At 36.6% G+C, this 72,089-nt stretch overlaps 1 protein-coding gene across 1 annotated transcript; it reads right to left on the bottom strand.

Moving 5' to 3' along the window:
- Nucleotides 1–16,788: 16,788 nt before the first annotated feature.
- On the bottom strand, nucleotides 16,789–56,500 carry LOC132546717 (zinc finger homeobox protein 4-like). Its single transcript, XM_060210435.1, has 7 exons — nucleotides 53,296–56,500; nucleotides 25,385–25,537; nucleotides 24,647–25,024; nucleotides 18,921–24,398; nucleotides 18,546–18,659; nucleotides 18,160–18,348; nucleotides 16,789–17,699 (listed from the first exon to the last, which is right to left on the bottom strand). The coding sequence occupies exons 1-7, from the start codon at nucleotides 56,498–56,500 to the stop codon at nucleotides 17,017–17,019; spliced, it is 10,200 nt and encodes a 3,399-aa protein (XP_060066418.1). The 3' UTR covers nucleotides 16,789–17,016.
- Nucleotides 56,501–72,089: the final 15,589 nt, after the last annotated feature.

Genomic DNA, 72,089 nt, shown 5'->3' on the forward strand with positions numbered 1-72,089 from the left:
TGTGTCCGCGGTGTGGGAGGGTTTAGATGTCCCGTTACTGGAACTTCCGGTAGGCAGTCATCTGGCCTCTTTTCTCACACAGTGGAAGGAAATAACTCACGACACCTGGGCCTTGTTAGTGGTGTTGTAGAGTTTGGGGATTCCCTTGATTCAGAATCCCCCCTGTCTGCAAAGCAAATCTCCCCCCTCCTGTGGATCCAGAGAAGGCACTTACATTGAGGGAGGAAGTAGATACCATGCTCCTGTACTTATTCAGGGACTGCAATCTTGCTCCTAGAACTGTAGCTGGCTATCGCTTTGCAATACCCAGTGTCCTTGCTTTTCATGGCAGGCAGGAAGTCAGCACATCTTCTTCCATGTCTGCATTGCTGAGGAGCTTTGGTATAACGAGGCCAAAGGTCAGGCAGTTGGCCCCTCAATGAAATCTAGTATTTGTGTTAGATTCCTTGACTAGAGCCCCTTATGAGCCCCTTGAGAATGCCTCTCTAAAGCTCTACACTTTGAAGGCGGTCTTCCTCATTACTTTGACCTTGGGCGCAGATGCAGTAAGGTTCATGCCTTGTCATGTCTTCGTGCTTGTCTTTGATGGTCTAGAGGGTACACTGCAGTCACTCTAGTTACTGATCCTGCTTTTTTAGCCAAGAATCAGGTTGCCAGGGTTTTCCCTGGATCCCTTCAGGATTGCTTCCTTGTTTTCCGTGGTGGCACATTCTGATGCTGACAGTCGGGTTGGGGGCGGGGGTTCCTGTTCTTGGTTGTTTCTACCCATCAAACAGGGTAAGCATGGTCCATTTCTAGATGGATCTGCGAGGTAATTCTCTTTGCTTACAACCATTCCGATGAAGGGATCCATGGGCGTTTCATAGTGAGGACGCATGCTGCTTCGTGGGCCCTCATTTCATGCTCTTCCTTTCAGGAGGTAATGTCAGGCGCTTTCTGCTGAGGACAAACTACCTTTACTGACTTTTACGTCAGATCACTCACGTCAGCTTCTGACGATCTGTTTTCTCTGGGTTTCTTGGTTGTGGCACAGTTAGTGGCTGTTCCGCCTCCGTTAGTCTCTAGTAGGCATTTCATCCTACGTTGTCTGTCCACGGATGGTGTTTTGGATTTCCCCTTTGGTATTGTGTCTGCCCTTCTTACTGCCCTGTATTTGATTGTCGCTGGGATGTGAAAGTCTCCTCTAGGGTAAAACAAATTCCTTTCTATCCTGCACTTTCATCTGTTGCGTAAGTGATAAAGAATGATGTGTCTCCGGTTGTGAGTAGGTATTACGGGCTCCTTACGGGGGGTTATTGGGTTCTCTTTTTTCGTTCATATTATATACAAATGAATGGGAATTTGTGGTTAGTTATGGTAAGTATTACATCATGAAAATTGGTTTTACAAGAAAAGCCTCAATTTCAGATTTATAAAATATAATTGAAATAACTTCAAAAATATTGAATTTACCTGATGAGAGAAAAAAAAAAAAAAAAATTGAAAGGAGAAAATGTTGAGTAGAAATAAGAATATAGTTAATGTACTTACTGGTAGTTGTAGGTGAATTTTTATTTTATTTTATCTTTTTTTATGAAAATTAAAAAAATATGTAGAAATACTTAGTGCCTTTCTGTGGAAATAAGCATTACCTTTATTGACAGATGGAGGTACAATACATAAAACTGTGTTACCATATTCATCCTATTATAAGCCCAGGGTGTCATGCATGTTGATTATATTGTCTCAAATTGAGGAGGTAGGCTACTTTACAGCATTAGATATGATATGAAGGGGGCTTATTGTGGGATAAATATGGTACTAGTTATTTTGTTGATAAAGTCTATATATTTATCATGATCTCAGTACAAATGTAGTTTAAATGTAGATAGAATGTATTATGTATGGTATACATGCAATAACAGGGATATATACTGGTGATAAAGAATCATGCAAATATATACTTGACTATTTAACAAATTTCAGTGTAAAAACTATTTGTATATTTATACCATACCATCAGTAAACAGATTTCAGTGTAGTTGCTCCAGCATTAAAAAGATTTCAGTATAAAAACTGACATTGTTATATATTTATAACACCCAACCATTAATCAGATTTCAGTATAAAGACTTACTTTCATTTCAGTAATACTTACCATAACTTTAGTATGCAAATATGGTACCTACATCCATCTATGTATCCAAGAAACTAAAGATTAAAAAATCCCGCCCGCCCTACGATCCCGTGAGCCGTCATGGCAGAGACGTAGAGTGATTCTCTCCTTTATGACGCTGACAATAATGGACGTGTCAAAGCTGAGTTCTTGACTACCTTCTTTCTACTACTTTTGTATTGTTGCTTGAGTATTTTATATCACTCAGTTTTATCTTTACAAAACCCATCTCCCAATTATATTGTCTTTCATGAAATTTTTATGGTTTATTTTGCCAATATTTTGGCCGTTTTTTCCACTGTGTGTTCGAGTGCGTGACCACATATTCCGCCTTTTCGGTTACGTTTGGTTGATATTTTGTTTTCTGCGTTGTCGGCTGTTTTGCAGTTGTTTGTGAGGTACGTTGGTTTGTTCTTTTGTTGTTGGGGTTTTGTTTTGTCAGTCAAAATACAACTTTAACAAATTTCAGATCTTCCGCAGTGGTGGGAGATCACAGAAGACGCTGGGGCATTGTCTGTGGTCAGTGAGGGTCTAGGTATCCCCCTTTTTCAGGATATGCCCTACGCCAAGGAGGAAGTAGGGACCATGCTTGCCAAGGGTGCGGTAGAGGAGGTTCCTATGTTGGAATGCACTCCTGGCTTCAACTCCAGAATGTATCTGGTTCGGAAGAAGTCTGGTGCATGGGGTTTGATCACAGATCTCAGTGCCTGCAACAGGCACGTAGATTCTCCTCACTTTAAGATGGAGACCCCGCAGGGCATCATGGCCTCCGTGAGGGATCGAATGTGGGCAACTTCAGTAGATTCAATATCTCCATCAAGAAGTCGGCACAGAAGTTCCTCCATTTAACATGCAACGGCAAAGTCTTCTGATTCCGGGCCATGCCCTTTCAGCTCACGACAGCACCTTTGGTTTTCACCAAGTTGCTGCAGGTGGTCATGGGATTTCTTGATTCTTACAGAATAGACATCCAAATGTATTTCGACAATTCCCTCATGCTTCATCCGGTGAGGAAATCATTAGTTAAGGACACTGTCTGGTCCTGAAAGTGTTACTCAATGTCGGCTTCATTCCTTCTAGAGAGAAGTCAGAGGTTTCCCCATCTCAGGACTTCGTTTTCCAAGGGAATCATTTCGACACGTCTGGGGCTTAGCACTTCCATCATTGGAGAAGTTTGAGAAGGTCAGGGCTCTGTCCAGGTGCATTGGTTCCACAGTTTTCTAGGGTATCTCAACTCCCTGGCAGTTGTGGTCCCCCTAGGGAGGCTTCACACTAAGCCAGTTCCCTCTATGACCCTGTTCACGGATGCATTCATGACAGGATGGGGAGCTTACCTCGACGGCCAATGCCGCTCAGGGGAATGGTCTGTGGAACAGCTCTCAGAGCACATCAGTGTGCTCGAGATGAGGTCTTTTGGCTCTACAGTCTTTCGGAAGGTTCTGCAGTCCAAAGTGATTTGTGTGGCTGGCAACAATACTACAGTTTCGTGTATCTGAAGAGACAAGGGGGCACCAGGTCTCACATCCTGTGTGCTCTTGCCATTTGCACTCTTCTTCTCTGCCAGGAAATGCAGTTGACCATCACCGTCAAGCATCTTCCTGGCAGGCAGAAATGCTGGCAGACACTCTCTCCAGGCGCTGCCAGCCGGTGTTGACGGAATGACAGCTGTGTCCCTTGATTTTCAAGGGAATTTGTCAAGTGTGGGACAGACCTCTTATAGATCTGTTCGCCACTTCCCTGAACAATCAGCTGCCAACCTTCGTCTCTCTGGTCCCAGATCTGAAAGCTGGGGATGTGGATGCCCTATCTCTGGACTGGGATGGGATGTATGCATATGCATTCCCCCTCTTAAACCTGGTGCGCAGGGTGCTACAGAAGTTCCAGGAGCATCACTGCTCCTTATTTCTGATAGCCCCTCTATGGCTGAAGAAACCTTGATTTCAAGAGCTTGAATCTCCTTCACCAGTCTCAGTCCAGGACAACACACTCTCGACCACGCATGGAGACTATCTCAGGAAGTCTCGCTTAGGCAGGCTTTTCTCGAGAGGTGTCAGATTGCATCATGTGATCAATCAGGACTTCCTCTTCTGCTGTCTACCAGTTGCGATGGAAGATGTTCTATGATTGGTGTGTCATCAGGGAGGTTGATCCGTTTGAAGCCCCTGTGCAGTTGATTGCGAACTTCCTACTCTCTTTGTTTTAGGGACTGCAATCTGGCCCCTGGTACTCTATAGCTGGTTATTGTACCGCTATTGCAAGTGTCCTTGCTTTTTAAGGCAGATTTAACAGATTTCAGTATAAAAACTGACATTGTTATATATCTATACCACCCAACCAGTTAACAGATTTCAGTATAAAAACTGACATTGTTATATATCTATACCACCCAACCAGTTAACAGATTTCAGTATAAAAACTGACATTGTTATATATCTATACCACCCAACCAGTTAACAGATTTCAGTATAAAAACTGACATTGTTATATATCTATACCACCCAACCAGTAAACAGATTTCAGTATAAAAACTGACATTGTTATATATCTATACCACCCAACCAGTTAACAGATTTCAGTATAAAAACTGACATTGTTATATATCTATACCACCCAACCAGTTAACAGATTTCAGTATAAAAACTGACATTGTTATATATCTATACCACCCAACCAGTTAACAGATTTCAGTATAAAAACTGACATTGTTATATATCTATACCACCCAACCAGTTAACAGATTTCAGTATAAAAACTGACATTGTTATATATCTATACCACCCAACCAGTTAACAGATTTCAGTATAAAAACTGACATTGTTATATATCTATACCACCCAACCAGTAAACAGATTTCAGTATAAAAACTGACATTGTTATATATCTATACCACCCAACCAGTAAACAGATTTCAGTATAAAAACTGACATTGTTATATATCTATACCACCCAACCAGTTAACAGATTTCAGTATAAAAACTGACATTGTTATATATCTATACCACCCAACCAGTTAACAGATTTCAGTATAAAAACTGACATTGTTATATATCTATACCACCCAACCAGTTAACAGATTTCAGTATAAAAACTGACATTGTTATATATCTATACCACCCAACCAGTTAACAGATTTCAGTATAAAAACTGACATTGTTATATATCTATACCACCCAACCAGTTAACAGATTTCAGTATAAAAACTGACATTGTTATATATCTATACCACCCAACCAGTTAACAGATTTCAGTATAAAAACTGACATTGTTATATATCTATACCACCCAACCAGTTAACAGATTTCAGTATAAAAACTGACATTGTTATATATCTATACCACCCAACCAGTTAACAGATTTCAGTATAAAAACTGACATTGTTATATATCTATACCACCCAACCAGTTAACAGATTTCAGTATAAAAACTGACATTGTTATATATCTATACCACCCAACCAGTTAACAGATTTCAGTATAAAAACTGACATTGTTATATATCTATACCACCCAACCAGTTAACAGATTTCAGTATAAAAACTGACATTGTTATATATCTATACCACCCAACCAGTTAACAGATTTCAGTATAAAAACTGACATTGTTATATATCTATACCACCCAACCAGTTAACAGATTTCAGTATAAAAACTGACATTGTTATATATCTATACCACCCAACCAGTTAACAGATTTCAGTATAAAAACTGACATTGTTATATATCTATACCACCCAACCAGTTAACAGATTTCAGTATAAAAACTGACATTGTTATATATCTATACCACCCAACCAGTTAACAGATTTCAGTATAAAAACTGACATTGTTATATATCTATACCACCCAACCAGTTAACAGATTTCAGTATAAAAACTGACATTGTTATATATCTATACCACCCAACCAGTTAACAGATTTCATTGTTATATATAAAAACTAACAGACATTGTTATATATATACCACCCAACCAGTTAACAGATTTCAGTATAAAAACTGACATTGTTATATATCTATACCACCCAACCAGTTAACAGATTTCAGTATAAAAACTGACATTGTTATATATCTATACCACCCAACCAGTTAACAGATTTCAGTATAAAAACTGACATTGTTATATATCTATACCACCCAACCAGTTAACAGATTTCAGTATAAAAACTGACATTGTTATATATCTATACCACCCAACCAGTTAACAGATTTCAGTATAAAAACTGACATTGTTATATATCTATACCACCCAACCAGTTAAAAAACAGATTTCAGTATAAAAACTGACATTGTTATATATCTATACCACCCAACCAGTTAACAGATTTCAGTATAAAAACTGACATTGTTATATATCTATACCACCCAACCAGTTAACAGATTTCAGTATAAAAACTGACATTGTTATATATCTATACCACCCAACCAGTTAACAGATTTCAGTATAAAAACTGACATTGTTATATATCTATACCACCCAACCAGTTAACAGATTTCAGTATAAAAACTGACATTGTTATATATTATACCACCCAACCATAACAGATTTCAGTATAAAAACTGACATTGTTATATATCTATACCACCCAACCAGTTAACAGATTTCAGTATAAAAACTGACATTGTTATATATCTAAACCACCCCAACCAGTTAACAGATTTCAGTATAAAAACTGACATTGTTATATATTTAAACCACCCCAACCAGTTAACAGATTTCAGTATAAAAACTGACATTGTTATATATTTAAACCACCCCAACCAGTTAACAGATTCCAGTATAAAAACTGTCATTGTTATATATTTATACCACCCAACCAGTAATCAGATTTCGGTGTAAAAATATGGTATATATCTATCCTGTCTGTCCCACCATTAAACAGATTTCAGTTTAAAATCTGTCATTGTTATATATTTATAGTGTCTGTTCCACCATTAAACAGATTTCAGTATAAAATCTGTCATTGTTATATATTTATAGTGTCTGTTCCACCATTAAACAGATTTCAGTGTTGTATATTCACACTGCCCATCAGACTTTTGTATAAATACGTCACTGTCATTATATATTTTCAAAGACATCAGGGTAAAAGCTTTATAAATATTATATGTATTTGATTAATGATCGTATTGCATGATCGGCAACCTAAATTATTCATCGGTAATTAGGTCAAGCGTACTTTAAGATAAATGAGTCAGGATACATGTACCGATAAGCTGAAGTAACAATTATCTTACCAATGGATTTAACAATGCCTACCCTAATTAATCATTTTTAGATAATTACATTGTGATTTGCTGGCTGCCTGAATTAATTGATACAAGGTACTTCTGTATTGAGTGAAGTAGCCATGCACAGCTTTATTTCGACTCTTCAAAATATGCTGTATATTGATTGGTTACTAAAACAGGTCACCATAGAAACAGAACTATCCCAGTCTGGAGGTTAAGCATTATTACCATGTAATGACACATAGGGAATAGATCGGAGACTGTGATGTTTACCGAACTAGAACTCTTCAAACCAAATTGTCATCAATCAGGAATAATCTTATTTATTTATCTCTGGAATAAAACTAATTGAATCCAAACATTTAAAATTGAAGCATGAAGAAAAATCCTTCAAGAGTTATCTCTCTTCTCACAGTTATCAAATATATGGTGTTCAATGAAGAAGATGGGTTCTTATTTGTTTTCAATAATCTCTTGATTTTATGGCAATATTTCATTGATAATAATGAGAACTATGACAGGAAACAGTCTTCCTGATGAAATAACGATACATAGCAGGTGCCTGGTATTTTACATGTGTTTCAATCAATAATACAGTTGATGATTTATTATAGAGACTTGGGGACCTATTGTCTGTGGTGTAGTTATATAAGTAAGGAGGCCAAGAGGTCATTGTCTGTGTTTTAGGTTTATTGATTAAGAGATCAGTTTCCATGGTGAAGACATATAGGTTAGGAGGTCAATGCCTTCATAGTGCTTGAGGTCAAAGTTCCTTCATATGTGTGGGGTTCAGAATTCCTTTATATCGTGTGGGTCAAATATAACACCAAAATACCAACATGTGAACGGCATCATAATCCAAACTCAAGTTCAATAAAACTAGGACAAAATAGGAATGTTGAGGCTTCTGAAAAAGGGCAAGGAGAATAAGACCAGGTGTTCTGGAAGAGTAAGTGTCTTCTGTTTCATTGATGACACCTGCCATGTATGGTTTGCTCAGTCCAAGTATGTAATGTCACGTTCTCAAATGAGAACACGATATACAACAGCAGAACAAACAGGTAAACTAACAAGCTTTAATCATATCCAGTTTCTTACCGCACAAAGAAATAGAACATTTCTCAATGAGATCACTTTGACCTGGACTTACCAATAACTTTCATGAACTTGGATCTCTTGAAACCTTATGTTATGAGTTTGTCAGTTGATGACATCATGCATCAAAATCATGATATTTGAATATCGTTTGAATATCAAATCAGCTGTGAGGGATATGGCTATCCAGAAATGGAAAATACACAATAAAGAAATGGAAATCGTCATGCTTATCACACAACTTGGTGGAAAGTTGTCCATGTCGATTTCCTTGTAGGAAAAGCGGGGCATAGATGGCAGATGTAGAAGAGATTGTTGTGTCCTTTATTTCTGCTGGGTAGATACAGGGAAATGATCGTTAAATCTCTGATAAATAAAGACAAGACTTCATAAGTATATCTAAATGGGAAATATTCTATTGGGTAAGATTTCCTTTATATTCAGTAGGGACATCCTTTATATTCTGTGGAGACAGACTTTCTTTATATTCTGTGGAGACAGACTTCCTTTATATTCTGTGTAGACAGACTTCCTTTATATTCTGTGGAGACATACTTCCTTTATATTCTGTGGGACAGACTTCCTTTATACAGACTTCCTTTATATTCTGTGGAGACAGACTTCCTTTATATTCTGTGGGGACAGACTTCCTTTATATTCTGTGGACAGACTTCCTTTATATTCTGTGGACAGACTTCCTTTATATTTTGTGGAGACATACTTCCTTTATATTCTGTGCACAGACTTCCTTTATATTCTGTGCACAGACTTCCTTTATATTCTGTGGAGACAGACTTCCTTTATATTCTGTGGAGACAGACTTCCTTTATATTCTGTGGGGACAGACTTCCTTTATATTCTGTGGGGACAGACTTCCTTTATATTCTGTGGAGACAGACTTCCTTTATATTCTGTGGAGACAGACTTCCTTTATATTCTGTGGAGACATACTTCCTTTATATTCTGTGGAGACATACTTCCTTTATATTCTGTTGGGACAGACTTCCTTTATATTCTGTGCACAGACTTCCTTTATATTCTGTGGACAGACTTCCTTTATATTCTGTGGAGACAGACTTCCTTTATATTCTGTGGGGACAGACTTCCTTTATATTCTGTGCACAGACTTCCTTTATATTCTGTGGACAGACTTCCTTTATATTCTGTGGACAGACTTCCTTTATATTCTGTGGAGACAGACTTCCTTTATATTCTGTGGAGACAGACTTCCTTTATATTCTGTGAGACAGACTTCCACAGACTTTATATTCTGTGGAGACTTCCTATATTCTGTGGAGACAGACTTCCTTTATATATATTCTGTGGAGACACTTCCTTTATACTTCCTTTTATATTCTGTGGAGACAGACTTCCTTTATATTCTTATAGACAGACTTCCTTTATATTCTGTGGACTTCCTTTATAGACAGACTTCCTTTATATTCTGTGGAGACAGATTTCCTATATATTCTTTGGAGACAGACTTCCTTTATATTCTGTGGAGACAGACTTCCTTTATATTCTGTGGACTTCCTTTATAGACAGACTTCCTTTATATTCTGTGGACAGACTTCCTTTATATTATGTGCCACAGACTTCCTTTATATTCTGTGCACAGACTTCCTTTATATTCTGTGGAGACAGACTTCCTTTATATTCTGTGGAGACAGACTTCCTTTATATTCTGTGGAGACAGACTTCCTTTATATTCTGTGGGGACAGACTTCCTTTATATTCTGTGAAGACAGACTTCCTTTATATTCTGTGGAGACAGACATCCTTTATATTCTGTGGAGACAGACTTCCTTTATATTCTGTGGAGACAGACTTCCTTTATATTCTGTGGAGACAGACTTCCTTTATATTCTGTGGAGACAGACTTCCTTTATATTCTGTGGAGACAGACTTCCTTTATATTCTGTGGCGACAGACTTCCTTTATATTCTGTGGAGACAGATTTCCTATATATTCTTTGGAGACAGACTTCCTTTATATTCTGTGGAGACATACTTCCTTTATATTCTGTGGAGACAGACTTCCTTTATATTCTGTGGAGACAGACTTCCTTTATATTCTGTGGAGACAGACTTCCTTTATATTCTGTGGAGACATACTTCCTTTATATTCTGTGGAGACAGACTTCCTTTATATTCTGTGGAGACAGACATCCTTTATATTCTGTGGAGACAGATTATCTTTATATTCTGTGGAGACAGACTTCCTTTATATTCTGTGGAGACAGACTTCCTTTATATTCTGTGGAGACATACTTCCTTTATATTCTGTGGAGACATACTTCCTTTATATTCTGTGTAGACAGACTTCCTTTATATTCTGTGGAGACAGACTTCCTTTATATTCTGTGGAGACAGACTTCCTTTATATTCTGTGAAGACATACTTCCTTTATATTCTGTGGAGACAGACTTCCTTTATATTCTGTGGGGACAGACTTTCTTTATATTCTGTGGAGACAGACTTCCTATATATTCTGTGTAGACAGACTTCTGTGGAGACAGACTTCCGTTATATTCTGTGGGGACAGACTTTCTTTATATTCTGTGGAGACAGACTTCCTATATATTCTGTGGAGACAGATTTCCTTTATATTCTGTGGAGACAGACTTCCGTTATATTCTGTGGAGACAGACTTCCTTTATATTCTGTGGAGACAGACTTCCTTTATATTCTGTGGAGACAGACTTTATATTCTGTGGAGACTTCCTATTCTGTGGAGACTTCCTTCATATTCTGTGGAGACAGACTTCCTTTATATTCTGTGGAGACAGACATCCTTTATATTCTGTGGAGACAGACTTCCTTTATATTCTGTGGAGACAGACTTCCTTTATATTCTGTGGAGACAGACTTCCTATATATTCTGTGGAGACAGACTTCCTTTATATTCTGTGGAGACAGACTTCCTTTATATTCTGTGGAGACAGACTTCCTTTATATTCTGTGGAGACAGACTTCCTTTATATTCTGTGGAGACATACTTCCTTTATACTCTGTTGGGACAGACTTCCTTTATATTCTGTGGAGACAGACTTCCTTTATATTCTGTGGGGACAGACTTCCTATATATTCTGTGGAGACAGACTTCCGTTATATTCTGTGGAGACAGACTTCATATATATTCTGTGGAGACAGACTTCCTTTATATTCTGTGGAGACAGACTTCCTATATATTCTGTGGAGACAGACTTCCTTTATATTCTGTGGAGACAGACTTCCTATATATTCTGTGGAGACAGACTTCCTTTATATTCTGTGGAGACAGACTTCCTTTATATTCTGTGGAGACAGACTTCTGTGGAGACAGACTTTCTTTATATTCTGTGGGGACAGACTTTCTTTATATTCTGTGGAGACAGACTTCCTATATATTCTGTGTAGACAGACTTCCTATATATTCTGTGTAGACAGACTTCTGTGGAGACAGACTTCCTTTATATTCTGTGGAGACAGACTTCCTATATATTCTTTGGAGACATACTTCCTTTATATTCTGTGGAGACATACTTCCTTTATATTCTGTGGGACAGACTTCCTTTATATTCTGTGGAGACAGACTTCCTTTATATTCTGTGGGGACAGACTTCCTATATATTCTGTGGAGACAGACTTCCTTTATATTCTGTGGGGACAGACTTCCTTTATATTCTGTGGAGACAGACTTCCTTTATATTCTGTGGAGACAGACTTCCTTTATATTCTGTGGAGACAGACTTCCTTTATATTCTGTGGAGACAGACTTCCTTTATATTCTGTGGGGACAGACTTCCTATATATTCTGTGGAGACAAATGTCCTTCATTTTCAGTGTTTTAGATTTCTTCATGTTGTGTAGGATCAATATCAAACTTGTCATAGCAATACTTACTCCTTGTTCATAAAACATTGATTCATGTCTTCATTATGTCATGTCTGTTTAGTTATACTTCTCTGATGTCATGTGGAAGTATACTTCCTTATGTCATTTGGAGCCCTAATTTCTTCATGTCATGTGGAGCTCTAATATCCTCATGTCATGTGACATTACACTTCCCTCGAGTCATATGGAGGTGTAATTTCTTCGTCATTTGGAGCTCTAATTTCTTCATGTCATGCTGTAATTTCTTCATGTCATGTTGAGCTGTAATTCCCTTGTGTCATGTGGAGCTGTAATTCCCTCATGTCATGTGGAGCTGTAATTCCCTCATGTCATGTGGAGCTGTAATTCCCTCATGTCATGTGGAGCTGTAATTCCCTCATGTCATGTGGAGCTGTAATTCCCTCATGTCATGTGGAGCTGTAATTCCCTCATGTCATGTGGAGCTGTAATTCCCTCATATCATGGGAAGTGTCACTTCTTTTTGAGGAGTCATACTTCTACTGTGTCATGTTGAGCTTTACTTCCTTCCAGTTATGTGCTGCTACACTTGAGTCCTGTAGTGTTTTGCTTTATGTTGTGTAGACTTTGTTGCACTTGTCAGAATACACCTACCACATTTAAGTTTGCTTTACTCAGCAGTGACAGAAAACAGCTGTATTTTAGCATGTGGAGTAATTCAACAGAACTACTATCTGAATTTAACTTAAAATCACATTTAATAACATAGATTTCTGTTAAATTAAGTAATTTTATATATTGCAAAGGGATAACTTTATTTACGAAAATTCATAAAATTGCTGTCATATATGTTGAAGTTTGGAACTACATTTCTGCGCGGTATACATCATCAGGCAAAATTCAGCTTAATGTCAACAAAAGGTAAAGATTGTACTACAAAGCTGCTGAAGTTTTGATTGTCTGATTTTCAATGAAAGTTGCAGGATAAATAGAATACATGGTCAGTGTCTTAAAATATAAGCTGCATTTTGGCTCGGGACAGAAAGACAGAAGTAGCTCGCTTCACCCTCGTCAAAATATCTTTATCATATGTCCTTAAGGATTTTTTTCATCTGTCTTTAATTAGGAAAAAAGAAAACAACACACTCAGTGTATCATTATGATATATTTATTTTCTTCCTTTATATTTTGCAAAGCAGACTACATGTAACTTTTTCTTAAAATGTCTAAAACAGTCAACAGTACCCAAAAAAAAAAGGACAAAAAGTTTAATAAAACATTGACTGTATGCTTGCTACATATAGCAAAACAAATATAATTCAATTGAACAAAATTGAATTCTGTTCATCAGAAAAAAAAAGAAGAAAAAAAAATAAAGAACAGAAATAAAAAGCAGAAAAAAGTGACAATGTGACGAACCATGTAAGCGTATCCCTACAGGGTTAACTTGCGATCAGCACCTTAGCTTGAGGTTTAACATAGGTACAACAATGTAACAACGCTATGAGATTGCAATTTATAACAGAAAAAAAAGAACTATTGATAGCCTAAAAATTATCTAACATGACACCCTTTGACCCCCAAAATCTGTTATAGTTTGGCCCTAGACAATGGAAAGTAGAGTTCCATGTCAAGATTTTAGGGATGAAAGGGTGGATCTAAATAAGTACCGTTTATGATGGCAGATGCTCAATGGACTTTATTTGTCCCTACAACTAAATACAGGAATCCCCTAAAAAACAGGAGTTTGAAATGCTATAATGAATAAATGAAAAAAAAAAAGGACAATTTTTTTTATGTAAAGGAAGTAGTCAACAATGCTCTAACAGACATACAAACACAGCTACTGATGTATAGTACAATTAATCTTTACACGATTCCTGAAGTATACCTGATATCCCCTATTCCAGAAGAATGGCATGTTCTGTCTGCATAGACAGACAAATACAATTACATTGGGGACTATAATATTGTAAGGGTCAAAGGTCAAATTGAGAAACGACAAGTTGATCAAAAGTCAAAAAGCTACAGAACGAACAGGGATAGGTTGGGATTTCACTTGACAAGGTCAAAATCATAACTATACAAGAGAGAGTGAGAGAGAGAAAAAATGACGGACTGAGATCTGACTCGGTACTTGGTAATAACATGACATCACCATTGCGTTACCCTAATGTATCAATATATATATATATATACATGTATGTGTACAACTCAATTACTCATCATATACAACCAATCAAATCAATCGATCACGCCCAGTGATAACATGCTGATCATACAATACCAGAAATTAACAATGATTACACTGGGCAGTTCATTGGTGAGTGATTACAAATGGAAAGATATATATAACGTAAGATATGTGGTCTGTCTATCATACAGATACATACGTACTGATTACTTACACACATGTACGATACACATACATAGGGTTGTAGATATGTTCTAAAACATCTATATACATTGTTTACATCTAACCTTGCCACGTTAGCTTCACAAACAGCCAACTGCAAGCTTACAGTGATAATGTCTACAGATATATAGTTTTTGAAAAAAAAAAAAAAAAAAGATTCTTTTTCGTAAAAGGGAATTGTTAGATGGGATGAAGGGAGTAAGTAATACACAACAATGCAATATTGCAGGGACTGGGGCTCGTCAATATCCTGACGCCGGGATTATATCTAACACGACAAGGGTTAAAGACGCGATATATACCAAACACTTAGGGATCAAATATGGATGACATGGAACAAAGAACTGTTACCTGGGTAACAGAAAAAAATATGGATGACATACAGGTTATAGGTAGTAATATACACACCTTCAACTAGGAATAAAAAATCTTATCACTGGCGCTCTGACTATCAAGATGAATTTAAATTTAATTATAAATGATCACAATGTAGATATAGTAAAACAGGAAAAAATAACAACAATCTTGTTCAATAACAAAGGTATTAACAATAGAAGAAGATCCATACACTAAGAATAACTGGCACCCCTCAGTGTCGACCAATCAGATAATAGATAACATTTGTATCAACCAATCCAATCAAACGTAATATACAGCCTAAACTGTGTCAACCAATTCACCAAGATAAATCTAGTTTGACCAATCAAGTCACAGATAACATACACACAAATCAGTTCTGACCAATCGAATTGTATGTAACAAATCAGCACCAATATCTACACTGTAGAGGGATACCATAACCTACTATAGGAACTCGGTCATTACACTAAATGCTGGTATTTCAACATTCAGAGTGCACAAAAAGTTTTAACAGTGTAGAAAATTTCCACCTAATGATTAAAATTATATCAGTTTGTGAAATTAATTAACAGTTGTCTTGTAAAGTCATTTCTAGAAATAGTTCAAGTAGTTACAAATATTTGTCCTAATTCATAGTAGCAACAAAATCCTCATGTCACATATATCAAAACATCGACCCACATATCTTGTTCACTAGTAACTGTAACACTACAGTTTACCTTTTGTACTCTTTGAAATTTGAAATATCATTAATGACCGACTACAAATGTAGAAAAAAAAGTATTTAACAATTGTATAAAAGACCTATTCGTACTCGTCTCCTACTATTTATAGAACCAAGATTCTGAAAAACAGCAGAAAATCGTCAGGCCTGAGGTGTCGGCTGAACCAGCCTATAAGATGTAAATAAACAAATTCTATAGGATTCATTCACAAAATGTCAAAATCATTTGAAAACATGATACAAAGCAGAAGGTAGTGAGAACGTTAAGAATTTGAACACCCATAAATAGATTATCTTAAATGACTATATTTGAACAACTTTGAGTGGGTAAAATGCTTATTGGGAAAAAAATGGCATAACTGAACAACTCTTTGAGTGTATCACAACACTGTCATATAATTAATGTGTTGTCTCCCTTGGAGATGATACAATGTTTGGCTGTCTGTAACACGAGAAACCCCGATATTGTACCATTACAAATGTATATAGCTGCTTTTACATGAAGGTCAACTGATTCATACATTGTGTATATGTGTAATATTTTTTCTGATAACAACTTCAGCCTCTTGGGTAAATTTCTCACTTTTTGTTTTTCCGACCCCATCAATGAAATTGGTCAAAGTATGTCTACACAAGGGTTTCTACTCTAAAAATGGTAGATAAACAGCTACGAGGTTATAATAGTTCTACATCTGAATTATATATATATATATAGATATATAACATTTTATTATATTTATATTATCTACCTCGAGTGACAATTACTCATTACTTGTAAATATGTATAAAAATTGTTTTTAAAGTTATGGTTGAGGCTAAGTTCACACATCTCTACTTTAGCATTGTCTACCACAGTTTAAATGTATCTAAAAAAAAATTAAAAATATGATGACAATTATGAACATTATAACATATTAACATAATCTCCATATTTAATACGAGATACTTTAGAACATTTATACATAAGTAGAATCTATAACAAAAAATTGTCCACGACCGACATCACCTACAACTGTCACGATATGTTCACAACTACATTAACATTAAAGGTCAAAGTTCAAATTTCATTCACAGCATTGGAAATATTACAGCACTTTGCTTAAAGCAACTACAAAAAAAAAAAAAAAATGGAAAAAAAAAAGAAAAAAGAAATGCTAGGCCTCGACCAGAAATCTCACTGACAGTTATGGTGCACCATAACGTTTGTTCATTCTGTCTTGTTTGACGTTTCCTCCGCAATGTCATCGACTACACTATTGGAACCTGATATATTTAAACTTGCATCAGCTTTTGGCAAAGGGGAGGGTGATAAGTTATTGGAAGAGCTTGGAGACTTTGTACTTAATGGCCTGGTGATGTGTTTCTCAGTTGATAAAACACTGTCGACTGATTTAACCACACTAGGTTGAGTCGGTGTAGAGGATGAGGATGATTTCTGTTGGAGACGTGCAGTTTTGGCCATGTGAGAGTCCAGCTGACAGTGCGATTTGTACTCCTGTACAGTGGAGAACGTGTCTGTACAGAGGCGACATTCGTACTGTATCTGTTCCAGTTTCAACATCGGGTTCACATTGTCAGGGTATTTACCACCAGGGAAACAAATGGTTCGCTGATGTGTGACGCATGCCTCCTTGGCAGGATACACCATTTGGCATTTCTTACAGATATAGCCCACATCAACAGTGGACTCACGAGCACAGCTGTAGTCTACACTCCGCACCAGTGAACGCAGACTTGAGATGGACTTACAGTCCTGTGTATATTGAGCAATTGTTGCCTTGGGTTCCATCAGTTTCACGCCAACGTCTTTTATGGCTTGATGTGGAATTTGCAGTAAAGGTAGAGGTGTTCCAAATGTGAGGGGATCATAAGGTAACAGTGGGTCTGCACCTGAAGACAAAAGAAAAAATACTTAAATGTTTTTGTTTTACAAATGAAAATGCAAGAGACAATTTTGTCATCACCACATGTACTTGATGATCAGTCAAAATGTTGAAATACAGTCAGTGCAATAGAAATCCCACAAACAATGTGTAGTGAAGGGGCTCTATAAACAGAAACTCTAACAGGAACAATAGTTGGTTTTGGCCATATAATCATGTTAGAAACATGTGACAAGTTTGAAATTATTTACCTTGACAAGACAAGAATACTGAGCTCCACAAAAGTATATCATTTTATAGTATTTACAAAAACCTCAGTATCCTGGAACTATTACTGACTAAAGTTAGATCAATTTTACGTCAAACCAAATTCGTACAGAAACTTAAAAAAAAAAAGCTTGCCATTGTATTGTGTGGTATTGAGGTCTACGACTAAATGTCACCTTGAATTTGACTGGTTGACGTACCAGGGATGAGTCCAGGCTGTAGAAAGGGAATGCCCATGCCTGGGAGGTAACTGGGTAACCCGGGATACATGTACGGCATCATGCTAGGATCAAACCCTGGTAACATGCCCGCCATGGGGGACATTAGATGAGCACTCAGGTTGGCAAGAGACATTTGTACATCTGAAGTGGAGGTTGATTCCTTCTTCACTGTAATTGGTAAAAACAAAAAATTAATTTTTGGGGAAAAAAAAAAAAAAAAAAAAGATAAACAAAAATCTATTTACAATCAGCAATGGTACAGTATCAATTACAACTTCTATTTATGCATTACTAAAGTGACAAATAAATTCTCTCTTAGAAACTTTTCAGTGATGCTGATGTAGCTGTCGACAGATTGTACCTACCCGGGGTCCTCTTTTCTCCTTCTCTTTTTTCAGTGCTCTTTTCGATGGATTTCTTTTGCTCCAACTTTTTCACATCTGGCATCAGGTCATTGGGTAAAAACGATCCACTAAACCCTGCAAAATGAAAAAAGTTAGAAAAATAAGAAAAAAATAAATAAAATAAACAAATCAGCAAGATCAAATAACAATAAAATTGTCTCCTGAATTTAGTGTTGATTTTGTGACAAATAATTACCTAGGAAAAAAACTTAATTGTAGAAAGTGTTTTGACATAATTCATCAGAAGCGCTTATGATAATTTGATGTTGGAGAAGAAAGTCAACATATCAACAATTTTCAGTTGTTGTAGACATAAGGCCATGTTGAATAGCCTACCTGACATGGATGCAGAGGGTAGGCCCAGAGCATTGAGTCCCATAGCCTGGAGCTGTGAAAGGTGAGGCTGTGAGGCAGCAGCAACTGTGGCTTCATCCCACGCCTTCCTCATCCTCTCCATGTCCCGCTGTTGTCGCATGGGGTCAGGGATGGCTGACTGTGAGGTAATGTCACGTTCGGTATCGGACTGGTTTTGGATAAAGCCCTTCACTTTTTCTATATGCTTCTTGGTGAAGATATGGTCCTGGATCGTATACTTGTGGGAATATTTGAATTTACACAAAGAACATTCCTCCGGAGGCTTGTGGAAATCTACATTGCTGTAACTATTGGCCATGGTGAGTTTATGCTTCTTCTCCTTAGCACGAGCATTCTGGAACCATACTTGTACCACACGCTTTGGCAGACCTATCTCTCTGCCTAACATTTCACATTCAGCCATTGTTGGAGTCTTGTAGTCAACAAAGACCTGTTTCATAATACGAACTTGCACGCTTGTCATCTGAGTGCGATAACGTTTGCCCATGGGTGGCGTTAGGTGACTTGATCGTTCCACAGATGGTGATGAAGATTTGCTTAAATCCTTGTTGCTACTCAAACTATCACTGATGGAATGTTTGCTGGAGAACATATCATCTGACCTTCGAGAAGAACTGAATCCCTCGGTACTCCTGTCACTGAGGTCTGTAGAGGCCCCATCAGAAGATTTCTCCATGTCAATGTTCACTCGTAGAGGCTTGCTGAGGTCGAGTGGTGCCTCGTAGTCACTAGCACTGCTGTTTACTCGAGGATGGCTGCTGCTGCTACTACTGCTTGTTTCGTGTTTTGTTGATGTAGGTACTGATTCAGTTGGCGTAGTATTAGAAGTTTCCTTCTGACGACCGGTGGTACTCAGTTCAGCCATGTATTTTTTATAGGAATCTTCATAAAACTGTTTCATGGAAAGCTGAAGAGGATCACCAAGGGAGTTCATTCCCATTGGCATGCTGGTTGGAGGTATGATGGGAAGGAAGGGTTGCATTCTGGGTGGTGACATGAGTCGGTTGAGCTCGACAGAGTTAGTGCTTGGTGACATGAGGGATCCCGGTGACAGCTGGGACCCTCCGGGACTCTCTATGGCTGCGTCAGGAATGGAATCGATGTTGATTTCACCCTTTGCCATCTCCTCTGGGTGTTTCGTGGCTAGATGAGACTCTAATGCTGATTTTGCACGGAATAAAGCACGACAAAATGGACAACGTTTGTGGATAAGCTGCTGGTGAGCACGATATTGTCCTTTGCGTTCTCTTGCCCGAGTGTTCTGAAACCAGACCTGTACAACCCGTTTTTTCAAGCCAACATCTTTGGAAATATTTTCAAGCTGTTTACGGCTGGGATTACAGTCAACTTGATATTTCTGATACAGGTAATCAAGCTGTTCTGGTAAAATTGTGGTGCGCAACCGTTTGTCCCTCGGCTGGTCATACATATCCTCCTCTCTTTCCTCCTCTAATTTTCTCTTCAGAACATTTTTCGTTTCTTGCTGTTGAGCAGCAGCCATTGACTGCAGTACACCAAACGCACTGTTAGACTGAAGGTCTGAGAAAAGACTGGGATTCATGGTGTGAACGTTCTGATGCTCTTGCCAAAGGTCAAACCTCTCAAATGACAGCAAACATTTCTCACATTTGTACTTGATCCCTTCGGAATCTCGATCAGCGGAATGTTCAAGGGAGTTAGCAGAGCCGGATTCTGATTGGTTGGCATCATCCTGTGACAAAGTTGACCATGAGTCACTGTCCTCCTCTGTCACACTCACAGATGTCTGGGACTTTTCAGCAATACTGTCAGAGGTGCACGACTTTTTCTGGTGGCGGATCAGATCGTAGTATCGTTGGAAAACAGCAGAGCACTTTTTGCACTGATAGTTAAGACCAGGTGTTCTGTTGTAGGGTGAAACCTGATTTTCCTGGCTGGAGTCACCTCCAGAAGGTGGCTGGTTTTCATATATCTTTCTTGCTTTCTGTCTGGCATTTTGGAACCATACAACAATTACTCTTGGGCTGAGGTTAAGCATGTTAGAGAGATGATCAAGTTCATCATCTTTTGGATAAGCATTCTGTTCAAAATATTCCTGTAACACTTTCACCTGATAGTCACTGAATCGTGTACGATTAGCTCTCTTTGAGTATGATGGGGAGGATTCAAATCGGGGTCGGATTTCTTCTGTGTTACAGGGTGCAATGGGAGGTAGAATGAATGTGTTCGGTGTTGGTGTTGATGTCATTGATGGGGCTCCAGACATGCTGATCATGCTTTCCCCACTGTCACTCATGTCAGGAGTCTGAGGTCGTGGAGGTTCCACATTTCGTGGTTCTGACTTCACCTCCGGGACAACTGGCAGGGGATTAGGGATAATAGGTGTGACATCTAAAGCTGATATCTTGGTTTCCATGGGAACTGGCATGTCCTCTTCATCTTCTTTCTTAATAACAACATCATCTTCGAGTAGTTTATCTTCCATCATTGGCAGTTTTCCAGTTTTCTCATACTCCTCCAGGTCCAGTGTGGTGGATGGTGGATTATTGAAGTTGTATGGGGAGTCCTTGTTTCGCTGTCGTTCCTTGAACAATGTATTCCTGAACCAGTGTTTGATCACCTTTGTAGGAAGTCCTGACTGTTCTGACATTTTCAATATCTGTTCCTCACTTGGTGAATTGTTGATATCAAAATGTTTACGGAGAATTTTCAACTGTTCATCGTTAATTCTGGTACGAGCCCGCTTCTGGTTTTGCATGGCAGCAGCATGTTGAGCTAGTTGCTGTTGTTTTTGCAGTTGTTGTAAGTTGTTCTCGGCTTGACTCGTTGTTGGGGACACCATTTTCTCTGTTCCCATTGGAAACATCATTGGCATGAGTGGAGGCTGCATGTTCATCGCCATAGCAAAAGGCATATTCATTGCCATGGCAAATGGCATGTGCATTGGCATGACCGATGAGAGGTCCATGTGGGGGCTCATTTGAGGAGGTGGTGGTGGGGGAGGGGGCATCTCTTGGCTTGAGTTATTGTCATTTGATGCCTCACTGCTCTGTTGACCATTTGACATCTCAGCTTGGGCTGTAGAATTGGACACAATTTCAGAATCCTTTGGTTGTTTCTTTTCCAAATCGCACCTGAATTTCTCGCCGAAGTCCTCAATCATATCAATGGGGACAACTTCCTTATGCACCTCCTCCTGGTGGGCCTTGAGTACCCACACACTGGAGAACTCCTTCAGGCAAGTGCTGCAAACACACTTGTTCAGTTCAGGCAAGTCAGATAGATAGGCCTCAGTGCCCTCCTCCTCTTTCTCTGCTTTGACAGCAACAATTTCGTCTTGGTCCACCTCCATTTCCCTTTCTTTTTTCTCTCCTTCAACTTCTTCCTCATCTGGTTTCACTCCAGGCTTTGTGCGTTGGTTGAACTCATTAAAGTGCATTACACATTCAAACCCAATGTTTTCTAAGAGGTTCCTCTGGACTTGCGTCTTCAGACGACTGGCAAAGTTACGTGGCCGCATGATAGCCGCCTGGGACTGGGATGTAATGGCCAATGGACCAGAGTTTGGACCCTGCTGACTGAGGTAGGATTGCATCACCAACTGCTGGTGCTGCTGAGACTGAACACTGAATGGTACAGACGTAATGCTGTCAGAACTTTCCGGATCCTTCTTAATGCTTAATCCACTTTCTTTCTTGATGTGTGATGGCAATGATTCTTGGCAGTTGTTCTGGTGATTGGATGAAGATGAAGTTGAGTTTTCGTTCGATGATGATTTTGCAGATGATGATTGTTGACTAGACACAGATTCTAACAATGAACCATTCTGTGCTGTTGTCGTGACAACATGGTGTAGTCCAGGAAGTAAGGACATTGGTGGAAGTCCAGTGGTGATCCCTGATATACCTGCAGTGATTCCCGGAAATATCAGTGGCTGGCTGCTACTTGCAGACATGAGAGGCTGTTGCTGCAGTATCTCAGCCAGTATTTTCTTCTGATGCTGCGGTGAGATATTTTTATCATTTGGCTGTTCAATGAGAGGCTGAGACAAGTCCACTTGTCCAGTCAGCACAAGTTCCTGAAGTTTCGATGCCTTGGTCTGATGGGCCACAGACCGGATATGTATATCCAGTGTTGACCCTTGACTGTACGAGGCCTTACAAATATTACATTTGTATGGTTTGGATTTATCAGATTCTGTCGACACAGGTGACACTGATGTTGGGTTGCTAGGCGATGAGGGATCTGATGATACAGTTGTGGTCTCGGTAGGAGTTTGAGAAGGTTGTGGTGTCTGTGAATGGGAGGTTGGTAATTGAGGTGATTGAGATGAGGCAGAGGAGGTCAAACCTCCCTGCTGTAAAACCTGACGGTGCTTGTGAAGATGTGATACAGAGTTGTAGTGTACCAGAAGGATGTTTTTCTGTGTGAAGGATTCCTTACACACATCACACTTGTATGGCCTGTTGGGATCCAGATACTTCTCCATAGGATAACTCAATTTGTCCCCACGACGGTGAAGTAGAGTCTTGTTGTGGGCTGTGAGATAGTTTTGCTTGGTAAATGCTAGTTTACAGCGATGGCATTTGTATTTACGTGAGGGATCCTCATAACTTCCCTCGGCAATGGCCTGGCTATTGATATAGTCCTCTAGGAATTGCTGTTCTTTGTAGTTCACATCCGTACCATCCTCCTTTGTGCCACTTTCTGGAGAACTTGCACTATTCTCATCACCATTATCCATAGAGAGGTTAAGTCCCTCGTTAGAATTTGTGTCCATAAGTTCTGGCTTTACTATGCCTTTCTCTCCAGTCTCATTTGAATTCACATCAGTTTTTGTACAATCTGTGGCCATATCTGGTGACTCCTCTGAGGTAAGAACTCCAGTGCCCTCAGCAGGAGACGACGGACAGCCACCACTTAAAACCTTTTCGAGTCTGGAGGTCTGTAGTAAGTTGGTCAGAGCTGCAGAGCTTTCATTGAGAACAACACTATGCTGCTCTCTCTCGGCTTCTGACAATTCTGTGTGGTCAGTTTCAATATGTTTTCTTAACGCAGCAATAGAACAGAAAGAATGTGCACAGTAGCTACACCTGGTGGCAGCACGGATGAGGTGATATTGTTGATGAAGCTGGAGCTTCTCTTGAGATTTGAAAGCGAGGCTGCACTGATTACACCTGTATCTATACACTTGATTTTCAAGTCCAGTGCCTGGTTGGCGCTTGGCATGGATTTCACGGAAATGGACCTGTAATGCTGTGGCTGTTTTAAAATACTGGTTACAACCCTTTTTCCAACATAGGTATCCTGGTCCTCTGGGTGTTTGCTTGAGTTCTAAATGTCCAAGCTCATTTTGGTGAGCATACAGAGCATCAATGTTACCAAAAGTCTTTGAACAAGTTTGACATCTGTATTGGTCATCTTCACTGTTCTTGTCAGCACCAGCAGTAGTGTCTATAGCTGTAAAGAACAAAATAAAAATAGAATTAGAACTATTGTTCTGAATAGTTCCAGTTTATAATATTTTTTATACGACTTTCTTAAAACAGAAAATATGTTATCATATATATGAAATTGTATAAATCCGCTTTTTCATTACCTAAATTATAGCTAGATAAAAAAAAGTAATAATTTTTTTTTTTTTATTTTTTCTTGCTTTATTAAAATGAATGCCAGTACTCGGTCCAATTGATAAGAAATAAACATACCATCTTCTGCTGCGATTTTGGCTGCCTCAGCCTCCAGTGCTTCCATATTTATCTCCTCTGATTCATCAATAGGGATCTGAGGAATAACAGAAGAGTGCCCAATGGCATTTGTAGGAGGCATGATCCAATCCCCTTTATCGACCATCAAAAGCAGGCGATGAAGTCCCTCTGGTTTGACGTTGTGCATGGACGTGAGGTGCTTTTCAAGGCGAGACTTTTCCTTGAACTCCTCCTGACAGAGAGGACAGCAGATTTCCTTTGGTTGCTGTGAATGCTGGGAGAAAATGTGAGCCTGGATGCGTACCTCATTCACACTACTATAATCACAGTAGGGACACACATGGATGTGTTCTTCTCCTCCTTCTGTGTTACCAGATTCTGTCAAAACAAATCAAGTAAACCTTAATAGCAAATAGACAACAGATAACTAAATTTCAACATTTCCTTTTTGTTATACATAGGTCTGATTTATCTCTATGTTGTGTTATTCAAAATATTTTTATCACTTAAATATTAAAAAAAAAATATCTGAGAAAAATTTTCTTATATCCAGAGGTCCATTATTGTTTTTAGTGATTAACCTTTTTTAATTTCATTCAAATAAATACTTTTTAAATTGAATACTGACAATTCCTAAAATATAAGATTTTTGTAAGAGTTACCTCCCCTTTCCCAGTATCGATGCTAACTGTCTGACAAAAGATTACAGGGGAAAGTTGGGTGGTTAGATGTGCTTACCTGGGGTACTGGTGGTGTTAACAGTGATAGACTTTGTGGTAGGGTTGTTGTTGTTGTTGTTGTTGTTGTACAGACCGGGAGTATCAGCTTTTCTGTCCTGCAGTTCATTCTCCTGGACTACAGCTCTTGTCTCGTCACCCTCGCCTTCCCCATCTGTAAAATACAAACAGTACACTTAGGAACTAAATCAGGATAAAACTTCATAAATCAATACTGCTCATTCTGACACTAATCTCCCAGCTGAAAAATAATTCAAAATATTAATTGCTTAAAATCAATTACAAAGTTAATGATAAATTACCTATGATGTCATCTACCCAGTAAACACTCATTAAACTTGCCTTAATTAATTCTAGTTTAAAAGCCAGAAAATTTGAACTCAAGAAAATCTCATTTAAAAAGCAAATATAAAAATGTGGTAAAGAGACTGTGAAAAAGTTAATCTTTTTCAGGTGTCATTAAGATAAAACGCTATATACACCTAATGTAGAATAGTTTATCTGACTGCTACAGGGGAAATTTTATAACATCATTCTTACTACAACATCTCACACACACTGGTACACAATCAAATCCCTGATTTCATTAAAGCACAAATCTATCAACTTTTCACTGAACAATTTCCCTAACTAGATCCCCAATGGTCACAACAAAGGGGTGAGACTTTGGTCTTTGTGGCCCCCTAATTGTACCCCGGTAAGATGTTCACACTTAGATGCAAACTGTGTGTCTACAGAGATCCCGGTGACAATGGTTGATCAAATTATTTGGGAAAGTATTACCGTTTAGCTGTAGGGACAATTATTAAGAGGTATTTAAGGAATTTGTAGGAAAACAAAGCCAAACTGAATCGACCATTCACTTGATAGCCTGGATCCCACTAACGTGGGAAGTGACTGGGTGTCAATCCTTACCCTGACTCAAACACTCACCTGGTACAGTAATCAGGTGAAATAAGACACATCGCAGTAGCTAAATTATAATCTAGGAAAACCAACACATTGTAGCCGAGGAACAATATCCCGGGAGAAACTTGATCATTATTACGCAGGAAGAGACAAATTAAGGATTCATGGTTCATCTAACAGCAATTTCCATTTATATGTTTTTATAACAAGTTTTTATAACTTCAGAGATCAACTCAGGTGAAGAACAATTTTATAATGCTCTATTTATGTAAATAAATTCACCTGTACACTCTAGTCAAAGCTGATCAACAACCGACCAAGGGAATCCCACATTTATTATGTACGCTGATAAAAAGATAAAATCTTTAAACAAACTTTGGCAGGAAAAAAAAAGAAATTTAATATAAAAGATCACCTGTTGGGTGCCCCCTAATCAAGAAAGAAACCATCCCATAATTCTTTGTAATCAAATGAAATTTTCTTCTGTCAGCTTATAATGATATGACAGCCAAGCCCCGACCCATTTACAAAACAATACAAAAAGAAACCAAAAACCCAGTCATTAAAAGGAGCATATTTCAAACTCTGGATACTTTATAACAAAAACCAGCCTTATTCAAGGACGGGTCAGTCTTTCTCTCCCATTACAAAGTGTTTTCATTTAGTGTATACCTAAAGACAAATCAACAGATACATTCGTCCCTCCTCTAGCCTCATTAATCCCTTGGTGAAAGTGTGCGCCATTAAATATGGCTGCAAGGCCCATTCAGTGAGTAGATCTGGGCCCGGTGATTTATGTGTCGGTGAAGTGTTACACCAGCTATCACTGCTTTTAATCTGAATTTCCCTGATAAGACAGGAACAGATTCAAGTTATCAAAAACAAAGTAGTTTACAAAATTCATGAGAAAATGGCTGAACTGTGTGTCTCTGTATACAGAATTATCTGGGAAAAACTTTCCATTTAAATTACATCTGCAGATTAATTGCTGAAATGGAGAATGAGAGTGGCTAGGGAATCCTCTCTATGGCATTATCCTCCAATGTTAGAGGACTGTAAATATGCTCCTCTGGTAATATTTATCAACAGGCTAGACACTACAGCGAGAAATTCATCTTTATGATGAATAATACAGGTTTTAAAATCGAAAGATATATTCTTATGCAACTGTCAAAATTTTGAAATTAATAAATGCTGATTTGAAATAAAAGTGTAAATATAGAGTTATTTCTATCTCTTTGTTAGATTTATGTGTCAATAAACACATTTAGAAATTCACTTCTTTTATATCTTTTAATTCATTTTTGTTATTCTTGCTAAATATTTCTATTCTGTGGTACTCAGATCTATCATTTTTGAAACTGTATGCCAGCAGAAATCCGGTGGAGACGGCCACCATACATGGTCCATATACCCTAGTTACAGATGCGTTTAAGTTATTCGTTCCACCTTCAACCACATCAAAAGATCAGATTTAGGAAAATTGCATTCTGGTTTTGAAACAAAAGACTAGTAGCATTATTCACCAATCAGTATGTTTCTCTGATCTGGTGAAAGTTGATACAGTCTGCTTTGCTGACCCCTGTCAGACTGACAATGCAACAGATGCCAGCATTTTATAACGATTCTCAAGATAATGGCGGCCTTTAATATAAGTATGCAGCATGCAGTATGGGAATTAATCTTTTTTTGTTTACCCTTGATAGCCTTTCCGTGACCCTTCTTTCACAGCGAGTACATTCCTTCACCCCCTCGAGCTGCTGTACATACATGTACCCCCGTGATACTGGACCACTGTTCCCCCTCCTCATTATCTAGATCCTATATATTAATCCTTTCTAACTTCTCCACCTACTACAACTGTCTGGCTGATATCTCTTGTAGATATAACACACAACTCTGGTCAGTGGTAGAATTACCCACTGGTAGAGTTACCCAGTGCCCCTCCCAGCACAGAACTGTTAACCCCCTCACCATATTCCAAACAGTAAACCATTTATTATCATTCCTGAGTGTAAACCAGCATAACTCTGAATCAGGAATGTTGTCTCACTTTAAAAAACCTGTGATTGTGAAGGAGTGAAAAATCCACATCATCTGTTTCTTCACCTATGGTATCATTAAACCCACACATAATAATATATCTTAAAATCATGATATGTTTTTGATTTAATGAGTATATATATATATATATTTATAAAATCCAATCAGAGAACAGATATGCTATCACTTTCTGGTAGTTTTGTTGTCCTGCGTAGGAGGACTTATAAAATAATATGTTATTGTGTTGACAGAAATAGCTTGTTCAGTCATACAATCTCCTCTGCAATGGTTTTTTGCACAAACCAAAATGATATTGTATTTTAAATGTTTACTAATTAAGTAAAAAATGAAGATCTGATTTAAAATCGGTTAAAATGTCATTGACTTTTTTTGTTTGCGAGGTTTATTGTCCTGTAAACAGACAGGGCCATTTTGAAACAAGCTCTCCTTGAAGCAGCTGGTGGTTGCCTCACTGAAAAACATACAGAAGGCAAGTCACACACCATCCAGTGCAATAAGCTTAAAAAGTCCTGCTGATAGACACAACCAAGTAAACACAGAGAGGTAGGTCCATTTTTAAGCTCCCGAAGAAGCTTGAACTTCTGGGGAGCATCGCAATAAGCATCTCGGGTGTTCACCTGAGGTTACATTAACCAATATTGTAACTGACTGAGCCATCCCTCTCATTGAAAAAATAACTCATAATTCAAAAATTAAAAATGTAATGAGAAATTAGAGTCTAAGACTTCTGACATTGGCTATTTGCGTACAAGCCTTAGTACTTGTTAATTGTGTTTGTATCTCCTTGTAAACAAACAATAATTGTATCTAAAAAAAAGCACGCACAATGTCATGGCTATGCAAGAAGAAATTTGTCTTGACATTTTGTTAAAGCAGAGAATATTTCTAGTCGAACATCGGTTGACCATTATTGGTTCTTTAATGGAAGTAAAGCAACCATTTCGAAATTTGCAGGTGGCGCCATCTACATTGCTGTTTTTAATTATGTAATTATGTCCACTGTCTTTGGGACTTAGCACCAGACATACAAAACATAAAGCACTCCCTCTTATATAGTAGAGCATTAACACTACCTAAATTGTAACTAGTTTTTCTTCTTAAAAAAAAAAATAAATCAATTTCGATAACTGCTTATTGTGTAATATTTAATTCATATTGGCATTAATAAATCAGTTTAGCAGTTAAATCTTTCCAAATATAACTTTTATGAGATTTTGAATTTTAAGGCCTATTTACAAATAACTTCGACTGACTTACACCCCCAATAAACCAATCCCTTGAAAAACAGCATGTCTATTGATAAATTGACACAAAATTATGTCACCATGACAATGTAACTGTTTGGAGATTTATATACATTGAAACCCACTCATAGACACATGCACCCTATGATGCAGACAATGCACTCTATAAACTGCACTGAAACTTCTGAGACAATTAAGGAAATTCTTTTGTCTTTAACTGTTGTTAATGAGCTCACAAAACAATCACTTCCTCTGCTTTTTTTGGGCATATCATTGGTCTATTTTTTCCCTCTTTCCTAATTTGTTGTTTGCTTTCTCTGCTGCGTAGCTGTTGTCTAAATCATGGCCATGATGAGCCTTCAATAGGACATCTGCCTGTTCTGCTGCTGACTGCACCAGAAGGTGGATGGCAGTAACAGCAGCAGAAAGGCATCGCTTTTGTTTCACAAAACTAATGGTCTGCTTCATCAATTCCTCGAGATGCGCAATCTACATTAATCTAATTACCCTAGTAACAAACAAAATTGCAATTAGGGGCAGACAGTTTACTGACATTGTCTGCACAGTTTTTCATCCAATATCGCAGTGCTCACTTTCTGTACGGCTTCAACATTGTTTTCAGTGGAGGCACTGCAGAAGATACCACCGCAATGCAAAGAGATGCACAATTATACCTCTGTAACCAGAGCACTTGATTATTTCTTCTTCAATTTGTTCTGCTCTACATCCCGAGACAAAAGACCTTCGCTTTGGATTAGAAAATTTTGTTTCTGTCCAAAAATTCCATGGAATAGACATCTAGTAATTAATGGCGGAGATATCGATTGGAGAAAAAAGTTCATCAGATTAGGCCAAGCTAGTGTTGTACTTGATGGAGAAAATAATACATCTTCGAGTGATTGCAAGTCAATGGCTTGATATTGCAACTGCCTAATTGCAACAATTATAACTAAAGCTGCCCCGACATCTTCCCTTAAAAGGCTGAAATAATCTAATCAGACTGAATTCCCATTGATTCTATTCCTGGACTTACTATCAACGATGATGATGATGATGAATCTCCGAGCCAATTAGAAATAAAAAGCTAGAGCATCATGGGTAAAAAAAGAATAAAAAAAATAGAGAAACTAGCCAGTTATGTGCTTTTACCAGAAACTCTGATATCAACATGACTTAATGAGAACTAGCGTAATTTTGTATTCATGTTTTACGAAATCAAATCAAGTGTGCGAGAATCACAGCTGAAAAGATTAGTCTTTTCGCAGTTCTTAATTTAATAGGATTTTCTAGTAATTCTTTGAAAAGTGCGTTTGTCAACTAGGTTGAGCTGGAATTCTTCTTTTTCATTTTAAAACTTAATCTGTTAATATTTGTTGGTTTTATTAGTTGTAAGCTGCACTTACGTATTGTCAAAACACAAAGACAGCAGTACAATTGTTTATGATCAAACCAGAGAAAATAACACAACTTACTATGATATAACACAAAAGACAACCGAACACCTTATCGTGTTCAAAACAAAAAGACAACAGCCCACATAAACGCAGATCATATTGCGGTCAAAAAACACTTGTTTGTTATGTGCCAGAAAAAGAGAGATGTGTCAGTGTTGGGGCCATAAGGTTTTATTTGCCATCATAGACATATCAAATCTTGTCTGATCAGACTGGCAAATTACATCCAAAGCTCAAGAGAAGGGCTTTATTTTTATATTAGAACAATGGACGGGCAACTTTTAATGTTGAAGTTTTATGGTGATTTTTTTTTGAGGCAAAAATCCAACCAACATTTATAAATTCGTGTAATCAGAGAACAATTTGTGTGACAGTGTTTAATAGGGCTACACAGTGGAGCAGACGAGTCCAGGTTTGGCGAGTCTGGCCAGTGATGGGGCTTGCTGGTCGTAAGTAGAAATTGTTCTATCATTATGTCTGGCCAGCCAGGTACACTCATTCGTTATAGTTGTGGGTGAGCATTATTACTATACCCATCTTACAAGTAGCATGCCAACCTGTCGTGAACTGATAATTTCGTAATCTGTTTTATTTTATTACGCAAATCACAGTCCAGGTCAGAATGAAGACTTGAGTTCATGCTGTTCCAATAAAAACCAATATTGGAAAATGTCAGATGGCATTTTTGCTACGCTGATTATATGTCTATAAAGCATCAAGATTCTGTGTCTGTATCTAGACTGAAACGATCAATGCAGCCATTTCTCCTCAGCTATTTTGTAGCAGTGTGTTTTTATGACCTTGTATTTTAGTTATATATATGTAATACAATTATCTATGCCTGATCTATACGAGCGTTTTCTTTGTTACCAGTTTAAAGTAAGTTTGGTTATAATGAACTTGTACAGACTGTTGTTATTGATTTTTGGAGCTAAGAAAATTGTACATCTCCTAACTTGTATAACTGGAGACCTATAAACCAAAGAACTTCTTCCAATGTTCGCCTGATGATGGCATTTTCATATATACCATCTTATCCAATATATTTCCTATTTTCATAAAATGACTATTTATGTTGCCACAGTGACCGTCTTGAGGAAGAAAGAGCTAACACTGCTATGGAAATATGATACATTTCCTCGTTTTGGGTAAATTAGATTTGAAGGATAATAAAAGTTAATGACCAGGATGCCGGTAATTGCCAGACAATTCTATGTAATTGTTCTTGATGTAGAAAATTAAGCTGGTTGTATCATCTATCATGGTATGGTGGTCGCCTTTTAATGAAAGGCGGTCACCATCACCGAGGCATTGAGCATCCCTTCATTGTTTGGCACCAGTCTGTATATATAGTAGATCTGTGGCCGGGACTCCGCCCAACCAGCACATAATGGCACCCATACTACTTTATACCAATTATAGGCCTAAACTCTGCATCCTTTGTCGAAATATTAAACAAAATTATTTCTCAATTTGTTGACTGATGCCTATTCCCATTGTAACTATAGCGATTACTGCTCTAACTATTAAACGTTTCTTGCGTCAATCTCGATCTGTTCCAAAGTTGGAAAATTATTTTGCAATCAAATTATGTGGCATCATTAAGTATTCAGACTTGCTATTAAGTCTCCACCACACTAGTCATGTGATATGTGCTTGGCCTATATAGCCGGATGCAACAAAAAGGTACAAAATTTGCATTTCCATAAAAGGGTAAAAATACCAAGGGTAAATGAGAAAAGATGAATGGCTAATGACTAGGAAGAGGTAAAAATGGTGATGAACCTGCGACTATACAACATATACATAAATAACACATCTTGTCACACACTTTTCCTTCCCAAGAGACTCAAATTATTGTTCTAAATAATTAAAAACAAAGAATGGCTCTGCTTCTGTATGTACAAGAAACGAGGCAAAAATTGAATCATGATAATAAATATCGATATGAGCAATAAACGTTGATGATGTAATTTGTCATCCAGTCACCGACACGTAGATGTTAACAATAAAAAAATTCCAATTAATACTTCAGCAGCATGGACAGACTAATGAACATAGAAAACAATTAAAAGATGCCAAACTCATCTACACAAACACATAGCTATTTTCTGGAGTCAGTAACTACGAAATCATTAAGAATCCATGACAGCTAGTTAATGAAAGAATGAGGGAGTGCTAGATTTGGAGGAAGTGTAAAGCACTGTGATGCCTGGTAGGGCTGTAGTTGTTATCACGGAGCTAGACATCTGTATGCAAAACACAAAACTAAATTATAATACTTATATATATATATATTTGTATATGCCTACATCCATTTCATAAACACCAATTTAAGTTATCAGAAAAATCTTTACGACCGAGTGGTATCGAAAGTTATACATGGCTGCACTGAGCACTCATGGGTATTCATAGACTATAACCGGGAGCTTGTGTTTTGAATCAACGTACAATTATCGTATTCATATGATAGTTACAGCTTAAATTTTACTTGTATGCGAGATGATAAAACTTTACATGGAATACTGCTCAGAAATTAAGGCAGTGTAATGAAAACCTCATGATTCATCAACTGTGTAGATAGTAATCCATTACGTTTGTCTGCGCCAATATTATGGGATGTCGGAGGAAGCAATGACAATTTCGCTCCACTTCACCCCTACAATTGTATTAGTACCACCCAGATCAAAGGCTTGGCTTATCCAATAAGCAACATTAGGGATGCAAGAGTGGGTCTATGATTTGGGGATGTCAGACAGATCAAAACTACTCTAACAGAGGTCATCAAAATGGCTGACTCTTGCAAGCAGACAATCTATGATGAGTGTCATACCGCCATTGAAAATATACCATCTCTAACCTGGAGTTCAGATGGGATTGTTATCTTTAGTTTTCCTATTAACACATAAACAAAATGGCATCAGTAACCTCCACCAACCTCCCAAGCACCATATCTATTTATAGAATGTATATATCTCTGTAATCAAACTCAAACGTTTGGTTGGCAGAGCTATTAGCCAAAGTTTGAATTAATTTGCTGACCCTGTGTTTTCAATGACCATAGATTTGGACACAGAAAAACAGTAAATAAAAAAAAAAGCTTCTGTTTCCCCCATGCATGAAATAACACATTTACTGCAATAGTTACAAACTCACAACTGATTCAGATAAGATTTCAAGCATTCCCATGAATCAGATTGCAGTAGAAAATATGATAACATAAGAAATGAATTATCCACCATTGTTAATTCTAACATAAATTCATATAAAAAGTCTACTGTTGGGAGATTTTCATGACAACGCGACTTGCAGACTGAAAAATCAATACTGCAAAAATTACATTAAGTCTATACATACCAAGGAATCTAATTATTCTCATTTTCACTGAGAACTGTTTTTGCAGAATGTGGCTGTCTTTTGCAGTAATACATCGTACCACAGCTGAGTATCTAGATATTAACAATGTGTCAGGTCTGACCATTTCTTGTCACACTATTACACAATCTAAATAGGTTGGTGAAGGATAAATGTATGTGGGAAAGTGTGAAACAGTAAACCGTTACTTTTACTTCATTAGTTTTGACAAGCTTTGTTCTTTACCATGACAACAGAACTGTTGTCAATAGCAAAATTAATGTACAAATTACAAGCATGTCTGAAACAGAAGTCGTACCTGTACTGACGTACCAAGGATTTCTTGCCAGACAGACCCAGCCCTTCCAACAGACAATCAACAGGTAAAAAAAGAGAGGAACATTTAACACCTAACATTAGAGATATAATCCTTCAGCTTCTATATTTGAAACATAAAATGAAATGTATGTATGAAAACTCACAGCTTGTAATGCCAAGAAAAGATAAGGCTCAACACATCCTATCTGTTAATGTAAATCCAAAGCAAATATGAAAATAAGACAGGACATCCATACAGAAGTGTTTGAATACTAGTCTGAAGAACATCTAACAGAAATATAAATGTCTTACTGGGTAGTAGAGGAATCATCTTGTGTCTATTCAAAAGCGCTTTGTGTTGTGAAAGGTTTGGCTGAATAAAACTCACAATTCCCTGTTAAAAATCAAACAATAATGTTAGCTGGACACCCAGTGAGTTATAACAACATGGACACCAATTAGTGACCTTATACTAGCCAATCAGTGCTAATGTCTATATAACTCACCAATCAGAACAAAGACATCTAATTTTAACATTAAACAATGGACAGTGTGGCCAGGGGGAAAACAATGCTGTCCAATTAAAGGTGTGACATTTCATTACAATTAGTCGGTGGTACAGGTAAGCCCTTCAAGGTAAGTTATATAACACCTGTGAGCCATAGGCAGAATATGTAATCCCTGAAATGAGATTGTTTTATGTACAACTCTCCAGTCTATACTTAAAACCCCTAAATTAGCCCCCATTCATTCTTCTGAACTTTGTTGAAAAGAGAGAAAGCTATTTTTTTCTCATTTGCCATTAATCAAGGTAATGCGGACCTGCCAATTACAGTGGGTTAATTACACTTAGTCATTCGTACCTGGGGCTGGAGTAGCCTACTTCACACTATACACAGAACCCCTCCAGTGTTGTTTCTAGATAGGCTGCTAGATCCATCACATACCCAACACTCATACACAGGAAGTCACACATTTATAATCTTTGTCAAAATAATTTTAATCAACAAGAGCTTTGCTTTAGTTATCTTTAATCAGCAGTCTACCTGTCTCCCATCAACCTGTTTCACCTCTCAGCTGACCCCTCCGAGGAATTTGTTTATGGATGGTCAAGACTTTTAAATAATTAGGAGTCCTTGTCTGACAACAATTCAGTGAATTTATTCTGACATCCCATTCCATCTTTGTAATGATAATTTACTGAAATAGCTGACAGTCAATCATGCGATTAACATGCTAGCTTGTCAATCCTGTCTGTGTTTTAAGCAGGTAATTAGCTTCAATAATTAATTGTAATATGTCAAATACAACATCCTTGTGTAAGTAAGAACATTACATCCACAAAGGTAAAATACATATTCACCATTTGTGTGAGTAATATGTGTGGGAAGTTTTGACGTGAAGAAAGGGAGTTAGTTTTGTGGAAAAGGGGAGGGTTTTGTTGAAGAGAGGAGTTAATTTTGTGGAGAAGGGCATTAGTTTTGTGGAAGAGGGGAGTTAGTTTTGTGGGAGAAGAGATTTAGTTATGTGGTAGAGGGGAGTTAGTTTTATGGAGAAGAGGAGTTGGTGTTGGGTGGTGAAGTTAGGGTGTGTCAGATGCCCGGGGATTTTTTTTTTATTTGTTGTGATGGTGTATGTGTACTGGGGCTTGGGAGTATAGTGACAAGTTTTATGCATGCTATGATTGGGAGAGGTTTGTGTCGTTTTTTGTAGGGAGCTTATAGTGTCCCTGTGTTGTGGAAAGGGAGTTACTGTGAGGTGGTTTTGGTGTTTGTGTTTGTTAGGGGAATTTAGTGTTAATGGATACAAGTTATAAAGTAAAGTGATGGGGGTAGGGTGGGGAATTTAATGGGTGTTTCAAGTGAAAGTGATGAGGATGGGGCAGGGTTGGGTGGGGTGGGGTGGGGTGTGGTGTGGTAGGGTGGGGAATTTAATGGGTATTTCAAGTGAAAGTGATGGGGATGGGGCAGGGTTGGGTGGGGTGGGGTTTGGTGGGGTGTGGTGTGGTAGGGTGGGGAATTTAATGGGTATTTCAAGTGAAAGTGATGGGATGGGGCAGGGTTGGGTGGGGTGGGGTGGGGTGTGGTGTGGTAGGGTGGGGTGTGGTGTGGTAGGGTGGGGAATTTAATGGGTATTTCAAGTGAAAGCGATGGGGATGGGGCAGGGTTGGGTGGGGTGGGGTTTGGTGGTGTGTGGTGTGGTAGGGTGGGGAATTTAATGGGTATTTCAAGTGAAAGTGATGGTGATAGGATGGGATGGGGATTTTAATGGGTTTGTCAAGTGAGAGTAATGGGGGCAGGGTGGGGAATTTAAGGGGTATTTCAAGTGAAAATGATGGGGATGGGGCAGGACAGAGTGGGGTGGGGTGGGGAATTCAATGGGTATGTTAAGTGAAAGTGATGGGGATGGGGCGGGGTGGGGTGGGGTGGAGAATTTAATGGGTATGTCAAGTGAATGTGATTGGGGATGTGGAAGGAAATTTGATAGGTTTGTAAAGTGAGACTGATGGGGGTATGGTTGGTATTTTTTTCCCTTATGTCAACTGAGAGTGATGTGGTGGGGTGGGGAAATTTATTGGGTATGTCAAGTGAGAGTGATGGGGATGGGGTAGGGTGATTTAATGGGTATTTCAAGTGAAAGTAATGAGGGTTGGGAAGCGGATCTAACAGGTATGACTTAAAAAAGTGAGAGTGTTTGTTTTTCGGTTGTGATATTACAGAAACTTTTAGTTATGATATTGTCGGTGAAACTTGGGAGGGGGTGGAGTTCTCAAAGTTTGTACAAAAGGACACATTCTCATCTTATAACTGGTCTTTGACTGGATCTCACCCATAAAGTCAAAGTATATAAATATATATCTATATGTCTATATCAACATAAGTAATAAACAAGACGCTAACTAAAATATTCAAGTGTTGAAGTTTGAAAAACATCTTTAAACCTAGTGGTTTATAAACCTGAAAGATCTACACATACGTCATGTGTATACAGTAAGCGTAGATCCTGTTTTTTTTATATATATAATGTTTATGCTATAGTAATGATAATTACAGACTTACCACATCAACTCCACAGATAAGGCAGACACCCCCCCCCACCTCTCCCCCAAAGCATTTACTGACAGGTTATCCTGGTCCAATCACACACACACCTCACGCATACACAACAACTTACCTGCACATGGCATGATCTCATTTCATTTCCTTGATTCCGATACAGAATCAGCCTTAATAAATGTAACACTCGATGAAGGAAACATGGACTCCCTTCAATGAATACGGTGTATGTATTAAAAGTTGTTTGTTCAACACCGTTCACTTTTTGTTGTGTGCTAATCCATGAATGTTAATAACAGTGATAAGTTTCCTCACAGCAGGCCTCTATATATCAACACTTTCCACGCTTTCTGTTTTAGCTTCATGCCACACACTTTTTTCTCTACTTTCGACAAGTTTACAATCAGCACTAGTGGTAATGTGGGGAGTCACACCCACACGTACTAAAACAGACTTATTTACCGACAGCCTATCTAGACCTCTTAAGTAAATTGTTTTGTGTCGCTATAGTTGACCCGGGGTATAATCATGGCTGGGGGCTGTGTTAGCCAATCATCTTTTAACATGCAAATTTGCCTTAGGATGCACTAATTAAAGAGCAAGTAAAATCGTCATTAGATTTGTATGGCTGTGAAGAACCTGTTTCCTGTCTTTTGTCTATGGTAAATAGCCAGTGTTAGGTCCCAATTTAAATTGCTCATGGTTGACTGGTTTCACTCTGAATGCCTATTGTTGACCAAGAAAACAATGAGCTAAGTCATCACCATTTCGGGTAGCGACTTTCTCCAAATTAAGTCTCTTTATGGGGTAGACAGGTTTGATAGAGGCCGCTAATCTGACCTTGGGTATGGGGGATCAGGGTGGGTTACCTGATCTGCCCCTCTGAAAAATAATCAGTACAGGTAGCTAATCACCTGAGACGAGATTTGACGCAACCCTTGACCTACACAGGTAGACATCAGTTTACAGTTCAGTAATAAGAAACACTTTTCATTGAGCAGCCATTTAATTTGTAGATCTGGACATGGTGATAGGTAAAATGTCTCGGTGTCGACTCCGCCTGCTAAGGAAGACCAGGTAAAGCCCCCTACAGGTACCTTGTGACAGGGCCTAGATTGATGTACCTGTACAGCAATATAATGAGCTGTGATCGGGTACCCTTGCTAAATAATACCTGATAGAATTAAAGGTTACCTTGAGTACAGAGCATCCCGCTTTTCTCATTAAATAGCATTGTGATTTAAACAGCAGCCTCAAGACTAAAGGGGGTATGGGAGCTGTGACAATCTTCTCCGCTCTGCTGCACACCATTTCTGATTGTAATTTGGTCGGTCATTAAATTATCAACAGAATCAAACAAGTGTCACCGACAAGTGGGTGGAGACTGGAACCTCACGGCATGAATGGTCAGCCATCTTTGTTTTCCAGATTTTAAATACAGACTGTATAAACCTGATGTACTTTCACCTTTCTTTGTTCTCGCTGTTAAATTTACCTGAAAACCTACCTGGTTTCTACCTTAGTCTGCGCCCTACACCTGGATCTTACATACTTGTACACTCCTGTTAAAATTTCTTCTTAATAGAGGGCCATGCATCTGATATATACAAGCTGTTGGAAACCTGTAAAATGTACCTTGTCTAATCAAGCAATTGTCTTTGTTTTTTTTATCCACACAATCAAACCTCAATTGAAACACGCATTAATGGAATACCAAAATTTTGTTTATTTTTTCTTTGTTTTAGAATCAACATCCATATCTATTACTAGAAATTCTCCACTTGCTCTGACGAGTGGGTCAAATATTTCAAATTTCGTCTGAAAAATGCAATTAACAGATACAGCAGAAAGATATCTAAGACATCTTTTTCCTTTTCAAGTGTTAATTGCTATCGGAGGCAGCATTAAACAGACTGTCAGGTGCTATATTTTAAGTATAGGTATTAGAAGCGACACACCCCTTAATTTCTTTACAGTAAATGTCCTTGAATCCTTGATCTCTGATAAAAAAAAAAATTCTGCTCCAACTTCAAGAAAATTACATAAAAGTAATAGACTTCATTTTCATGGTTATCATCAGAATATACAGACAGAAAATTAGGAATTTGATTTGGTAATTTTAAAATCATTTTAAAAGTTAACAGATACGTATGGATGATACAGAAAATTTCAACAAAATGTATTAGCGACTTTGCATTTTCTCTTGTATTAGAGATTAATATACAGACTATCAAAATGGAGGGACATTAACATAAATTAAATACCACCATATATGGTCATATGTATATAGATGTCCATATTTGGTCAAAGATTGTATCGCAACAATTTCTTTTCCTAAGGAATTAAATGAGTGGCTTAATGAAGCCAGTGTTGAGACGTATAAGCAGACTTATACCAGTACCTGGAGCAAGCTTGGGGAAAACACAGTGAGGGACTGATTCAATTTCCAAACAGTATTTCCATGCTCTGTGATGAAAAAGCTCCAAATTACAGTGGTATATTATGTGGCAGAGACATATAAGGGTTGATGCTGCACTAGGAAATCAATACACTCACACATATTGTGTAGCATTATATACCTACATATCTACACTGTTGTTATATAGACCAAACACATCCTGGCTGCTCCCAAAATATTTCTCAATTACCCAATCTTCCTTTAACGCAGATCATTACAATTCGTTTTCCCGAAAAAATCCATGACTTTTTGAGTTGATACTAAAGTAAAATTTATGAGATTAAGTATGAATAGTTTATATCTTTTTTTGGGGGTGAAGTTTTTCACCCAAATTTATAATAAAAAGAACATGATCTAGAAATGACATTGATTTTAAACTACAGAATTTTATAATTATAATCCAGAGATGCCCGCCACAAACCTAACTTGATTTACAGAATTCTATAGTCTGTAATGACAGTGAAATAAGATTCTCAATTTGCGGTCCAAAAAAAGGAAACTCGCCATGAAAAAAAAAAAAATCAATATTTGACATCAAATGTGTTTTTCTTCAATCTTGACTGAAACATTGACGACCCAGATGTGGTATAGTTACATTCCACAATGGACAACATCCCCAATCCTTAAAGCTCGGCATATATTTTACATTGTGTAATGCTAGCGATATTTCTGATGTATCTTCTGTAAAAAAATCAATATGACAGAGCCTTGATGACCTACATAATTATTACAATTCTCACAAGTTGATGCCCTACAGAATAATTCATGCATGTAAATTGTCAGCAAAATTACTTAAGTATACATTGTAGTTAACAATAAAAACTTGATTATCATAGTGAAAGAAAATAACTACGCCATTAACATACCATATACATTGTAGGTTTCTTTTTAAAAAAACAGTTTATCCTGAGTAGCAGATAATGGGAAAAAAATGTTCTCTATTTAAGCTGAAATTTTGAATTCTTTTGATTTCTATATCAAAAATTAACTTATTTCCTATAATTAATTATAAAAAATAATTATTTAATTTTATGATTTAAATGAGTGATTTTATTTATGTTTATCAACTATAAATATATTTCCACATGTTTAAGTGTTGATGATAAACAATTTGATTCCTATTTCAATGGACTAGGAATTCTTATAGCCAATTTTATTTGGAAATGTCAAAGAGCTGTTGTACTGGCCCAACCTGTGTTGACTGACACAGAACTGTGTCACAATAACAGTGGCTGTCAGTTGACACTAAGACGTTGCCCACTATATTTGTAGAATGGCCCAGTGCTCAACTGCTACTGATGGACACGTGACCTATTTTAGCTTGAACAGTGCTGCCATCTATAGGTCAATGCATCAATGATATGTAAATCACATTGTACAATCTGAGACAAAGCCATCCAAAAGACAACGCTAAAGTGATCACTTTAAGCTTTTGTCCAGTGTTTTGCACTACCGTCTATTTATACCAGATGACCTTGTAATGACTGAGAGTAAATAAAGGTCACAACAGGAAAACTAATGGCTAGTATTATTCCTCTACTTTTCATTTGTGTCTGTCCTTGAGGGCCATCGCATCACACCTCCAAGCAGACAGTATCCTGGATCCTTTTTGGTCCCCCATTCTGTATCTGTATGCGGACATTAATGGTTGAAGTACATAACAAAAACTGTAATCCCTGGAGTGCTACAACGCAGCTCATAAAACTAGTCCGTCTGTCTTACTCAGTGTCAGGGCAGCCATATTTACGTTAGTCCTATATACCACTTGTAAAACCCCTATCATGACACACTTCTTTGATATTATCAATAATTTACCTTGATTTTTTTTATATGTCTGCGGCAAAAAATACTACACATCCAATCCTATGTGTCTCGGGCAAAAAAAATTATCTCCATACTTGCGCAAACGTATTTTCCCCGTTTTTTTTTTTCAAGTTTCGGTGGCGTACATTTTTTTCTTCTTCTCATCAATAATTTAATTCAGTCATTTCTATTTGTCTGCCATGTAATATATAAATATATATAGAAATATACTTATTTGGGAATGCATCTCAATTTCAATACATGTCTTACGAAATGAAGCTTATTCTACAACATGTAATTGCAATGCCACAAGTAAACATTCATTTTTATACATATATATGTATTCATCTAAATATACATTTTTTCATTACGCTTTCCTGAACACTCCTTGTCTGCAAATTTAATAAGCTCGAATATAGCAGTCTTTGTGGCATGAAAGGTAGAGCTAATTTTAGCTTCTTGCGCTGGTAACATCAGAGTCAAAAATATCGTAAGATTTTTCGTATCATATCTAAATTAAATATCGCCTATAGTGATGGTGTAATTACTACAACCTCCAGTGAGTGTCAAAAGTTTCATTTGCACAAAAGCTTTTTTAGATCAAGAGATACCTATGGTAAATGTATTTTTTCTTCTTATCTCTTGAAATAACATAACATTAATGTACCTCTCAGTTTTATATTCGATCAAAAAGTGTTTAAAAACTCGAAAATATAAGGAATAGCAAATTTCTGAATTTTATCGCAGGACACCTTTCTAGACACAAGTTAAGTATACATTATCAATGTAGCTTTTCTTAATGAAAGTGAAATTAAGTAAATTACTAACTAAAGCCGGCGATTTATCAAATGTGACACCCGTGCTTGGCCCCAATCTTTCGGTCGTCCCTTTCATATACAAGATAATATCCAATTCAAACGCAACTCCTTCTCGCCCTAATCCAATCAATATACATATGAATATATGTAATAAAATTCTGACAATCACTGCTTAAAACTTTTCACTAGCTCCCAGCTGTTGTATTTATGTGACTATACTGTTCTTTATGAATACTTTAATTTCTTACGATTCTTTGGTTTATAAGCAGTTTCCCCCTTCCAGCACTATAATGCCTCAACTCTGCCGATGTAAAGTCCCTTTTAAACTTTTCTCAGCTAATTAATTCAGAAAAGATCTTCACTCACTACTCCTGTTCACATGGGAAACATATCTGTATTCAAAAATCATCATTTAGGCAAAAATCCATTAAGCTTGAGGGTAATCCTGTATATGAACATGTTTAGATAGCCAGCTTCTATAGCCTGGAAAACACTGGGAAACATCCACCAAGCATGGCTCAATGCTTTTCTTGTGCCCAGTTTTGGTATTTAATTATAACCATGTTTCGTGCTCAGTAATCAAACCAGCAGACCCAAGCCTCATTGTGGATCCATTTTAGGTATTCTTAGCACCCTGTGTAACTTTAATATCGGTGATTGTGAAAAGATATTCTCATAAATATGTGCAGGGGCTTTGGTTTTTTTCTTTCACCTGAAAAGCAAAATAGATGACTTCTATGTTTGCCAAACTTCTAAATGTTCATTATTTTTCAAACTCAAGTTGATTTTGACTGTTTAAGTATTCCCATCATCAAACTGCATTTTTAAACGTTTACAATGAATAAATAAATGAAATTAATGGGGGTTTTTCTGTCCCATGTTTGCACAAGGTCTTCTGCCTAGAACACTGGCAATACAGTCAATTGTATGCATTGGGTTTTATGCAAAACAAATTTTGTAGCCTAAATTCACAATTTTCTATAGAAATTTGAAGGTTTTGATAAGAATCTCGAGTCATCATAGATTTGTATGGTTTTATCAAAGAATCTAGCGATTTTTTTGTAGTCTTTCTTAATTTCATTTAATAAAAGTTTTATATTGTCCTAAACAGACTGACACCCACCGAACAATGTGGTTCATGAAATTTATCATTGATTATTAGAGTAGTGTCGCCCTGATAATGACTTTGGCTGTGATCGTATTTACATTCTCAAACAAAATAAAAGAGGCTATTCATACCATTTAACAAATTACAATTACTAGTTGGGGAACAGACAACCATTCTGGTCCGAGCCCAACAACAAGGTACACTTAACACTACATGGAGGTTTAAAAAGTAATTAATTTTGAAAATGTAGACAAGCCTATCGTTTAAGTTTCCTAAACAGACATCCTTGAGGTTTTAAATTCTGATCTGACGATAGAAAGAAATTTGTATTGTGATCTCAATGAAAATAAAACTTTGACAATTTCTGAGCATATAATTACCGTCAGTGAATGTGATTGTTCTGACATAATCAGAGGGTTATTGTGTAGAGTTGAAGAAAACTGTCGATCTAATTATAAATGTTCATTAATGTGTCCATCATAGATACACTTCTAATTAGAAATTCCTAAAGAGATAAGAAAAAGCATAGGACGATCCTATTACCCACAATTACAGCGTGGACAATTCTCAGTTTCTTTAGAAATGAAACAAGAGTTGTTTATCTAAGATACCTACTACTCAACATTTCCGACCTTAATCAAACATAAAACGTGTATGTTATTCCTAATTTTGTCTGTGGTATAAATAGCATGTTTGGTGTTTCTTGTTTGATAATTGACACCTATTTAGGACAAGGCATGTTGAAACCAGATTCTGTTTAACTGGTAAAAAACAAACACACATGTTTTCTCTTTTCTAAAGTCTGAACATTGTGATGAATAAAAATGTTGATGAAGCTGATAATTAAATTAGTATTTTCGAAATGTTTCCATACATGTAAAACTTAAAAATTATGTTTTTGAAATGTAACTAGAATTTGTGTTAAGATTCAAAACTATATTGAGAAAAATGTATTTATCTTTTTGCTATTGACAAACAAGGTGTGGATATCATAAACGGGAAAAGCAACACTGATCATAGGTAAACCCAGATAGGAGCAAAAAATAGAGAGAAAAAAAAAATGTGTTAACACTTCATTTAGTGTGCCCTGATCTCTGAAAACAGCCCAGTCCTGCCCAGAGGTTCACTGATGATAAAGATAGCCACTTGGCAATGAGTTTTTAATCACAAACGCTCCATAAGCTAAAATGTTAATTTGCTACCTTCAACGTTTCTATAATTACACCTGTTTGCTGACACTACCTAATTTCAAAACTTTAAGTTGCTATCTTCAACTTTTGAATACTTACTATGGTTCATTAACATTCCTTCATTTCTTAATTTCAAAACTTTTAACTTGTAATATTTAAAAAATGTTTAATGCCAATATTGTAAGTTTCTTGTTGGAAATCTATGCGAATTTGATGGATAAATGAACGTTCGTGACTCTGGGCCCCCACCCCCCCTCCCCCTCCGAGTTCCTGCATGACTCTTCCTTTGAATACATCTAAATTATGAGCTGACTAGAAGTTCATGTTGTCACATGACAGTTGAGTGAGAACAGTTTCCTTGACATCATTATCTTGACGATGGCCTTATAATTAAAATAAAGCATTGGCTTAGCTCGTTACTTGTCGTCATTAAAATATTGAACTCGTCTACAGTCTGTTTTGAGAGATATACATTTTTAACAATGATATATAATTACTTAGAAACTGCGTACATGGAATATTTCAACATCAATCAAGGTGTTATCATAAACTGAAGAATGTTTATGAAACTTAGTGTCTACTGCATGAAAAATAATACCTATATAACTAAAAGTGTGACCATATATAGAAGAATGTTCATGAAACTTAGGATGTTACCAAATATAGAATAATGTTTATGAAACTTCATGTGTAACCATACATAGAATATTGTTTACCATGTATGGAAGAACATTTAAAACTATTCTAGTGAGGATTTATTACTGACTCTGTTTTTAGCAGCAATCAATTGTGAAGAATAAGAAAACTATATTTAAAGATGAACCTGGTTATTGCCCGACCTGTTGCATCAGCTGGATACACTCATTAAATAACCCATAGCCAGATATGTTCCATGTCCTAATGTCATAATCTGATATGATGGATATAAGTTTTAGGATGTGATGTCATAATCCAGTCAATTTTATCTTACACATCTATCCAATAACGGATAAAAAAAATGTTGATTAGTGCATTCAATGAAATATTAATTTTTATCCCAAAAAACTACAGGAACTCTATGAAACCATTGTTGGACATACCCAATTACACAAGAAATCCCTAGAAGAGAAAATTATGAAATATGTTAGAGAAAGTTTCCCTGTAGAAACACAGGTCATCAAGGGTCAATTTGTCTCCACAAAGACTAGATAGATAGGAAAGGAAATGTATGATACAACAAAGAGATACCAGGTGACCAATCACCATGGTAATAAGTGCTCTGGAATTAATTACTGCTAGAATTACATGTAATTTATGGTTCCTGCAAATTATCATCTGTCCAGGCGTCTCATTAAAATGCAATCAAAATGGAATTTACTGGTCTGCACCGGCAAGTACATTTTGTGAATTTGCGGTTAATTGGCCTCCGAGTGGGTTCTAATTTAGATCGTTTAATTACAACTGGTGGTGTCAAACTCACAGTGTTGATATTTTATTTCTGTATCAATAATTCAATAACGTTTGGAATGGAAATGATTACCCATAATTCCCACTAGGTGTTTTTTAGGAACAAAAAGTGCAATGCAATTTCAGATGTGAAACAAACAGCGACACTCATTAGAAATTGTTAGGGTAATTACTGTTGTAGAATTTCCGTCTTTCTCAGAACCTCTATCCATGTCACATTTACGATTTGATTCTTCTATTACTTCTTTTGCCAAAAGTTATTATAAAATGTTGCATTCTAGTAAGTCAACACAATTTCAAACAACTGTTTTAAATTTCATCTTGTTTACCACGTCTGCGCTGTAACATCTCAATTTCATACATTTAATTTGCTGTGTCTGCTAGAGATGGATAAAACAAAATGAAAATGTCATTTTGAATTTTTATCAATTCTTTTTCCCTCATTAAAACCACTAAAGCCCCAAAAAAGCCTGAGACAGGCCGCAGACAATATATGTATGTGTTTATAATTTCCATCTAAATTCCTATGTACGGCTTTATTAATGCATCACATACATGCCCGTAGTGCTAGGCAAAAGCGTTCACTGATCAGCAGATCAATATGGCTGATAAAACAGTGACGATGGAAGCAGGTCGTGAGGTATACGCACATTCTTTGTGTCTGCATGACCGCCATAACAACTCAAAGGTCACATTTTCATACAAATGTATATGGCTTGGGTACATATAAAAAAAATATATTCAAAATATTATTTTTGCCTGCTCAGCAGGATATTGAAACAGTGAAAAATAAATATGGAAGAAGCAGACGGGCAAATAAATCAATGAAGTGACAACAACAGGTAATGATTGACAAGTCGGCCGTCACCCTCATCATTTGCGGGAGAGAGTCACTTCCATGTGCGTCTGCCTATCTGTCTACTGTCGCTTTTTTTTGAGGGCACGCAGTGGCTACAGGCGAGACAGGGAAATCATCATTGCGACTTGTGTGGGTGCCACAGCATCAAGACGAAGTCTGTTCTAGTACAGTGTAGACCTAGTAGTCATATGCTGCCACTGTGCCACATCTTTTTTAGCTATCAGTGAGTGTGTGTGTGTGGACACAAGTCAGCATACACACACATACTGTCTACAATCCAACACCTATCTATTGCTTATATCAGATATTAAACTACCGCCTTCACCGACAACCAGCAACAGCCGGCAGAAAATGGTAGGTGCCTCTATACAACAGAAATCAGAGAAACAAAAAGTACTCATTTAACTAGAGTGTATATCCTATATATATAAATATATATATATAGTTTACTTCTATATATACATATATATATATATATGTGTGTGTGTGTATATATACTATTAAACTCTCACTGTTACGGTATATATATATCACCACCCATGCGAATCATTGAACATGAAGGAAGTCCGTTTAGCCTAAACTCAATATCTGCCATTAAAAAACCTACAATAAAGAGTTTGAGATAGTGATATAACCTTACCCGTGAGTGAGGTTGAAGCTAGTGTTCCTGTCATCCTGTTCTTCAGCCCACTGGTCGTGACGACTTGCTCCACTCATTACCGACATAGACACATCACAACTTTCACTATTTTAATTTTTCTTTATCGGTGGTAATGACAATCAGACATATGTACCACACACAACAAGCCACTGCCAATAGTAGCCAGTCATTCATTGCCTTATACCACTACACAATTGCTGAATGCTGTGGTAGTCGGGAGGTCATACATAAGATTAGAAGCCTCTCACTGTACATACGTAACACTAATAATCAAACCAATCGCCATTTGCTTTCTCCCTATTCTCGATCTGATCTCCTCAACACCTCCTTAAAACTTAACCCGCTCTAGTTCTCCCGGTGTGAAACAACTCGTTCATATGTAATTTGCCTCATCTTTGTTGTGTATATACATTTGTCTATAAAAGCATGCAAAACCCGGTTTGTAGAATAGCCTATGAGTCATGTGGTCTATCCATTCATTACAATCAAACTCATAAATGCGCTATCAACAACGAAAGCCAAATATTAGAATATGAATAGATAAAAAGTAGAAACTTCTCCCCTCCCTTTCTACAGAGGGGAAAACATTTAAACAAAGCTAGAATATAATGGTTACCTAGGACAACCTGAGTTTTCTCTTTCTTTACGAAGGGGATATCCTTTCCACTCCTGAGCACCAGATAAAACTCCTTTTAATAATGAGGCTACTTGAGATTTCAAATTGATTTAAGAAATTTGTTAGAGCCAGCCAAACAATGGGACTGAGACCTAATGTAAATAGCGCAGACCTATTCAGGCAGCTAGGAACGCCAACAAAATTTTATTCTCCCTTTTGTTTACCCTGTTTGCCAATCAAGCAACTTTTGTTCCTTAAAACATCTTAGTCTTTCATATTTGTATAGTGATCTTAAAGCTCCAACCTTGGTATACCTGGAGGGTATTGTTCTAACTGGCTAGTGAAAAGCCTTTCATTGTCTTTACAATTCCAGCGACATATTTACTTACATTATAATACTGAACAATAGTTCAAAAGCTCTGACCATTTATTAATGAGTACACCCGTGACAGGACAGGAACTAGCATCATTACAATGTTCAAACAAAACGTTGGCCCAAATAAATATTCAATGCTGATTAAAATCAAACATTTTCTTTTACCCTTTAACAACATATTTGATCCCTTAAAATAAAGTATTGTGCTACCCAAAACAAACAACCTTTCTCTAGTTGTCAAAACTAGGCCGACGGTAGAACCATGTATCATTATGTTTTATTGCAAAATTTCCTATTTAAATCCAATCAAAACCATATTAATAAGCTGTGTATAATGTGACATACCACCACAGTGTTTAATGACCAGCCAAGAAAGGCTGAAACAGAATTAACTTATTAAGACGAACCTTTTAAGAAACGTCTTATGAAATAAGACCTTGTTTTCAAATCAATCAGGTTTTACATAATTACCTTGTTGTTATAGACAAAACCTTAAGAAAAAAGTCTTTCATGGTAATGAATGGAAAAAATTGCAGGGTCAGTTTTGAAATGAAAAGCCTTAGTTAATAGTGTATTTGTACGTGGTTGTAAACAAGAAAACTGAACCAGATGTGTTAAATAACGGCAATGTAATCAGACTTACAAATGTGTACATGAAACTACACAGATATGTAATGCATGTTGACTATGCATTTTCTCTACATGACGTGCATGCTCATCAAAATATTTCCAGACAAAGGAAATATTGCATTGTCCATTACAATAAAAAAAAATAATGGATTTTTTTTAGAGCACTTGCAAAATCAGTAGAAGAGATGGTTTGGGAAGTAATTAGTCTTCGCTTTTCGTAATATTTTCATTTTCTCGATGGTTGTTATAGCGACAGACATGATTATTTATGGTACACTGAAGGCTTACAGCAAATTTCAATATATATTGTTTTTACTCCATTGATTAGTGATTTACCCATTAAGATATAAATCCTGGCAGTATAGTGACAACTACACACACAACTTAATACTCCCATTTAGCCATAATCTCACTTTGAAATTTAACTGATCATAATTTAATGGATTACTGACCGGTCAGTTTAATGACAAACTTTCTGGAGATGTTTATCACCACCTGAACTTGGTTGTCTTTAATCTGAGTGTCACGACATACATAAATAAAAGGAAATGCTGATGAAAACAGAACTTATCTCAAAACTGTGACTAACAGAAGCAATAATTGTATGTAAAGGGCTTGTTTTACAACCTATTTTTATATAAACTACATAGTTATTTATCACCCTGGCAGCTCTACACTAAACAAAATCCAGACAAAATCCTTTTCATGATTTTTTTTTAGTGCGGGATGGCAAATCTTTTCCTATCTAAATATTTCTGACTGTCGTCACTGATGTAAAATTCTTATTAAATGGATGCTACATTAATCACTTTTCTATACGCCTGATTGATTTTTGGTAGCAGTAACTTGGCAAATATTCTTGTGAATATTCATAGTTTTAATTGGATTCATGTTTTTTGTACATATAATACATAGAGCATATATTTGTAAATACAGGTAAGAAATACTTGTAAATACAGGTAAAATATACTTGTAAATACAGGTGATGTTTACTGGTAAATACAGGTAATATATACTTGTAAATACAGGTAAAAGATACTTGTAAATACAGGTAAAAGATACTTGTAAATACAGGTAATATATACTTGTAAATACAGGTAAAATATACTTGTAAATACAGGTAAAAGATACTTGTAAGTACAGGTAAATTATACTTGTAAATACAGGTAAAATAAACTTTTAACTACAGGTAAAATATACTTGTAAATACAGGTAAAAGATACTTGTAAGTACAGGTAAAATATACTTGTAAGTACAGGTAAAATATACTTGTAAATACAGGTACTATATACTTGTAAATACAGGTAAAATATACTTGTAAATACAGGTAAAATATACTTGTAAATACAGGTAAAAGATACTTTTAACTACAGGTAATATATCTTTTTAAGCACAGGGAATATATACATGTAAATACAAATAATATATACTTGTAAATACAGGTAATATATACTTGTAAATACAGGTAAAAGATACTTGTAAATACAGGTAATATATACTTGTAAATACAGGTAATATATACTTGTAAATACAGGTAAAATATACTTGTAAATACAGGTAATATATACTTGTAAATACAGGTAAAATATACTTGTAAATACAGGTAAAATATACTTTTAACTACAGGTAATATATCTTTTTAAGCACAGGGAATATATACTTGTAAATACAGGTAGTAAATACTTGTAAATACAGGTAATATATACTTGTAAATACAGGTAAATGACACTTGTAAATACAGGTAGCAAATACTTGTAAATACAGGTAAATGATACTTGTAAATATAGGTAAAATATACTTGTAAATACAGGTAATATATACTTGTAAATACAGGTAAAATATACTTGTAAATACAGGTAAAATATACTTTTAACTACAGGTAATATATCTTTTTAAGCACAGGGAATATATACTTGTAAATACAGGTAATATATACTTGTAAATACAGGTAATATATACTTGTAAATACAGGTAAATGACACTTGTAAATACAGGTAGCAAATACTTGTAAATACAGGTAAATGATACTTGTAAATATAGGTAAAATATACTTGTAAATACAGGTAATATATACTTGTAAATACAGGTAAAATATACTTGTAAATACAGGTAAAATATACTTTTAACTACAGGTAATATATCTTTTTAAGCACAGGGAATATATACTTGTAAATACAGGTAGTAAATACTTGTAAATACAGGTAATATATACTTGTAAATACAGGTAAATGACACTTGTAAATACAGGTAGCAAATACTTGTAAATATAGGTAAATGATACTTGTAAATATAGGTAAAATATACTTGTAAATACAGGTAGTAAATACTTGTAAATACAAGTAAATTATACCTGTAAATACAGGTTATTGATAGTACAGGTAATCAATACTTGTACTTACAGGTAGTAGATCCTTGTAAATACAATTTTTTTCCTAGTGAATTATGTCACTGGTATAATCTACATTTCTAGTTTATTCTATAAAAATATTATTTATTATACGATCATATGTTAATTATATAACATATCTTAAATTTAAGAATAATTTCTTTTATATTTTCATTCCATGAATTGTTGACTTAATCTCTTGTTTTCTAAAAATGATTGCCTTTATTTCTATATTCTATGAGTGTTCAACATTATTCTTTTTATTCTAAGAATATTCTCTTTCATATCTACACCCTAAGAATATTCTCTTTCATATCTACACCCTAAGAATATTCTCTTTCATATCTACACCCTAAGAATATTCTCTTTCATATCTACACCCTAAGAATATTCTTCTTTAAATCTGCAGTCCAAGAATTATTGATTTTATATCTATAATCTAAATATAAGCTACTTTGTTGCTATATTCTAAGAATATTCAACTTTAATGCTATATTCTAGGAATATTCTACTTTACATCTATATTTTAAGAATATTTTACTTCATATCTATATTCTACGAATATTCTACTTTAAATCCATATTCTATGAACATTCTACTTTATTTCTGTATTCTGCAAACATTCTGCTACATATCTAACATATCTATGATACAAGAATATTCTATTTTTATAAAATATTCACAATATAAGAAAATGTTATCAGACAAATACATATTTTAAGAATACATTATAAATTATTTACATTGTAAAATGTTTTTGGGATTGGATAAACAGCCTGGATACCTGGTTGAAGATCTGAAAATCTTTGTTTTATTTAAAACTATGACTGTTATTAAGGAACAAATATCTTGTAATTCTAATCCCAATGATTGATACATTCTGGTGATATAAGATGACAACAAAGAATTCATTACAGTTAGTCTAATATATCCAGCATTTACTTCATTACAACTTCTACTCTGTACAGTATACATTTTCCTGATCATCAAACAGACTGCATGCTTTGAACTCCCATACAAGTACACAACGATCAAATGAAATTGTAGGCCTTGAACTCTCATACAAGAACACAACTATCAAATGAAACCGAAGGCCTTGAACACCCATACATTGTAGGCCTTGAACACTCATACAAAGACAAGACAATACTAAGAAGCATACCTTCGTCATCAAACAGGATTTTGTCCTTGCCCTCGTCATATTCCTTGACCATGTAGATTTCACCAGGGTCGATATCCACCTGACCGTCTTCCTTCATCTGCATCTGTTTGATGCCTTCACTGCGTAGATGGCGGAGGGAGCGGACATGCTGGATGAGGTTAAGTTTTGCTCGTGTGGAGAACTTGCACAAACTGCAGTAGTAGTACTTGGACTTGGCGTTGAGTTTTGTCTCACACATCTGGAGATGGACAAACAGCTGGGCATTGCTCTCGTGGCGTGGATTACCAGTGTGGATTTGAAGCTTGTGGATACTGTTGGTATAGTAGTCACAAGAATTACAGCGGACTTGAACCGGATTACTGACATTGAGGTACTTTAGCCGCCACTCATTGCTGGCCCCGCCCTCTTTGATGTGATTGACCAGCTGAAGCCTCTGTAGATGTTTGTCCGTCTTGCAGTGCAGCTGGAAGTTGGCTTTGAGGTTGGTTTTGTATGTACACAGACTACACATGTAGGTACCCTGCGACACGCTGATATTCTCCTGTTCCCGCTGCTTGGTGCGGTCTAGTTGTAAATGCTGATGAAGAGATTCGAGGGAGTCGGTTGCGTATGTGTTACAAACACAACAAGAATACATTCTGGCTGCGTCAGGAGTCTGCGGATCAAATGCAACACCCATACCACCATTTTCTTTCCGTAGGTCCATTGGGATTTCACCGTATGGTCCTTGCATATTCGCCATCATCATACTCTGGTCGTAGCCGAAGGGAATGTTCCCCTGGGAGGTCATGGGTGATGACATTCCGGCCAGGAATGATGGATCGTTCTGCAAAAGCATCAGCTGGTTGAGTTGCTGGATCTGCATGTCTCTTTGCATATGTTTCATGTTTTGTTGAAGAACCATCATGTTGTGTGTGTGCTTCTCACTGGTCATGTGTATGCGCAGATTCCGTGCCACGTTTGTTTCGTAGTTGCAAACATCACACTTCCATGTTGGTTTCGGTTTGTTCTTCTTCATCTGCTGTACCGCAGCCTCAGTTTGAACAGGTTGCTGGGGTGGCATTTTGACCTCGCCTCCATTGGCCAGTTCCTGTACATTGTTGAGGTGTTTGTCAGACTGCATATGTATGCTAAGGTTTCCTTTGGTGGTTGTGCTGTAGTTGCACACCTCACAGCGATATGGTTTGTAGCCACAAGAGTAGCTCTCTCCACGTGCCAGGCGAGGGTGCGACTGGTTTGTCATGCAGTAGATGCACTGCTGGTCATTATCCGGGTGTTTTTCTTTCATATGGATTTCAAGTGTTTCTTGGTATTTGTAATGCCAGTTACACTTTGGACACTTGAGTGTCTTGCATGAGTTTCGAGAATGCATCATGGTCATGTGACCACCAAGAGACTGAGAAGAGCTCAGTATCATGTCACATTTGGGACACTCCACACCCTGGGCACGTCCCTGTGGATGATCCTCACACACCCCGAGAAACACTGAGGATGATGGATGGCTAGTTGCCATTGGCAATGACATGGTAAGTGATGGCACAGTATAGGAAGCACTAGATGATGACATGTCTAGACTTTGTCTGTGGTTGTTAGGACTCTGGAAAACATTCTCATTCTGAGGTGGGACATCCTTGACTGAAGATGTTTCCAGGTCATAGTCTGATCCTCCACTGTGATCTGGGATTCCTGAGGTTTCACTGAGGTTACACACAGAGTTGTTATATTTTGTCCCTTGATTATGAACACCAACACAGTCCAGCATAGCACCATGGTTAACCCCTGACTTGGCACTGCCCGCTGCCACCTCCGACCTCTTAGAGTCGGATAATCCCTGAGTACTAGGGTCGTGTAATTTCTCCGATTTCAACTGCATCATCAGTGGACTTGAGTTAGCTATGAGGTTGTCAGAAAGCTTTGGCTTCGAGTACACAAAACTGACAGAGGTTGTGTCTTTCAGGCTACCCGGGTAGCTGGAACACAACATATTTGTAGGTGAAAACAACTCTTGTGAAGAAGGTTTGGCTGAGGGAGAATGGGCGTCATTAGTCGGAAGCGATTTCCCAGGTTTGGGCTCCAAGAATGACATTAGAGGTTCTTTCTCCTTGCCCACACATTGTATAATGGCAGATGAATTTTTCTGAGACATAATTGTCACCTCTTCGCTGTTCAGTGTCATTGAATGCTCAGTTTCAGCATGAGCTGTGAAAGACTTTGCGTAACCAAACGATAGTTTACATATAAAACACATGAGAATGGGTTTTGTTGGGACCGACGTCCAACCCTTACTTGCGTCTGAGGTAGATAATCTATCAGCAGTCGCACTGCCATCCATATCACTATCAGCCTTGTCTGTCTTTGTTTTCCCTGAACGGACGTCGTACACACGATAACTGAACATCATCGGGGCCTGGTGGGGGTAGGGATGAGAAGATGGAGCACTATAAATACTGTTTAACACAGAAGCTGGATTTCTGGGAACAAAGAAAGCGTTAGCAACGTATGGGAAGGCAGAGACTTGTGACTGAATATCACTGCCTTTCCTGTCTATGATAATACCGTCCTGATGTGGTAAGTCTATTATAGAATCAAGATCGCTCAAGTCCGAGTCGCCGCCCTCAATGATGTAAGCCGACCCATCAGAATTATACACAATTTTACCATCAAAACTCTCGCCATCACTGAAATCATCGTCTACATTATTACTAGTATTAGTGAGGTTTGTTCTGTCTAGCGAGGTTCTATTCCTAAACGGGGACTGATCAGTTCCCGCACATTTATGATCCATGTAGGACTGTAGAGAAGGGTAACCACTGTCACAATTGGCACAGTCTACAGGCTCATCATCCTTCACTGAACTTTCTTCTTCCTCCTCGTTCACTTCCTCTTCTTCCTCCTCCTTCCCTGGTGGGGAGGCACTAGATATTGAGTCTGAAGACTCCATTCCTGACTCGGCTGATCCAGATCCATTGGTCGTTTCAGTATTTCCAGGAACTGGCAACTTAAACTTTAAGCTTAGATTTGCAGTATCAGATTCACCCAGAGTTTTGGAATTAAAGAGTCTGCCTGACTCGGATCCCTGATCTATATGGTATTTGGTGATGGGGGAAAGCTTGCCCCCGTAGGAGTTTGGGGCTGAGGTGAGAGTGAGTGCCATATCGGGGCTGGACTGGGTCCCAGGGGAAGGACTTAAGGGCTCAAAGTCCATAATGCGGCATCAGTCTTCATTTCTTTTTCTCTATTCTGTCATAGTTTTCATCTGTAAAGAGAAGAAAAATCCTTGAAAAACTTGATTATGACTTGACATGGATTAATATGGCAATGACCCATAATTCAACGACGCACAAACAACAGTTCACCAGCTCTTTTATGTGAAAAGTAAATTCCACCTGCAGTCCTAAGTAGGTCTTCACATGCTTGAAACAGTGAGGAACCAAATTAATTTTCCAGTAATTCATCAACAGTTACACTTTGTGATGAAAATGAATGCAAAGTCAGTGATTTATATACATATACATAATGTACACCTGCCCTTCGTCCAGGATCACTACTAGATGATGAAACGGTACTATCTGTAACAAACGGCTATTAATTATACAGGTAACACAAGCTTGTGTTCATGCATAATTATGGAGTATTCAATAATGATGTTTCGGAAGTATGTCATGAAAAAGTAATTTTTGTTGATAAATATGAAGGCTCTGATGTTAGGAAATATTACATTAAACTCAATAATTACGCAATGCAACAGATGCAATTTTTATGAGCTTCTAATTGAAAGTATTGACTTTGTTGAGCTATGAGTTGTACATGCCACATATACACAAGCTGATCACCTGTACAGGGTTTAATGTTTGATTAATTTGTACCTCAGAACAGTGTCAGTAACTTTACCATCCAACTAAACACCCCTTCACATAATACAAACTTATTTCACATGAGTCCCGGACTTAATTTATCTGGGACAAAGAAAAATCTCTCAGCCATCTTTTATGTGAATTCATTTGGTCAATAAAGGTCAGCTATAGTTAGCCTGGGACCGGTCAAGTGTAAGATACCAGGACACAATTAATAGGTGACCATATAATGACCATCCAGTGCCCAGAATAATGTGAGTGGTCAAGCTGGTAGTCCCCACCTTTAGCGTGGTCAGGCTGAAGGACTGGTCAACCAATAACTCACAAATTTTATTCTTTACTTTCAACCATAAATTTCAATCCTTACTGGTTATCAAGAATTTTCCTAGACTTAAAAAAAATAATTAAACCTTTTTAATGATACATATAAAATATCTAATATTTTGTTTTACAAGTTTTGAAAAGACCATAATTTTTAAAGTGTAATTAAATATACTTATAACAGAAATATGCTGGTTTTGATTGATAAAATATATTTTAGTTTCATAACTGAATATTTTGTACAGAAAAAAGCTGGACATTCTGTATAGAACAAACTGGACATTCTGTACTGGACATAAGGTGACCTCCACATAACATCAGTGGACTCACAGTCTAGTGCATAAAATGTAAATATAGCATTAACAGTCATAATTAATTGGTAACCATCTACTGACCCCAGTACATTGCTACTTATAACTAAAGGTTTATCAAATAAATGTTCATTTTATCACAGTTTAGTAACATTAATAGTTGTTCCTCAACTTAAATTCAAACTTTTAAAAATTTTGTTTGATTACTGCAAGATAGGTGTAAAATGTTAAATTTTACAGCAAGATCGTTTATATTTCTGCCATGATAAAATATGCAATGGACAGAAAAATAGGTTAACTGCTACGATCTGGAGTGTGACATTGTAAGGTATACTTAAGGAGTTATCTAGCCAGCCTATCACCTACACGAGGTTTTATCTATAACAGCCTGGTACATCAACTTAAAAGCCACCGTATTTAAAATAGACCACTCTCTGGAATCATAATACATAGCAGGGACATGATTATAATTATAGCACAATATCAAGAAATCAGTCTCAAATTGATTTTATCAACCTCTAGACCTAAAATAGATTTAGGTCTTAAGCAACGTTCCATTAACTCATAATATTAATCTTTCTTCAGTTTTTTTTTTTTACCCCAAAACATCAATTACTCATTTCCAAATTATCAGTCATGTTAAGAGGCCGATGATCCTGAAATAAATCTCTGAATTTCTAAGCTACTGATAATGACCAGACAGTGACCACTGATGTTGATTGTGTGTGTATGAGGTTGTAACACTAAGGTCAGACCCACATCCTGGTGTCTGATGCTACAGCCGTGACATACTCTCGGCCAGAGAGAGGCTGGCACAACTGCCCATTGACGGCCACCATACATAAAACACAAGTTAGCTCTACAGTAGTACTCACATCCCTCCAATGTCATGGTTCACAAATAGCTGCCTAGACTGTTGGAATGTCCAGATTCTGAGAGATCACTTTCCAGAAAACGTGAAAAGAAGGGAGAGCTGAGAAGACATGTTTAGATGTCCATGGTGTTTTGGCCTACCTGTATATACAAGGTCTGACCCACTGGACATACCACACAATACTGATGGTGATCACATCACTGACCCCGGGCTACCTGTCACTCTTCTCACCTGGCCTTGATAGGCCCTCATCTGCATACATAGCTCATCAGACACATACCTGTACTGGCACTGCAAGAAAGTGCAGGAAAGGGCACCTGTACCTATACTGGTCTTTGGACAAGTAGCTGGACCTACATAAGTATTGCTGGACATTGGGGAGGGGGTGGTGTGATAAATAACAATCAGCTGTAGGAGGGAGGGGCAATCTGTACACCTAGCCATATCCCTTGTACATGGGTAAGCAAGGTACATTGTTGTATATGAACTTTCCTGATATGGTGGTGAATACCTGGAGTACAAGTCTGTGGGTATATTTTCACCTGTAAGTCCTGATAGTATCAGCTAGCTGACTATAGGGATTCTATATGAATGTTGTCCCTATATGACAGTAGCGTTATCTAGGCAGATTAAGATAGATGCTGATTACAGCACACACCTTTGTCTGCCTGAGATCTTAGGTATGACTTCACTAATCAACTATTTTAAAGCACACCTGCAGTTTTGCATCATCTTTTTTTTTCACAGCCAAATTACTAGTCAATTACAAACTACCAGGACATGAATTTTTTTCAAGGATATGAAAATCTTCCAAAATTCTGACTTTTAAGTTGAAGATAAAAAAATTTATTGTTGTCTTAAGTTATTGGAATTTCTGAGCAGCACGGTCAGAATTTGTGAATGGTTCCACAGATTAAACGAAATCTGCATACTATGATTGAAAAGTATATGCATGGTCAGGTGGCAAAGACAGAGAAAACAAAAATTGCCAATTTCCGAAGTCAGATGGGGTTTGATTATAGAATACTTTAAAAATCTATTCATCTTAAACATTTGCAAATCAAGTTTTATCAACTTTTATCAGACCTGGATGTTAGAAGATTCTATAATTTCTCTTCTTGTCTAATTGTGGAATTGAACTTCAGCAGCCTTGGTGAAAGGTGAGCATGCCATCCACTACACCACAAAACCATCCATTTGATCCCCTAATTGGACCTCAAAAGTTTGGGGTCACTTGCGAAAAACTGATTACTCCAGTTTCCTCCAAACAAACAAGAGTGATTAAAAGAAACATATTAAGTTAATGAAAATTTATTTCAAAATAAATTAAATCTTAAGATTTTTAAAATATATTCATTTTTACAATAATGAACAAAAATTATTTTTCTTTGAAGTTAAATAATCTTAACACTAGTTTGTTTCAATAGAATCAAACTTTCAAGGTATTCACTTCATGATTTTTAAAAATATTTAAATGGATGACATGATTACTTATTAAAAGAAACAATACTGGTTCTGAGGAAGTCTACTTATTTTTTAAGTTACAAGAACAGCTTAATAATTATTCATGTAAATGAGAGATCACTAGATATAAAAATAATTGGAATTTCTTTCCAGGAAAATTTGAGGCATAAATGGTTCAATTTTAAGAATTTATAATTTGGAATTAAAAAAGAAAGCTCTACATGGAAACAGTTTTTAAAACATTTTAAAATTTGGTCAAATTGAAATAATGAGTGTATATTTTGAAGTAAGTGCATATATATTTTTTTCACAACTGCACTACAAGAATATTTTAGAAATAAAATTTGCAACATATCACATTTATTCTTTTAACAAGCAATGAAAATTTTATTATGACATTTAAAAAATACATATTGATATAGAATGAATATTTTAATAGTTTATACACACAAATCATAACTAATGTTTTATTAATGTTGTGAATTTAACATGTATTTGCCAGTTTCAATATGCCCGCCAAACATACACAAATACATGGGTTCTTGATATCATCTCTTTTGTTTAAACTTAATTTTCCTTTTTTTAAAAAACTGAAATTTCATCTTAAACAAAACAAATGGATTGCCCTCATTTCTCATCACTTACAATGTTGACCTGCCACTAGAAGCATTTGTCCTGCTCCAGTGTGATTGGTTGAGAGTACTGCTGCAACAACTTTTTCATCCAAATTTTCCCATAGTCTGGTGATGACAAATTTACAGAGGAGAAGGATGTAGGACTGCAGAAGTCATTTGGAAGGTTAATCAAGCCATGACCGCTTGTAGACAGTGATAATATGTCATTTCTCCTGTTCTGATCACAATATTTTTCTCCCTTCTGACATCCAGGCAATAATTAGTTCTGCTAGAGTACTTTACAAATAAATTAACTCTGAAATTTGAAAACTGTTTTTGGATCCCATTGTGAGAGTAAGATGGATGGGCTATGAGTTATGGAGGGGCCAAAGAAACACACCCCTGTAATTCATCCCTACCTCCTCTTTTGTAAACACGCTAAATAAAATTTTGGCCTTAATGAGGACAAGTGTTTTCATTTGATGTTTTTAACGAGGTTTTGATCCGATAGGTCCTTGTTTAGTGGTTTTAATTATTCACGGGCATATGGAAGGTTGGATGTGATTTACAACCATGTACAGTCCTAACCAGGGACTAGCCATGGTTATCCATCATTACTACAGGGCAGGATGTTCTAATTTAAAAATCTTTCTTTTCTATTCATAAGCTTAATGATCACAAAACACTTTGAAAATGGACACTTTATTATAGAGCTCCATGGTTTTTAAGAGGAGAATTTTATCGTTTTTTGACGGCTTCAGTTTCATAGTTGAGATGTCGTGCCTTATTTCAGTTCCTTAATTCTACTTGATCATGGTTGAGAAGATAAGTTGTAATTGTAATTACCAGTCTTATACAGAAACTTCAAAGACCTCACTCATAAAATATATCTCTCCTATTGATTGTGAGCAATGGAAAGTGCCCTTACTGGTATAACTATGATTGTGACCAAGCATAAAATCTGCCAGGAAGAAAGCGTTAGTAAGAAATGCTGTGGATGTTGGGCCATAGGAATTAATTAAGAAGGAAGTGCAGAGCTTATTAAATATTGCTGGTATCCAATTAATCCTACTCTTTGTGTAAGATTTGGGCGGCAATCGACCTCTAGGCATTGGGTGAATTTTTAATCTCTTGAAACAAATGGAAGCTGAAGCCTTGTCACTCCCTGTTTATTTTTTCGTGGCTGATGAAATTAAAGATGATTAGAGTCCAGTTATCCGGTAGGTTGTCTGACTTTTTGACCCCTCATCAGCTTCATACTTAGAACATTCCTTCTCCATTGCCTTCTTGGCCTTGTGCAATCTTCCCATGTGTTAATTGTATATGTTAGTAGAGGAGTCCAGGATCCAGGATTTAATTACTACTGACTTTTATAGCAGAATTCTGTTAGAATAGGGTACTCCCAGCGCTTAATCACAACCCTGCCTGATAGCTGGACCCCTAAACAATTTTCACATGAAACATTAAACTCCTTCACATAAAAGTTATTTTTCCGACTTTGTTATGAATTCTAAACTTATCACCAAATCTACTACTTCAATTGGGACAGCCTGCTTTGAAGACTGCCAATTACTCTTCATTAAGTTTATCTGTCCTAATCAATTCTGGTATATACATATACACAAATTCTCATTTAATTATAATTATTCCAGGCCTGTGTGTGTGAGAGAGGAACCATTTGGCACTGAGGCGAGTTGTATACATATTCATACAGAGAAACTTTCATTATGCGGTGTGTGAAAGTTTTATCTTTGAAATCATTAAAATGTAAATAAAAATAATTATATGCATTTTTCTGCAACATATTGCGTTGTAATTAAAAATCAAGTCTTGCTGCCCCACTCTGTCTAAAAAAAAAAAAAAAAATCCAGACAGGGTCTTTGTAAATGGTATAGAGCTGTTCCAGAAGTATTCAGACAAAGAATATATGTCACAAACAACTTAATCACGTTGCACAAATCTTTTCATAGAAAACAATGTTGGGAAGCCAGTTACAGGGTAACATACCACTTCAATTCCAAGCGTATCTACTATAAAGCTTCTTAAAAAAGGAAAATGACTGTCATTGGTTAATTGAATGAGATGTGACCAAGAGATATAAAGGCTATGGGTGTCTGCTAATGATATAATCAGAAAAATTAAATGGCACGCGAGATCACTTTTACACAACAAGACAAAGATAATGGAAAAATAATAGTTAAGGCCATTCTTGGACAACAATAGCCGCTGTCAGAATTACCTTTAAAGCCATAGGGGAAAATGGCATTTCAGTAACTTCTAAAATGGAGGAAGAATTGCTACCGGTCTCACCTGGATGGCGACAGAATAAGTACTGACAGAAAATACCTGTGTTTGTGAAATCTTACGTAACCTCTCCTTTACACATAAAACAATGAATATCTTTTACACCAGGCTGATGTTGAACCAAACAATACCGTCAATATCTCTGTATGAGACAGCTTCCTGCTAGTACCACCATATAAGTGGTCTCATATCAATTTGATACCTGTTACAAATAATTTATTTTAGATACGCTGGCATTTGTAATTTTACAGACAGATTCAATTACACTCAATTTTTTATTTGTATTTTTTTAAAACTTGAACTGGATTTTCTAGTATTTTTTCTGATGAAATTAATATGTTGATCTGTATGAATATTCCAGATATTCTTTTTAAAAAAGTTCTATTTCATTTTACAAGGAAATTAATTAAAATTTATGAACATTGGCACAAAGCATTTACCTATCATTGGCTATAAAATTCATAGCTTCAACTTTAACATTTCAAAGTTGTCTATTCCATAGAACCTCATAATTAAATCTATCAAAATCAAAATTTTTAACACAAATAAATCTAGCAAAGAAAAAAAAATTGGCAGGTTCAGTGACTCTTTTTCAGAAAAATCTTTTAAGAAAAGTTCAAAAATTTTTTGGAAGAGTAAGTTCATTCTTGCACGGCATAATAGTGTATATGTACAAATAAACAGTTTTAATGAAATTTTACGAACGTACTCTCAGTCTGTTGATATCAAAGGTATCTCATCTGTTACTGGTCACTACTTCTAAATAGATCTTATTGGCCTGTAGCTAATGTGTCTTTAATGATTATGAAATGGTATCCCTTAATCTTGTTGAAACTTCATGTTACTACCAACAAGTATGTATTGTGTATCTGTTGTAAAATATACTTTGATAAGACAAATATTTCGGGTTTCTCATACAGCACAGCGTCTCATAAATGTAATGAAAAAAGTTGATATGGAACCGAGGTGTTAAAACAGCCCACAAAACTATGTGGGTATGACTCGGTGTGGAGATAGTGTCAGGGTCGGTCTCCGGTAGGGGTACACTACCAACCAGCAGATTTATGACTTTACGGAGGCCAACAGGTGCTTGTAGACTCGATCTATACCCTGTTTTACCCCTTTCTTATCGTGGCCATTGAAAGTGATATCTTTTAAAGTTTTTTTTATTCAGTAGTCTTTCATATCAAAGAAGAAAAGAAAGATTCCTTTAATTTATTCTGACTGATTTTTGTTATTTTCACATTATATTTCATTGGTACGTTTGTACCTGATTACAGCTTGAAAGCAATTTTTTTGTTCTGGTGGAGGACTTATACAAAATATTGAATGAAATTGTACATCTATTAATTATTCTGTTTACAACACAAGATGTTTACAAATGATTAATAATCAAAATTTATATAAAAAAAAAAAAAAAAAAGAGAAAGTTTTTATTTTAATCTCATTTTATCAATAATTAAACATGTTTTAATTAGAATGTGTCACACCATTTTAAAATGAATTGAGAAGTTATAAATATGAGCCCCAAAAAGAATGCAGTCGTATTCACTGTGATGAACTAGGTTCATAAGTCACTACATTGTGTTTGAAACGTATCAAATCTAATGTCATATGTGGTGGAATGCTTTTAGCGATTATTTTTTAATTCTTTGTTAGCTCCTGTAACCCATCACATAGATGCCATCTCGATAAGGGCTGACTTCTACAGTATGAAAAAATTTTGATGAAAAGTCGAGATTGTTTGGGATCTATTAAGTTAGCCTTAACATTAAACAAAATCTCTGCATGACCTAAGTTTAAAAATTGTTAATTGTTGTAAAAAAAAAAAAAAAACTGAAGATTTGTCCCACAGGTGCAGTGTTGATTATCAGGTGAACTTATTACACGGTAAATATTCTACAGATCTGGAGAAACAATAGACTACAAAGGAGCTCAGGATTAATTTAACATTAAGAGGAATATCACCTAATTCATGTCAAAAAGATATTTATACACAGACTAACTTAATATTGCATTGATATAGAAAATATAATTTTTTATATAAAAGTAGGGGCTATCGAAAGTTCAAGGCACTTACCGTACCACAATGATTCTTATATGTGATATTTCATATGACTGAGTAAATTCTAGTTTTATTAGCACAGAGAGCAAGTGTCCCGTGACTGATTGTGGCAATTCCATCAGTTAATGTCTCAAATCTTCTATTCATTCATCATTCTTCAAATATTAAACAACACTAAAAATAACCAAAACTAACCCATTAAAATATAGAAAAAAGCCAGTTCAGAAAATCTGTGTACAGGGTTAATCCTGGGTTATCTCCCCTCCCCCATGTGCCAGCCTCTGCCACACCAGTGAAGAACACAGATCGAGGATACCCTCACCAGGTGAATGGCCAGATAACTGTTACCTTGTACAATTTTTTGTTTTCCACACGAATATAAATGTGACTAAGTGCATGGACACCTTTGATGTTTGCATGCTATCTAAAGCCTACCTCTATACACCTTAATTAACTCATTACCATAAGGGCGAGTTTGGTCTTGTTCGTTATCAATGATTACACAAAAGATTAGTACAGTCTAATTTCCACCTACCCTGATTATAAATGAAGCTATTGTTAATCTTTCTTACCTTCAATTAATGCCAGGTATAAATTCTAGACAAACAAAAGCCAGCCGGTGTGTGCGAGCTACAGTTGATAATTACCTTTGAATGTGTGCGGCCTCTGTTATATGCTAAATTTAATCTATGTTATTGATTGAACAGATTTTTTTTTGTTTTGAGTCATATATTAATTGCTATAAGCCATGTTTTATCCCTGATTTAGCTGCCGAGCTTTCTATTATGATCCAGTACCATCTACCAAACACCAGATGTGTCATTTGTCACCTTTCATGAAAGGAAACTAATGAATTCTCTTACTTATGATAAAACGATTAAAGGTTAGCAGTTTGTGAATATTTTAGAAAGTCCTCTGAATTAATAACTTCAAGTATTTATGATTTATACAATAAAAAAAAGAAACATTTGAATAATCAATAAATTTGTCATTTAGGACTGTGTCAGACGAGCCATTTGGTTACCAATGGTTTGGTAACAGTTTGTCTGGAACACATGGTCCAGCCTCTTAATGCAGTCATACCTGAGAACAAGTTACCTGTGTTAGCTTTCTTGTAGTTGATAATTAAAAAAGATCCATTTCCCTTAAACAGTTCACAGTTGGATTTAGCTAGAAAACCATTTACAGACTCAATGTATGAAAAGATTCATCCTCTTCTTTCAAAACGTCCGCAGGGTTTCCCAGTCATTCAGGTAGGGCATTGTCCAATGTTAAATCGGCTAAGTAGGATATAAATTGGAATTTGCATCTGGGATAAAAAGTGAAATATATCTGAATACGAAATTAGGCAATCTAACAGGATTAAAGTAATTGTAATGGGAAGGTTGTTTCATCCACAAAAATGTTATAGAATTTACAGGCCTCCTGGGGTCAAAATTTGATAAAGAAAACGAAAGCTTCCAAGTGTCAATGCAACGTCCAACCATTAAACAAACTTTTTAGTATTTCAGGATCATAGTGGAATTTCTATAACTGCAAATTAAATTTTGACGAATAAATAATTCGGATTTAATTTGCCTTCCAAAGTTTTCATAAAACCCATTACATCAAGCTTTCAAAATTGCCTTGAAAAGTTTAAATGTCAAAGCTTGAAACTATCATATCATAAGCTGTGAATTTTTAGGAACAGATTTTAGAAAAAATCCCTTTGATCAACTGAAATTAGATCCATAGTTTGTTTTAACCAAACCTAAAGAAAGCAATATTTCAGCTGAAAATAGCCAGTTTTGATATAACTGATGCAAGTGCACTTAAAAAAGAATGAAAAATGGACATGAAAATTAAAATTTTAAAGGAAATTATTCTTTAGGGCTAAACCAACCGTGGAAAATGATAAAGTGATTTATGGAGTGTTGGTAGATCTTCAAACAACATAATTACACATATTTATTATTTATATCAAGTTCCAAACAAACAATATCGTGTATGTAAAAAATAACAGGGTACAGGAAATGGGTTCCCGAGGGTGATCCCTCTCTTGGATCTGTCAGTGGCACGGACGGGATTATAAACCATTTACACAGTATCACTCACCATTTTTAATTAAGTTGAATGTGTAAGGGGCAGCTAGTATTGATTGGTGTTTGGTCACCCCAGTGATGCAAAAAGGCCATGTCAGTTAGAGCCTGATGGGAAATTTGCTCAATCAAGGCTTTCAAAACTTGTGTGACAGCTGAAAAGGTTTGGTGCTCCATTCCTTGGTTATGCTAGCAGACTTATTAATTAAGCTGAGGACAGAACCTGTGTCCCTTTCTGATGTATCTACCAGTCACTCCCAAACTAATTCATTAGGGCCTGGACCTTATTTTATCTTAGTGTTTACAGATACAAACATTCAGACAAGAGGAATTGTGGAAATGGTTATAAAGCTATATGACAGACACTGTGATCAAAAGGACAGCTAGATTAATGGTCATTTAAAAAAAGAAAATCCACCGAGTATTTTACAAAGAAAACAATATTCAAGGACTAAATGTACCCTAAGGTGAAATACAAGGGTCTTAATGATGTGTCTAGTTAGCCAGATATAAAATACCCACAGACAATAGCTAAATGTCTGTTTGCAAGTTCTGCTGATAAAATCAGATCATCTCCTAATCCCCAAGCAAATTCCGAAGGTCTCACCTTGGGGTCAAATGACCATCCACTACTTTACCTAGGACAAGAACTACCCATGTGACACTCTAAACCACCGAAAAATAAATAAATAAATAAACAAGTTCAATGACAGAGACTAGATAAACTGTAAAAAAACCCTTAATAATAATTAAAAAATATCATGTGAAAAGTCTACAAAAAGTATAAAATATACGTAGGACTCCTTACCATAGAGAGGGAACACAGTCCATATACACCAGCGCTGGGATACACACTTGTCCACAGTACATCCATTTACTGTTTTTGCTGACCCACTTTCAAGCTGAACAGATTAGCACCTCCAGATATAATTTGATGGACCGATAATCTTAACTTTCTCCCTAGTAGCGGGGAGAAACCCTGAAAGGGTCGGTGCTCACTCACTAGACACTGTACAACTGGCCAGTTGTGTTGCCGTGGCCTAACAGACAGGGGGAGGTCCATCCAACAGGCAGTGTTCTCCAGCTCTCGTCTCCCTTTGTTAATTATCCTCCAGTGGTAGGGCTACATCCTTAATTTCGACATCCATAACACAAAACACTTCTGTCTTTTGACCAGTAAAACATTGATCAGTGAAATATATCCGCTGTTGTGTGGTATATACGTATATAGATAACTATATAGGCGGATGTGTAAAGCACCTAGTGTTACCGATGATTATCAGCTCCATACAGTGCTAGAACGTTTGTTTTGTTAAAGAAAAAAACAGAGGTGAATTAAGCATTATAGTGAGATATGAATAGCTATGTCTTGCCTGACCATGCTACAGAGGCCGACTGACTTAGCCTTGGTCGTGGTGGTAGCCAACCAATCTCTAACCATCACCACACAGATTAGCATGGAAACATAATTTGGTAAAACTTGATTGGAATAAGTCAAATTAAGAAAGCCTGCCCCTCACTGCAATCTGTGCTAGCTGAGTCCAGCAGCTGTATGGGAATTTAATGAAGTGATTTGAGAGGGAGGCCCCACTTTGTGTCACTGGAGATCTATGGTAATTATGACCCACAGACAAATCACTCATTAACTGCTTCAACATGGGAGGCTGTAGCTACTACTACTACTACATGGTCACAAGGCCTTCTAATGTATTTTGCCACCACCTCTAATTTTTCTCTAAACTTGTCTGTGGCTAGCACTGCCCTTTGTTACCATCAGCCATTCAAAGCATTGCACGGCTGATGATAATTCCTTTAAACTGATTTCATTACTTCATCCCAATATTTTGTTTTCACTGTCTGACGTCTCCCGACATGGTGTTAAGGGCTGGATTAGATCTTACTATCACCAGGACAACATGTGTATAACCAGCCATTTGCTGTGGTGTTTTAAATTTATTTATGTCCGCACACAAACCCAATTTTTCCGACTTTACTGGTTGTGGACCTTCAGTGTTTAATGGCCATTAGAACAGCCGTAATTAACATTCCTGCTATACATCTGTACCAGTCGTTTAAGTGGTAGCTGGAAAGTTTTTTCTTTTTTAATTTCTAAATTAGAAGTTGACAGAAAAGAAAAAAAAAATGTTTATCCGTATCAGCGTTCCAGACAGGGGCACTGACTTTCTAGCTATAGGTATAGCATCTACCCTCCACAATCATCTGGAAACACTCCCTGTGATCAGGTCTATTAATTATAGGTCTCCACCATCAAGTAAAGAAAAAAAATGCATCAAATTTCCTCTGGTAACGGGTGCTAGTCGCCTCCTATAGTGAAAGGGATTAACTAACTCCAGCTCCCAATTATCCCGTCTTTTCGTGTCAAAAGAGTGTTTCTCCGTTGCCTCCAAGTGGTGCGTTATTTTTGTGACTGGAGACGGAGGGTGACATACCGACGGTGAAGAGAAATCAATAAGTCACTAATAAGACTGCATATTTATTAAAGTTATCAGAAAGTGGTTGTTTAGTCACATGGAGAATAAATGGATAGATTAGTAGAGGAGTGGGGCAGTGAGATCAACAGACAAACACAATCACCCAGGGGCCCAATGCTATGTGTTACCACACCTGCGAAAGTGATCACCAACTCCTGGTATAACCTCTCCATAAAATTACCTACAACTCCAGAGATTTATGGAGATAACGAGGCAGCCAATGGATGGATATATATGTTCTTCAAAAATTTTCAAATACTTATTGCTTGCAAGCAGGGGGTCATACATAAAAGTTTTGGAAGTGTTTTGGCATGTACCCCCATAAAACTGTAGTTCTAGACTGCCGAGAACATAACTATTTCATAATAATTTTCCCAGTATAGTTTTGATAGCACCGACGGAGCAAAAGTTACCCAAATCATAACTCACTTGTAGATTTTGTGAAGATTTATAGAATATCTCTTTGTAGCGTACTGGTAATAAAAGGAAAGAGTTCTAATTTTCAGAGACTAAATCTTCGGACATGTGCGTTCCTACATGCCTAAATGCTTTTCAAATTTCATGCCGTTCTGCCACCACAATAGTGAGGTTTTCTTTGATTTAACGACATTAAATGGCGTACAAAAAATACGCTGGTGTATAAGAATAAAAAATTACGGCTACAATAACTTGTATCCATCTGATAAGACATCAGAGAAATACCACTGCCGCCAGCTTAATCAGTTTTTCCTTCACATAGAGATGCGCCAGTGAATTATGAATTATTTTAATATCAATTATTAAGTTATAATTAAGACCGACATTCAAAATCAATACCGTCTCTGATGATGCATAATGATAATTCAATATGTGACCTGTAAACGTGTGTGGCTGTGCACAACACTATCTCCATATCTATATAAATACAAGACTCTACAGGGATACCACACTTGATTGTGGAAATATAGATTTATCTTAAAGTAAAAATGTATTGATGAACGCACAAAAAGTACAATATAGCATTGATATTTTATACTAATAGCTGTTATCGGGCTTGGTTTACTATGGTTAATGAGTTTATCAGAACCAGACAGAGAATCATTTATAGACAATACATGGATATTTTATATTCGTATTTAACTTAATTGAAACTCCTTCCTACGTAGTTATCTACCCTCGTAGGCACAACTGTGTTACACAATCTACGCTAACATTAACAGATATTTGCCCAATAAACAAACATACAGTTTTCAGATCAAGAAAATCAATGAGGAAATATATCTAATTTGGGTCCTTATAGAAAAGTCCATGTCAAAGGTTCATTTTAAGAGGAATCAGAAACAGCCTCTTGAACGAAATTAAATTCAACCCAAATCACCATATAACAAATTACTTTTAAAGTTCCTTTTAATGCAAGGTTTCTGAAATATTTTCAAGCTTGAAATCATCCTGTTTCCTTATTGTATTCAAGATTAGCTGATAAATGACAGTGGTCACCAAATTTTGACGTTTGCATTTTTTTTTTTTTTTTTTTTAGAATTTCATCAAATTTTTTTTTATTCAAAGTTTATAAGTTGGAATCAAAAGTCAAAACTCTAAATTGTGAAAAAACTTTCAAATCCTTCCTTTGTGATCTTTTTATGTTAAAAAAATTTCAACATTTGTCATTTTTCTTAATTTTGTCACATGATGAATATTTATTACTCACAGACTGAAATTTCAGATTTAAGAGGAGAAAAAGTATTTTCAGGTCCAGTTTTTAGGTATCACATGTAATCGTTCTCATCAGTTACAAAAATATTCTGTTCAATCCACTGTTGTTATATCCTGATATAATTTCTGGATGCGAAATAATTTGGCAGTTCAAGTATGTTGACTTTGTCAGATCCTGCTCAATCTGTAGTATTTAAAATTAAATTGTCTCTTAGTCATCATGCATACCAATGCCCTCCCCGTAGTACCACAATGAAGTAAAAGTGTTGATTAATTTGAGGGAGAAGGGAGACCATGGTAAGTAGCAGCAGGCCACCTGACAGGGCCTCCGAGGACTGCCTCCCTTGGAGGGAGATAGGAGAGGTGAGAGGTCACCCACAAATGATTAGGAGGCAGGCCAATATCAGTGTGGCTACTGAACCATAAGTCACAGGGTCTGGAAGAAACAAAGTCCCAGTTTAATAGCGCCATCTGATGATAGGAATTTGTGTTGAATTTGGAAGGATGATATCATAATGATTAGGACCAGGTCTATATTGATTACTTCAAAGAGGGAAAAGGGGACGACATGAAATCTGTTTTTTGTCTCGAAGTTTCGTTAAGATTGAAATGATTATGTTTTTCAACCTTGGAACATGGTAATGTGACCTATATTTACTTCCACTATGTCCAGACGCTTTGTGTAAAGATATGTGAAAACGCTAATTAATATACTTTGTTTATTT

Source organism: Ylistrum balloti, unplaced genomic scaffold, assembly GCF_031769215.1.
Source record: "Ylistrum balloti isolate Yb309-2 unplaced genomic scaffold, AGI_CSIRO_Ybal_v1 Utg369908, whole genome shotgun sequence".
Classification (NCBI taxonomy): Eukaryota; Metazoa; Mollusca; class Bivalvia; order Pectinida; family Pectinidae; genus Ylistrum; species Ylistrum balloti.

Coding starts and splice junctions, on each gene's coding strand:
- LOC132546717 (XM_060210435.1), bottom strand. CDS start 56,500: ATGGACTTTGAGCCCTTAAGTCCTTCCCCTGGGACCCAGTCCAGCCCC. Junction 25,025..25,384: donor TAACACCACCAGTACCCCAG/GTAAGCACATCT, acceptor TTGTTTTGACAG/AATCTGGTAACACAGAAGGA. Junction 24,399..24,646: donor CAAAATCGCAGCAGAAGATG/GTATGTTTATTT, acceptor TGTTCTTTACAG/CTATAGACACTACTGCTGGT.